This window comes from Atractosteus spatula, chromosome 1 (assembly GCF_055471065.1).
Source record: "Atractosteus spatula isolate fAtrSpa1 chromosome 1, fAtrSpa1.hap1, whole genome shotgun sequence".
Classification (NCBI taxonomy): domain Eukaryota; kingdom Metazoa; phylum Chordata; class Actinopteri; order Semionotiformes; family Lepisosteidae; genus Atractosteus; species Atractosteus spatula.
Genome location: NC_142706.1, coordinates 74,110,683 through 74,182,771, shown reverse-complemented (window position 1 = coordinate 74,182,771; position 72,089 = coordinate 74,110,683). Strand labels below are relative to the sequence as shown.

Here is a 72,089-nt window from a genome sequence, read left to right as displayed (position 1 = left end):
GAGATACAGCCATGAGTCCATTCCCGGTCACTGCAAATTAATTGGTCTCATCTTGAACTCAGACCAACAGCTATTACAACTAAAAATGCTCATCAGGCGTTATAAATCAAACCGTGTCTGGGAGTCTGGGGACACCCTGACTTGCCAGAGAGTCAGCGAATGTGGTTTTAACTTCTTATGCAAAACATCCAAGATAAATAATGTTTTGATCACCTGATCCAAAGGTGGATCTGGTGAATTACAGGCAAAGTATCAAAAATGTAGAAGAATTTCTAATCTTTGGCTTTAGTTTTTCCCTCTATTGCATGATTCCAAAACATTACCACAGCTGTCATCGGAGGCGCAGATATTAACATCTGGACTTTACAGAGCACTCTTCGGTGTCCACTCTCCTGCTGTACTGTGATTCTGTTTTATGACATATAATCCTGTAGCATGAAAAGCAGAGTGGACCAGCTAAGCACTTTGGACATCTGACCAAGGGTAAGATCTCCTGCACACCTGCAGGTCACAGCAGTGTTGAGTTCCGAGGGCAGCTCTCAATTGAGCATGGTGTACACTGAAAGTAACTGAGGCTTGATTTGTGTAACTGGCAAAGGTGCACATGTAGGTTTGGCATGAGGAGTTTATAGCAAGCATAGGAACAAGTAATAGGTTTATTCCATGCTGAAAAGAGAAGAAAGAAAACACGTTTCGGCCGTGGAGCCTTCTTCAGGTGAGAGCTCATGACATGGAAAGAGTGACATGGAATGACATGGACAGAGTAACTGGAAAAGGAAGAAAGGGATTTCTCGACTCAATCCCCATTCAAGAAATGTTAAAATCTTATCATCCTAATAACAAGGAGGAGAAGCAACACACTGAGCCAATGAAATCGCACAGATAACTGAAGAATGATCATTTCATTACAAACTTCAAATCATACACGAATAATACTTTCATGCTCTTTATTTATAAAATGTAGCCAGAGCATTTACTGCTTTTTTAAAACTGCTTAGCCTAAATATTTAACAAGTTAAGAAACAAGTAATAGGTTTATTCCATGCTGAAAAGAGAAGAAAGAAAACACAATGTTTCGGTGAGCTCTCACCTGAAGAAGGCTCCACGGCCGAAACGTTGTGTTCTCTTTCTTCTCTTTTCAGCATGGAATAAACCTGTTACTTGTTCCTTTACAACCTATACATGCTGACGCAGCTGCCCACCTGAACTTTTATAGCAAGCATGTCACTAGTCAAGATTTGATGCTGAGTCATTGGAGGAGAAGTTCCACCATAGCTAGGATGTTTGGTTTAATGTTAGTCTGCCAATTTGCAATAATTTTAGCAGTTTCCGAAACCAGTGATTCCCCCCCTCCCCAGCTTCCCAGCCTCAGATCGCAGCAAGAGACAACACATGAAGAACAACTTGATATTAAACTGGATTTTAAAGTTTGAAAATAGACATGCAGAGGAAAAAAACATAGCGAGGAAGAGGAATGTCATTGCGGCTATGCTACTGTTATTGCTCCAAAGATACCAGCTTTAACAACGTGGCTGGGTGGCTTGTTGCATACTCCCACAACTCTTTGGGTAAGGAAGCGCCCCCCCCCCTGTTCTCAATTTTAAATTAATTTCCATCTAGCTTCCACATGTGCCCTCTGATTCATGGTTTACTGTTCATTCTGAAGAATGGAATTTGTAAGTGCGTTAGAGGGTTTTGAATAACTGGTTCAGGCCCCATCATAATCTACATTGTTGAAGACTAAAGAAGCTCTGTTTCTTCAGCATGTCAGTGTTGGACATTCATTTTATCCCTGGAATGATCTGGCTGCTCTATTCTGGATTTATTCTAGAGCAGCAATATCTTTTCAGTAGGATGGTGACCAAAACTGTACACAGCATTCTACACCTTAAGACCTTACTAGTGTGCTATATAATTTAGCATTTACATTCCTTGATTTAAAAGTTTTTAACTACAGTATGTGTACTAACATTTGGTTTGCTTTTTTGCTTCATTCCCCATTTTGTCTGGAACAGTGTTTCTCAACCTCTTCCAGCACATTTACAGAAATTGAAAATGTTTGCGTCACCCAGCCTCTTCTCCCAGACACATCACCTGCCCAAATACATTGTTATTGACATTATAAACAAATCTTATTTCAATATTTAATATGAGTCGGCCACAAAGTGCACAGTCACCTTATCCTGGCAGGAATTCTTGACAGGGAAACACAGAGCTGTTGCTCGGCTGCTTTCAGATATTCTCTGTTTTTGTGTTTTATGTCCATCAGATGAGAAAACTGAACTGATACCCCACTCCCTTCCCTCCTGTTTGGTTTTAGAAGGAGTCCTCTATCTGTATACACCAAGCATGAAACAGTCCCCAAAATTAATATATAAACAATATTTATTTTATTCATTTTTTGACATTTCCAAAATTCCACACTACACACGTTAATGCCTGAAGGCACACCAGAAACACTGGTCTAGAACATAAAATACGAGCATAAACACCTAAGCCATTTTCAGAAGCAGCACCCTGTTTCTCAACATTTTGCATTTCGTAATTATACGTCATGTTTTTGCCAGACACATGGAATATCCAGCACATCGAATATCATCTGCCAGCTGTTTACCCAGTCTTGCATCTTTTCGAATTGAATCCACTACAATGCTTGCTTCATAAATCGAGAGTCCTTGTGTTACACATGGAGAAGTTGCACACACAAGATAGGGTTAGAAACCCCAGTACCAGGCAAAGAGGCTAATTACTTCACAGCTCCACTGTCATTAGAAATGTGAAACTTGCACCGTGTCAGCTGCCAGCGTCTCAGTACATTTCCAAGTGCAACACAGGCAAGAAATGAGAATGCTCTTCAAAATGTAAATGTGACCCCACAATGACTTGCAATCTTGGTGTCTCAGTGGTGTCTTTCATTTTGCTGAATTATACACAAACAATAGACACAACAGGAAACTACATGGACATGCATTTAAAACCAAGTACAGGAGGGACGCCTTTACACAAAGGGATGTGGAAGAATGGAACAAGCTACCCAGCCATGTGGCTGAAGTTGATACCTTCTCTTCCCTCAAGAAACCGATGGTTGAGATCCATAAATATGCTACTGCGTGGGGCTGAGGGGCTGAATGGCTTTGTCATACTTTTGAGAACATAAAGCAGGGCTGGATTGTGGTGTTCGTAGGCCCTAGGCACTTTCACTCCGAAACGTGCAAAAAGAGGGGTAAACGCCAATTGAATGACGTTGATTGACATGATGCACTTTAAACTATTCTAATGCTAAACCACGTGATTGATAGAGCAGGTCGAGCGACCATCACTTCAAGACTTCTAGTTTCTAGAACAGCCGCTAGATAGAACATGATTATTGATTTGGACCACCTAGAGTCGATCGCAAGCATGTTGTTTCAGCTCATTTTTAGTTCGTCACTAGTGTTTCCCTTCTTTGTAGGCCCTAAAAATTTTGTAGGCCCTAGGCACTGTGCCTACAGTGCCAAAGGGGAAATGACATAAAGAGGTTAATTGGTTTGCTAATGATGGCTGGATGGCAGGTTGGGGCTGCTGCTGCTAAATAGGTCTAGTTAAACAGCTTGCACACTTGCCTGGTACAACCAACCTTGTTCATGGTCAGGGATTTGCTGTACAGGTGCAATATTATGTGATCAACTGTTGAAATTCGTCATAGTTAGAGACTAGTCTGACTTGAGACTGTTTAGATGATTTGAGTAAGAAGTACCTCAGGTGGGAAGAAGAATCAGCAGCAGTTTGAGGCAATACAGGAAATCTGAGTAGGAAACTAAAGATCAGAATTTCCAAACCAGGGAAGGTAACCATGCACACTGTGCTGCAAGAGGTACCATCCTTCAGGTGAGATGTTAAACCGCAGTGCTGACTTCTAGGTCATGAAAGACTCCATGACAATGTTGTAGAGAGGTGTTAAAAATCGTACTTCCTAAAGTTTCCACTTAATTCAGTCAGAGAGAAATTGGTGAGCACTTGCATACTTTTACAACTCATCTAGTGTGTAGTGGGGGTGCTGGCACATAATGACTATCACCTCACCAAGGTATAAAATTCCCTGGGACCCCAACTGAATCAAAAGTACTATATAAACACTGTGAATTATTAATAACACACCCCAAAAAATCTTCCCTTGTCACATATCCCCAAAAGTTGTATCCTCAACACTCCCTATTCATCTATAACATTATTTGCATTTCATGAAAAGTCTACATCCCTCAAAACAAAAAATAACACTTTTTGTGAAGAGCAGAACACAAAACACACGTGCATGACACTGCAATGACGATCTAGATAACAAATGGAATCATAACATAATATTGTTAGAATAGAACAACATAATATGTTGTTATTCTAGAAATTTGGGAGAAAGGTAAGATCCTAATCTCACACACTTCTGCTTGCCTGCAAATAAGATACGGTATATAAGACTCGTACCTGGGACTTGGTGTTGCATGTCTCTCTCGCGTTCCCTGCCTCCACATCTACAAACTCCCTAGCAAAGTCGTCACAATAGTTAGGGAGGTTTGGGTAGCCTGTCTAGCCTCAGATAGCCTACAATTCCCTAAGCAAGGCAAACATTGCCAAATACTTATTTGTCTTCTTTATCACTCATTAGGATCTAACCGAGCTACTAAATACACTTTTAACAGCAAAACCTTGAGGTTAGATACAGCTTTGGAAACCAAAGTTTAAACGTATCTCAGTCTAGTATAATGGTAATCAATGCACATAAACATGCATATGCAGTGATCAGCTATGATATTTTATTCCCTCAAACGTACCAACACAACACAAAACCACATCGCGATATTCCCTTGTGCCCAGTTGCTAACACATGTTTTAGTTTTCATAACTGCATTATTTTCACGCCTCACTTAACTTTCTTACTTTTTTAATGAGTATGTAATGTTTTTCTAAAGGCATAAGGTTAATAGATGTTAGAAATCCCAGCCTCCAGCAAAAGTGCAGTGAATTAAATAATATATATATATGCTTCAGTGTGTTGTATGACTCTCACAGCATTTTTTTCAAAGGTCCCTCTAAAAAAACACAAAGCTACTTCCTGCAGATATGATCAAGATTTTCAGGAATGATTCCTGACCGAAATGGGTAAACAGCAGCAGCTAGTATTTCAGCTATTTGTTTTCTATTGACACTTTCCAAATATTGCAGTATTAAAAGAAGTCCCCTAATTATACCCATTCTGGTTGCCGTTACTAGCAAATAACGCAATCATATGTTTCTAGTATGCCATAAAATTGTTTCAGGGGTCAAGGGGTAGCCAAAATGTATGAGCTTTTTGATATCATACTAATTACTCTGCTGGCCCTCAGTTTTTGACCTCTCCTATCAGTGTCAACTGGACTTACAGATCAAGAGAAAACTTAAGCAAGAGATCAAGTGCCCATGCGGATTAGGAATGAAGCACTTTTGGAACTGTGTTCTTTGCACATATATCAAGGATATTTTTTTCAGTGTTTTCTCGGTACTGCAAATTTATTTGCAGAAAGATTCTAATACTATAAACAAAACAAAAAGCTTGAATCTTATGCATTCCTTAACTATCTCCTGAAGGGTCATCTCTTTTCTAGATTTAATCTTCTACCTAATCTTTTTCCGATCTATGTCCGTGTGTCTACTTCTACTAATTCTACTGAATTGAGAAATGAAATTTGTCTGTGACCTGTTCTGCAATTAACCTCTCTTTGAGGTTAATTTGATTTTCAATTTAAATATGTGAGTATAATGCACTTGCACTTGAAAGTGGCCTAAATGTACCATCATATCTGTGATATTAATGGCTCTCTTTTTGAAACTGTCAGTAAGTGGCCTGAAGATGCTGGTCACACTTTGTACTTATTTAAATAATTAACAAAAAATACATTTTTGTAGATAAATAAGCATGCTATAGTCACGAGCCAAACATGACACTTAAAACGTACGAGCACTAGCTTTTCATTTTTTAAGAGAGTGGAGCACATTTTGACAGATTTCAATCACAAGTATTTTCAGGAAAATTAACTCTGAAATAATGTGCAGGTTCAATGGCACTTTGATTCCCTGAGGAGTTTTGGCAATGGTCTTTCTATTTTGATTGCTAATGCAGTACAGTGTGTGAGGAGTGCATAGTATTTTGCAATGGGAGGGATTGTGTGTTTTGCATGTCCTTACAGCTAGCCCCAACCTGTAGCTACCTTCAGCCTAATGGCTGATTCCAATCCATTGCCTTGTCTAACACCTCTTTAGAAGAAGCTCTCCCCTTTGTTCTGACAATACACAAACGGCCATTCACAAGGGGACCCTGTAATCAGTGAAATACTAGCCCGTAGGCTTTCTGAGAAAAAAACCCATCTATGACCAATCTGCTCCTTAACTACCTGTCTGGGTTTTTAGCTGCAGATGTTATTTAAAAAAAAAAGTGTGTCCTGATACCAGATGGAGACTGAATTGAAACTTAAAGAAGGAATGGATGTGCATTCTTATGCAATGTTATGCGAAAGTGGCTTTCTTCAGATGCAAGTTGCTTGAGTCACCATACAATGCAGGCACAAAGAATAAGAAAACTTATTTTATAAAGATAAAATACAGACATTTTAAATATATATATAAGTTGAGATGACCAAGATTTTGCTGTCACCCAAAGCATCAGTCAATCTTTATTTCTTACTTGTGTTAAAAACCAATTGCTAAAGGAACTGGTGACTACTAATCTCAGAGTTGTAATGTTAGTCCACATTTGACCGTAATTTGAGGCAGCAATTAAGTATTTTTTGTAATACATATGGCGTTCAACCCTTGGGAACCTGGGAAGATCACACTATCAAAAAGAAAACAAGATCTAGAAATAATGCGAGAAACATTTTTTTTTCCCCCCAAGACACAACCATTTTTAGATTTCAATACAGCCTTACAAGGAAGTGCTCAATCTTAAATATACAATTTGTTCTTCGATGTTCTCTGTCATATCAAATCAGAGTTACGCACCAATGGTGATAGTCCATGCATGTCAATAAATCCATCAACCTTGTTTAGACTTTGTCCATTGGAGTTTGCAGTCCAGCCATACCCCATAAATACAGTACATAATGTCAATATGTGAGAGTATGGGCTGAAACACTCAATGCTGCCTTCCCCATAGATAAGGCATACTTCACAGGGAAGAGGATGTAGAAGAGTGGACCAAAGAAAGGAGCAAAAGACGTGAGATAGAGCCCAGTACACTGCATCAAGTACATCTAACATATACAGTATAACAGAAGTACAGCACCACCCTTCTGAAACATCAGTACCAACATTGCCTAAAAATATTTATTTTGTAAGTTTATAATACACTTTACGAGGAATAGCACTCACAAAGACTGCAAGCAACCGTTAGTGATACTTTCAGCTTCTGCTAATCACATTTTTGAAAACCTTTTTTTATTTTCTCATACCAAAATCACAGCAAATAGACAAACCAATACTCTTGAATGCATTCTGAAGCAGATTGAAGGATCACTTAAAAATAATTTTTAATATGATGAATTTGGATCAATCACTGCAGAATGCTGTCATCTCATTCCTAAACCGCTGACTTGGCGACAATAGCTTTTAGTTCAAATCTGATGTGAAACTCCAGAATGTACGGTAATTCTTCGCACCACAACCAGACATCACATTAACAAAAAAAAACAGACATTCAAATGGACTAGCAGAGGCAATTGAACTGGAAATCTGCGCAGTTTGTCACTATAAAAAGGCCCAAACTATATATTTTTAGGGAAAAGAACAGAAAAAACTCACTCAAAAGTGTAGGTGAAAAAAAATCATGTCTTTGCACAGAAGCCTGTGAAAATACACCAAATTCATATTTGCATCAGTTCGCATGGGGCATTATCACAGAAAAGAGTTCACTGTAATTTTTTAGGCAGACAAATTGCCTTTCATGCCATGGAGCTGGGAACAAAATACATTAGCTAAATGCCTGTCTGCTTAATCGACAGCCTAAGGCAGACTTTTCAAGTCTTCAGTTTAGGAAGGAGGAGTTTAAGGAACAACATCTCAAACTAACCAAGGTTTCCATTATTTTACATCTCAATTGCAATTCCTCTAGAAACAAAACTGACAGTGTTATTAACTACTAGGGAATATCCTGCATCATGACAGCAAGAAATGAAGTCGATAACAAAAGAACTCGCCGGGAAAGCCTCAATTGAAAGCTTTATTTCTGATCACGGGGTTTTATTTATTTTTGCTTTGGAAAGGATGACAACAAGTGAGAACCCAAGTGTCTACGCAGGTACATCCCAAGAAAACTCTGTTAAAGCTCACGTGACTTGTTTGTTGCTAGGACCACTTTGTCGCTAATGAGACAAATTGGGTAGATTCTGAATCTTCACTTTCACGTCTCGTTCCTCTTTGTTGTGGCTTTCCTAAAGGCAGTGAGACATACCGCAGTCTTCAATTAATCCAACACCTGTGCTGTTGTGAAAAGGTGAGAACCTGCCGGGCTGTATTTAGAAACACAAAATAAAAACAAAGAAAGTGTTTTATATTTATCGACTCCACCCAACTCTGAGTTTGTATTCACTTAAAGGTGAACGTGGTAGGCTAATAATCAAGGAGACTACATCACTACATGGAGTCAACATGAGAATAGCATTTCGAATTAAACGAGAAACGTTCACACTATGTAAAATTATATATAAGTAAATGAATACCAATGTTATTCTAACATATGTATATGCAAATACAGTACACACAAATATGTTAGTTTGCCTAATGGTTTACTTATACATATTAAAGTCCACAAAGGAATATGATTTTTATTATTAACAACTGCAAAAAAAATCATAGCAGATTCGCATGCAGCACTGGATCGCCTAAGGAATCACTTGTTTCATAGATCTCCTCTTCTGGGTGGTGTTGCCAATATATGAAATGTCATAATAATGGATGCTACAGTGGAAAGTGGTGCAGTCAGCTTTGAGGGAATAATTTTAGTATCCATCCCCCAAACTGAGTAGGTCAATGACATTTATCGCCAGTCTTTAAGCTTCAAGCTTAACCGTGGTGATACATGCTACTACTAAATGTCTTCTGTGTGTTTCCTCCTTTTTATACCCCAGGGAAACAGGAAACCTTCAGAGACATAGAGACATACAGTAGCTCCACTGTACCTCTAAAGAATAATGTTGTGGATTTGTTTTTGCTGGTTTAATTTAAACAAATACTTAGCGTGAGCAAATGTCACCCTGGAAATTGATTAATTATGGTGGATATGACTTTGCTGTGTGCCGTGCTTTACAATTCTAGAATAAGATTTTTAGACTTATTTTAACAATACCCAAAACCATAACTATTACCAAACCATTTGACTATATATTTTTTTCTATTTTACCAGGGGATGTGTAGACATCTGGAGGGCAGTGTATGCACACCTTTCTTTTAGAATACGGGCCTATACTTCTAAAGAAGCATCTGCATAAAAGGTGACCCTCTGTAAAAATCTCTTGGATATGTTTATTTGAATTAATACGATCCCACCTACTCAAAGTTCCCCCATCAGTTAATTGTTGTGAAGCAATTTCTCTCATTTGTCTACTGAACTGCTGTGTAATGGGGCTGCTGGTACGAAATTGGTGCTTCGCTTCAGTGGTGAGTGGAGTGTGTCCACTCCTATATGTACAGTAAGTGCTTTAAGATCCTTTGGGATGGAAAGTACTAAAGAAATGCAATGAATTATCCATATGGATTTCAAAGTAAAATTAAAAACATAAAAAGGAATTTAATATTATATATTATCATGTATATATAATGTAAAAAAACAGCAGATGTGCCCTGAAAAAAAACAAAAACAAAAGACAAATGAAGACATTTCAAAGCGGTCCCAAACTGTTGTTAGCATTGTCATTGAGGGCATACTGTCTCACTGAATAACATTCTAATATTCTCCACCACTCTAACTGCACTTTAAAGGGATATAAGTCTTTTGAGTTATTTTCGGCTTATAACAACAATAAAAATAAAGCTCGCCTGTGGCTTCGACCTTCAAAACTGTAATACTTAAGAGCTATAGAAGAGAGAAGAGTGTTTTCCAATTTCACATCTGTAGATGAGGACAGTTTGAAACACTAAAGAATGTTCTGGTGCTACAAAAAGAAATGTTAGTGATTTTCCGAAAATCACACTCTCTGTCAGTAATCCAGCACCAAATAACCAAATAAATATTTTGTTAATAACTGTAAAGTGTAAAATTAGTTAAAACACCTATCCAGCATAATCAATAAAGTAGCAAAATATACCAACATATTGCTAAAGAACTTTTTTATCTATATGTGGTGTATTGGTGGATAACAGCTACTTCATCAGGACTCATCTTTAAGGTTTATGTCAAAGTTTAAAAGGAACCCCGAACCTCTATAGGCAAAATATATTTTTAGTAGAAAAGAAACACAACATTTTGGCTGTGGAACGTTCTTTGGGTGTCAGAAGGAGGCTCCACAGCCGAAATATTGTGGTTTTTCTCTTCTCTTTTCAGCAGGGAATAAACCTTTCCTTTGCAGCCTACGCATGCTGACGCAGCTCCCTACTGGAACTGTTTTCTGAGTGTAACAGTAATGACTGCTAATGTGTTCTAGCAAAAAAAAGCTCCTGTCAGACATTGAAAATAGTTTTATTATATCACCATGTCAATATAATTTGATACAGCATATGGAAATTTAATTAAGGTAAATGTAAGGACAAGGTAGACATAAGATAGTTTAAGTTTAGGGTAATGACAGTAAATGAAATTCAGGGTTACAATGATACCATAGGAGATAAAGAAAATAGTGGTTTATTTGGTCGATTGACTCTGGATGCATTCATCTCTTCTTTGTATTAAGTGATAAACCTTACAGTTCTAATTTGATTTTGGCTCTAAGTTCTTCTCTGAAGATTTTATTTACGAGGAAAAGTATGCAACACAAATCTTTGCCATAGCCAGTCATAAAGGTAATATGTTCACAAGTTGGCACATGTCAGGAAAAGTGCATTTTGTCTCATACTAATATGCAGGTCTACTGCTATATCCATACTATATTTACAGGCTTGTGATGCTTACCAGAAGCAATGACTTTTCAGACACTGCATTTTCAAAGCACTCACATTAATTATTTCAATAGTTAATAACAACCATTTTCCACTTTTCTTTGTTCAGGTAACCTTAAAAGAAAACCCTCTAAATATTGCAGAGCTGACACAATAATTTTTACGGCAAATCCATAATTGTATGCGAACTTCTTTTGCTTTTGTCTCCCAGTTAGTGAAATCCCAGTGATGAATATATTCACAATACATTTATGTATTTGCTGAATATAGTGAGTTCAGTTCTCCAACTGTGTGTGCTGTATGGGCATCCATTTAAACAAAATTTAGGTTTACATAGGCAACTTCTCACTTAATTTACTTCTTGAAATGCAGGGATCCTACAATAAACTACCCATCCACATGCAGTAAGTGGCATTGTGTGAAGAAGAACATAAAGAAGACCATAATTAAAGCAAAGGAGGCCAGTCGGCTCGTCTGACCTATTAGGTAGCTGGCAGTTTAATGATTCAAGGTTTCTAATCCAGCCCGGCCTCAAAAGACATTGGGTATCAGTTTCAAACAATTGGCTACATGGCAGGGTGCCATACTCCCACAGCCTACAATATTTTGGTATCAATCAATAAGCAAAAGAGCAAGATGGGCTGTAAAATCTCTGTTCATTTGTCATTCTTCTTATGTTCTTACTTTCTTTAAAAAATAATTTGGTTTAATTCTAAAATGCGGGGTTATAATCCACAGTACATGTCGGGTTTCACATTTACAGACTAACTGGGTTTCTTCCCCATTTCCCCCATGACGTATTATGTGAAAGGGTATCCTCTAATTCTCACACATCGCCATTTAGAGTTGGGTCTAACTGGACCACAGCTTACCCTCCTGTAAGACAACAAGAGGGGTGTGGAAATGAACACTGGGATCTCTCCCAGACCCCATTTAAACAAATCCAACCACATGGGGGTGTGCCTTAGTACCACCCAGGGAGTGATTGCAATGGCCAAGGAAATATATGATAAAATAATATATATATATAAATATTCTTGACGTATAAGAGACAAAATTAATAAATTGTAATGCATAATACTCCTCCAGGCCAAACAAAATCTGCATTCAAAACCCATGTCATGTTTGCATTACTGGAATACAATCCAGTGATACAAGAGAAAGGCTATATAATACTGCTTCAAGAATTCAAAAAGGTCCTCAAATATGTGACTAATATAGTTATTATTCTGAAGGAGGAAGAAGTAGGACTGGAATTTATGGGAACGGAGACAATAACGCTCCAGGTAATGTAAACGTAGGAGGAGTAAGAATTCTCAGCACATCCTGAAGACGCTCTCTGAAACTCTCGACTGCGGCACAATGAATAACTGTAATACCCCCCCTTTATGGGAGAAAAAAGTGAAGGGCTTAAGAAACAGCTAAGGGATAAATGGGCCCAAATTAAAGTGTGGTACAGTAACTAGCAAAGAGATCTCATTGAAATTCACCACTTCAGTGCTTCCAGTCAAAGCTGGGAGAAGCATCCTCCCTTCACTGAAATAATAACAACATAAACGCTGGGAACTAGCCATGAAAGAAGAAAGAGATTTAAGTGAATACTTCTTAAAAGTACGAAGTCTGTGATTTACAGGGATAGACTTTCCAGGTGTGTACAGAAACGTTTGGACTCCTGTTTTCTCAGCCACACTGCTCTGCATTTTGACCACTGCAAGCTATTGCATCAACAGCACATTCATGCGTTCCAAACTATTATAAATAGTACTTGTAATACATACTAAATACACATTGTCCCCATAAGTAATATTTATAGAATGCAAGACAGCAGTGCTGGCAATACTCAGATAAATATTAAGTTAAGGCCTGCTATTATGCACTTTATGAATAATAATGTACAGTAAGGTTCAGTTCCTAGCACTGACAATTAAATTTAGAATAAACAGACTAAGAAGAAAAATATATATACTGCATTTTAGAAGCAGAAATTATTAGGTCACTCTTCAGAGTGTCATTCAAACTTTATCCTTCTTTATATCAGGATTTTCCTTCTATAAAAATATATATATTTTTTATCAGAAGAAAAAAATATATGCGGGTACAGTCTTAATATATATATATATGTGTGCATATATCTGGAATCGTAGCCCAAACTGTGGTAAAATTATTACACATTTAGATGGAATTAAATTTAAGATACAGTCTGGATTTGTTCAGACTCTGACCTAACACTGAACATTATGATTATGCTGTAAGAATTTGATGACATGGGTCTGAAAATATGGATGCCTTCAGGATTTGGCTCTTGGATTTGGATTGGATGAGGTGAAGTCAAATGGCAAAGAGTGGATGTACAGGTACAGACCTATCAGGGGCACCTTTTAAGAAATGAAGAAAGGTTGCAAATGAGAGAGAGGAGGCTATTTGGCTCATACTGATAGCCAGTAGTTTATTGATCTGAGGATCTCATCCAGCAGTGTCTTGAAGAAAGCCGTGGTATCAGCTTCATCTACATGGCTGGGTAGTTAGTTCCAGACTCCCATAAACCCTTTGCATAAAGAATCCTTAAGAATTGTAATAACATAACAACATTATAATAATAATGTAAAATTCAACATAGGAAATGTGGTGATTCTGCAGACATTTCTAAGGCTCCTCTTTCATAGACGGGTAAAGCGGTTTGCAGTTCTGGTGGAACTCAGTTTGATATGAACCAAGAGAGAAAAAAACGAATGAAATAAATGGAGGTTCAAACAAACCATAATCTTGCCCACTTTTGCCCACCTCTGTATAAATATGACGGTTCTTGCTAGCCCCAGTTGGGTGTTTCATTCTGGCAGCCCTCTCGCCACCCCATCTTTGCCCCTGCAGCAGCTCCCCGCCTCACCCCTCGTAGAATAACAGGGGCAGAGGTTCGGACAGCCTCATCGCTGCTGATAAAACAAACTGATTCAAATTCAAATTGGCGCTACTCCACCATATTAAGATGGTGCCCCGAGAGGCAGCCACTGTGTTTTGGTGTCTCGTATGTTTGTTTGTCTGTTTTTGTTAAGCTCACGTACAGCAAAACAGTTCAGATTACTTTCGACCGGAATGAGCTCTTATATGTCAGGAGCTCACTAACACAAAACTTTTTTCCTGAATTTCAGTATATTCCTGAGGAAATTTTGCCAAAGAATTCTCCGGACGGTTGGTAAATATATGCCGTACTCATTGAACATTTTATTATTCAGCTGTTTAAACTTTTAAATGGTACATATCACTGAGATTTGTTTTTATCTGTAGGTTTTTTCTTTTATTTTATTGGAATTTATGTTGACACCTGCACCACAAGAAATTCCTTGTATATTTTGTACTTGGTGAATAAAAGTTTCTGAATTCTGAATTACTACATTACATCTACATTAGGGTTTAGTATGAATGACTCAAATATTGATTATGAATCATCTCACAGTAAAATATGAAACATTGGCAGATATTATTAAGGGCAAAACAATTCTATTTTATATTGGGTGCTTTGACATCTATAACTTCTCCTGTGCAAGCCTAAATCATTAAATCTGATCACAGTATTCATTGTGAAGGAATGAGATCGCCCAAAGCCAGAACTCTCAGACATGGTCAATGTCATTATCACATTTCACCAGCAGGATTCAGTATGCTAAGGCACTGCTCTTTCCAAAAACACTTAATACATTTCAGAGCTTAAAATTTCCATACACTGGTTAAATAAAATTCTGTACATTTTCATAAATGTTTGGTAAATTGTGGTAAAATCACGTGCTTTAAAACTTTATAGTGATGTTTTAAGAATGTATCTATCAGAATCTTATCAAACTAGAGTGAAGAGTGAGTCAGCTAAAGAGTACAGCAGGACACATTCAGACGAAGGTAGTGTAGACTTACATTAAAAATGCATCTGCTTCTTAAAAATGCTATGAAATGTTGTTCTTGTATAAACAACACGATTACACTGGCTTGAAGGGCCTTTTCCATTTTCATAAGAGCAAGTAGACAGCGTGGATTTGCAAATGATTTTCTATGCAAGTATTTTTTTATATTAATTTTGGGCGCATTTAAGTGGTCATGTCCATGGCACATGAAAGAGACAACAGAACTTTAGTACACCAACAAGGTAAATTTCTACTCGCTGTTTTTCCCCTCTGGAGTCAGGAGTTTAGCATTATTGCCACCTAGTGGTAACGTAATGAAACACTTTTTAAATCGAGGAACAATTTAGTGCACTTGCTCCACCAGTTGTAGTGAAGTTCTGCACTGCTCGTACCCTCTATGAAAAGAACCCATTAATGCCACAGCAATTTTAACAGAGTATTGTGTGCTGCTTGTTTGGCACTTAGCACACACTTTTGTACACGCGAGACAAAGAAAGCACCATTACCTTTATTAATTCTGAAATTTGGTGTAATTGCCGTAGCTAGTAATTTGCTGTTATTAACTTATAACTAAAGTAGATTATTCTTTGTCTGACAGATTGACAACCATTGGTGTATTCTGCCAGTCAGCAGGAGATGCAGAAAAGGTGTGAAGAGCAGCCAGGAAGGCTAACAGAATTTTAACGAAAACACAGATTAAAGTAAACTACTGTACATATTTAAGAATTCACAAAAAAGTGTGTTTAAACAATAATCTGCATCTTGTGCAATTTGTGGAACATCTTAAAAGAACTGGAACAGCCAAACTCCATTTGTGGCAATTGCCACAAAATCCTAGATCCTGTATAATAGGAAATAGTAGGCATGGATTCAGAAAAGGCTGGTCTTGCCTAATTAACTTGTTAGAGGCTTCTGAGAAAGTAACAGTAATGATGGGCATACAATATAGGATATTTAGATTTTCGGAAGGTTTTTGATAAAGTTCTCTTTTTAAAGTTTAATTCTCTGATAGCAGGCAATAGGTTTTACAGGAAACAGGAGTGTCTGGATTTAGAATTGGTTATTAAATAGAAGGTACCGATTAGGTGGAATACTTGAAGTGGGGTGTCATAATTTGTGGAGTACTGCAGGGATCTGTACTAGGACCACTGCTCTTCTTCACGTATTTCTATGATCTATATCCCAAAACAGTTAGTAAAAGAGTGAAGTTTGCACTTGATACCAAATTAGGAGGATTAGCGAACACTGAATAGCCACAGATGAAATTCCAAACTTTTAAAGAAAAAGTTAATGACTGGGCAAACACCTGACAGATGACATTTAATGTAGATTGTAGACAAGTGCAGGGGATTAGGTGCAGCTAGTAAAAAGAAATTATAAATACCATTATAATTATAAATATCAATATAAAAACCTGTGGTAGAAGAGGCTACTTATGAAAGAAACGTAGGTGTTTATCTAAACGTCATTTAGATGTGATCTTCTATACAATATAGAGAAGCAACTAAAAAGGCAAAAAAAATGTTAGATGTATCGTTAAAAGTGTAATATTGTGCTAAAATGGTATAATGCAGTGGTAAGGCCTCATATAGAATATTGTATAATATTTCGGTAACCACCTCATAGAAAAAATATTGCTGCTCTGGAATCTACAGAAGAGCAACCAGATACATTCTAGGGTTTAGGGGAATATGCTACAATGACAGACAACAAGTACATCTTTTTAGTCTTGAACAGTGAAGACTGCAAGGGGACCTGATACAAGTATTCAAAATCCTCAAAAGTACTGACGAAGTCAGCCCAACAGATTGTGTCAGAATGAACACATGAACATGAACCAGGGGACACGTGAAAACTACATGGAAATAACGAAGAACAGGAGGCACTTCTTTATGCAAAGGGCTATAGGGGTTTAGAACAAGCTACCCAGACATGTTGTTGAAGACAATATCCTGGCCTCTTTCAAGAAACAGCAGGGTAAGATCCTTGGATCAATTAGCTAATAACTACCCAACAAATTAGAAGATAGCCTCCTCTCTTTTTTAATCTTTCTTATGGTTTTAATTGTAGAGATAGTAAATGGACAAACTTTTTATCTTTTATTCTTTTTTTCTGTATTCCCAGGTGACACCATCATTTGCACGTGCATGTCATGAAAGGAGGTACATGTTACATTTAATCCAAATTTATGATTTTTTAATTTTATCTTGTTGTTTTATATCTGTTTTTATTTCCTTAAGTTATGCTGCAATAATGCAATCAGACAAATATCCATTCTTAAATCCCCAGTGTACAAAAACAACTGTGAGCAGTCAACAACATTTTGCACTTGAGTAAAAATTAATGAATGGTATGGCATCCGGAAAACATGAGAAAATGTAAAGAACCTGTTGAAGATTCCTTGGTCAGCTTGGTCAAACCCACAACACTGTTCTTTCATTGACCAAAATTGTCTTGTTTAACACCACACTTAAAAGATTTATTGTTCAACCATTACAAAGTTAACATAGTAAGTATTTTGACATTTCATAATCCACACGGAAATATCTCCTCTGCCATACATTTCTATTAGCAGTCAAAATATATGAAATATATTATATAGATATTGTACAGATATAGTGTGGTTCCTCACAATCGTCGCACCAAACACTTTTCATAGGCTATTGTGATGCCGCAGGGGGTGTAGTCATCAAACAGGCACTTAAAACATGCGACACTCGAGACAGACACACCGAACAAAATAATACAGTTCAAACTGCCTTTAATTAGCCCACAAAATAAATGCAAAAATGTAATAAAATAAACCTAGCTCACTAGTTGGAACAACTAAACAAGCCTCCCTGCTCAAATAGCAGGTGCAGCTTCCCGATATAATTCCTTCTCACCAAATCAAATCACTGCAGTTTTTTTATACAATAAAGGAAAAATAAAGCTTCTTTATTCACACAATCCCAAGTCATTTGCCAAGTTTCACAGTTTCCTCCTCCTTTCTGTGTTCGGGTTTTGCTTTCCATCTTTTCTTCCCGTATTTTCTTCCGCACGAATTTATATTTGGCACCAGTTCTCCATCTCAGCCAGTACTGCAGCAGCTATTCAGTCACAGTCTTGCCCGCTGTTCGCCTTCTCTCCACAGTAAGTTGTGTCTCTCCCTTACTTCAAACAGTATTAGGGTAGACATCAGTGCAGGCTTTCAGGTAGAGCAAACATTCTACATGCAACATGATTCATTCCATCCAGATCCAGTATTTCTCACATCTTAGCTTCTCCAACAAATATATAAACAAGCACTTACAATACCGCATAGCAGCACAAGCATACTGAGTTTGCTCTCAAGTTTTTGACTCCAGTAAGCCTTATTCCTCTGTATCTTTTTCTTGCAGTCCTCTCAACTAGCAAGTCAATAGTCTGCTTATATAGCTTGCAACAGCATGCACACCTGTCCCATGTTCTAGTAATTGTGTAACACTGCCATTTTAATTATTGATGTTCTTCAGCCACCATCTTTCTGCAGGCACAAACCTCTAAAACATCCATGACACACCACGAAAAGTATCTTCTCTTCAGGATGACACCCCCAATGGCATCACACTCTGTACATACAGTGCCCTTTAAAAGTACTGGCAAAGCAATGTTTGATAACTTACCACATCTTTATTATGTTGAAGAATCCACTGATGATACTGGAAAAAAAATCTACTGCAGAGCTAAGAGTAAAAGTCTCCAAATTGTAACCAAAACAGAAGCTGAACAACAAATCAATCATTTCTATGGAGAGCACCAAGTCTGATATTATAACAAATCACTACAGCTTTCACAGTTGTGTTCCTCTTTATGATAAATGCAAATCCCTTCATTTTCCAAAATCAAATTAACAGACAATGGGCTGAAGCTGCAGACAAAGACACAAGTACCCCTCTTTCAGTCTGAGCGTGTTCATAAATGATGAACTCGGAAACCAGACAGGTTTTTTTTCTGTTAAACCAACCACTTCCAAAGAAGGTTTTCATAGACAGTTGACAAGGCATTCAGAATATAGTCCACTGTAAATATTCAGAAAAAAAAGTTTTCCTGCTTTATTTCAGCTCAAGCTTCAGCATGACTGCTTTGTCTTGTGTGACTTATACTCATTAAAACAGCACTGATGGCTAAGAAACAATGTGAAAAAACAGTTTTGGCCATTAACATGTCAACTTAGTCAGTGTATCACTCAACTTTTTAAGTCAGCAAATGTCTGACACTCCTCTGACACTCCTGTGGCCACCGCGTAAAAAATCCTACAAAATCAGTTTTGATTATGAATGCTTCTGTGATATTTTCTGTGTCATAATGATGACATTCCATTCCAGTATCAGTCCAATACCTGTATTAAATGTGATCCGAAAAAGTACAGTAATAAAGGCTTGGGCAACCTATTACTAATTGTGGTGTGAAATAAGATAGGTACATCTATTCATTGTTAAAAGTTCCTCAGACTTCTTGGTTTCCACTAAAAGGAAACCACAGTCGAGATCTGGTTTTAAATGTGTTTCAATAAGGTGCCCTTACAAAGCCAAGAAAAAACTTTGAAATTTGCCATGACTCAGTTCTGCCTTCACAAAACAGCAGCTTTTACCATTTTATAGTACTCTTAAACTAAACCTTAAAAATCTGTTCCCACTAGGATCCTAATGTAAGAGCCTGCCAGTTCACTCTACTATTAGCATACAAGAACAGGGTTCAAAATGTATTTCTTACACACCTTCTGTGTTTTTCATACTTGAAAACCACCCTCTGGTTATTTTCAGTGACATCTTTCTGGCCACTTACAGTATACATCTCAGATAGGAAACACAACCACCATGAAAATCTTTCAAGTTAAAATGAAAGTTAATGTGGCAGAAGGATTAATTGAGCATCAGTCTCAAATTCACGTTGCAGAATGTATATTGCTTGGCTGTCTGGAAGACAAGAACTACATTTTTTTTTGTGGTAAGACTGATTCCAAGGAGGGATTCTGAAGGTAAAAAACAGGACTAGTCTGTTTTATTCATTTGGCCTCTGCAGGAACTGCAACTGTACGTGATCATAGGCAGAGAAATATAACAGGCACTTTATATCAGCACAATTTTAAAGAAGCCTGTGGTGCTTTCAGAAGAGGCATGCTACTAAGCAGGTTAGTGCTTGTACAAAAGAAAAGAAAACAAAAATAATGAATTTTGTTGTATGAGTAGTCCTGTAGGTTTCATTAATTAAATAATTAACAGATTTGGACGAATCAGCTGTAGTGAAAGACCTCCATATACAGACTAGGACTATTCACAGGCTATGCTCCTTTTCCACTTTTCTATTTTTGCTGTGCACAACACAAACGCTGCTTCTCAAACCAAGGGTTGTGAATTTGCTAATTGTATCCTTTTTTTACTTGTCCCGAAACGTGAGCTTTTTCACCTTTTAAAACAAAACTTACTTTGGTACTCTGACTTTTAATGTTCAGCTTCTAATATTTTTTTTTTTACTGTTTTACTAAACCCCCTGACATATCTTATGAAAGAAACTATAATATTAGAAAGAATATTACAGGAACAATGCAATAAGACTCACAAAATGTCAGTACAGAAGAGTGTTTGACACATTCTTGCTTTTTTATTTCCCCAAAGACACCGCTCCCACAAAACTCCTTAATTAAATGGAAAACTTCCAATAAGATGAAAGAGCAATCAGCATGCATCAACGATGGCTTAAATAAGAAATAGCTTTAAACCAGGTGTTTCCAGGAATTTTGAGCAAAAATATGAATGTCGAACAGGAGTTTGCCTGGACTATACAGAATCTCTCAAACTAGGTAAAAGAAAATCACAAATTCTGTGTTGATTTTACAAAACTGTATTTAAATGCATTGAAGTTGAAACATATAAACATTAAAAGTAATATTACTTCCCAAAAGGAAAACTGTTCTTTTTATAAACCAAGAGCAAATCACTCCAATTATATACAAAGGTCCTTGCATTCCATAGTTCAGAATTTACAGAATCTTCTAACAAAAAGTACAATTAAACAACAGTGGTTATTATATATCATATACAGGGTATTCATTTGGCTTGTGGACAGGGTAAATCATTTAAGGAGTTTGAATGCCAATACTCACATTAATACAAAACACAAAAAACATTGTCTCCCGATTATGAATCCCAGCAGCAGTTATAACAGGGAAGCACTGTACATGGATATAAAACCTACATGGTAATTTCAACAAGGTAAAAACTAAAATAAAAAGAAGTAACATTCTTGTTGGTTACAAAAGCACTTACAAGGCTCAGGATGTTCCAAAACATATGAAAAGATAATCTTAGTAATAGTTCAGGTGGGTAGCTGCATCAGCATGCGTAGGCTGCAAAGGAACAAGTAATAAGTTTATTCCCTGCTGAGAAAAAGGAGAAAGAAAACACAACATTTCGGCCGTGGAGCCTTCTTCAGGTGTCGTGAAGAAGGCTCACCTGAAGAAGGCTCCACGGCCGAAACGTTGTGTTTTCTTTCTCCTTTTTTCAGCAGGGAATAAACCTCTTACTTGTTACTAATCTTAGTAATAGATCATCTTAATACACTGATAGATGAACTTAAGATAAAATTAAGATAAAATAAAATTAACCTAACAGAATTAAGCAAAACTTATCTGATACTAATACGGTGGCAATCTTGGGAAACAAATGTGTGGGCTTGCATGACTGTAATGATGCTGAGCACCTCTGGCATTTAAATAATTACTGGGGGATTACAAGAAGTAAAAAGGACGGCACCTCATTAACTACATTCTCCATAATTAAAGGACGTATTATTATTACACAATATGAAGATTGTACCATTCTATGCACAGAAGCTAATATCAATGTACACTGTGGAAACTTTTCATTCTGCACAACTTGGTCTGTGGAAATACACAAAATCCCAGCATCACAATATGGTAATACTCTCTGAACAGTTTGATGCATCAGAATGCAACTTAAAAAGGTGATTCTGTTTGTTAACTGCAAAGCAAAGTTCTGGTCTAAGAAGCTTCCGTAAAAAAATGTTACATAAACAGACTGCACTTCTGAATTTCTGTTGTACTCTTGAACTAAACAGTAAAGAGAACAGGTTCAACTGTTTATTGTTTTTGATTATTAAATATCTGATATGTGGATTTTGCAGGTATTCAAAAAACAATAGTTAACATACACTTTATGGAAAAGAAGCATAAACGTTCAGAGCTCAGATAACTCCACATCAGTGCAATGAACAGGAAGGATGATCGTAAGGGGCATTATAATGACAATTATATCAGTGTCTAGGATACAGTCCTATTTTCCCCCTGTTTTAAATTTCTGTACAAACTCCCAAAGCTCCTTTATTACCTAAAAGAGAGGGAAAAAATCATTATAAATAAAATCTTAATAATGACCAGAAGCAGAACACTACAGTGTCAGGCATTTATATTTTACAAAAAATTAATATAACACAAACTGATACAGAAACACTACACTAAGAAAATCAGACATACTTACTTTCTTATCAGTGATCTTTAATGAACTTCTTGCATAGTTTTCAAATTTCTGTTCTGTCTTTGGTAGGGACATTTTCTGTTTGGGCAAATTAGAGAAAAAAAAACAACATTTAATGCTACAGTTGTGGACAAAACACCCCCTGAAAATAATGTAAAAACATCCTTTAATTAGTTTTTACTTATGCTTCAATAATTAGTAAGAAATAATACTAGAGGCTAGACATCACTCAATGTTTCTACAATTATTTCCATATTTAAACTTGTAAGCTTTAATCTGAAACTTGTTTATGACAGGCCAACCTCTAACCAGGTGCTCATGAGGGCTGAGCACATGGCAAAACTAGGATGGGAAGAAAAATTAGGCGCAAGGAGATTTTATTCTGACCATGTTGAGCAATATATGCAAAAGAAAACATTCTGTAACCAACCCAATTCTGTAACCAACTATCACAGTGAATCCATATCTAAACTCAATTTTGTCTGAATTAAACTCATCTAAGAAAGTGGCTCTGCCCTTTGCCAATTAAGTAATTAATCAATTAATACACCACATGAACCTATTTACAAACTATTCTAAACATGAGAGGACCCAAACAACCTGTAGTGGCAGGTCAGCTGTTCCGACTGTTCTAATGTCTGATGGACTCTCACGGTGCTGTTCCTTAAATATTTCTATTTTTTTCTTTCATGACCATGTGGCATGGCTCAGAATAAGAAACTGCATGGCATGAACATTTCCTCATAAACATTTTAGAAAAAAGGATACTAAACACATACACCTGAAGTCAATACTAAAGCTGTTTCAGCACTCACTTGCATACCCTATCATTCACAGTACCAATAAAATAACCTGTTTTATAAGATTTGTTTTTGCTCTGTTTTGGAAACTAAACAATACAAAACGAGAACATGATAAAGAGTAACTGTCGCATTTTTTCACCAACCAAAGCTCGCCGGGTAGAGAACTATTCCTCTCTCTCCCAACCACTGAAGCCAACGTGCCCTCCAAAATGGCAACCACAGCACCCCTTCCCACCATGGCAGGCCCCAAGAACGACCACCAGAGGGCAGTGTTTCAGCGAGGTATCGCTTTAGCGATGTCCACTGCTGCTCCCCAGCCTCGGACAGTCCCCTCCTGGGCTCCTTATGTACAAGGTCAAGACAGTAAAGAGCTTGCAGAGGATTCACTGGAGAAGTACTGGACCAGAGCAGTTCAGCAAAGGTTTGAAAGGAGTTTTAATTTGTTACAAAAAAGGACAATTTCTAGAGAACACTTAGGAATACCTATTCAATCAGGGCGTGGTATTCCTCAATTTTAATAATCTGAGCACAGTACCAGTCACTCTCTAGTGCTGCCATGAAGGGGTGTTTAGAAACGATCATCGCAAAAGCACTAGAAATTACACAAAGATTGCTACATACGGCACAATTGAGATTGAGTTAATTTCAGTTATTCCCAAAATGTTAAAGATAACAGGTGCCTGTCACCCTAAATTTAGAACGAGCCCCAGGCTCACTGACTCTACAGTAGGACACGTGGAAGCTGTCAGCAGCGAGTGATCATTCTCTGAGCTGCAGTACTGCCAGACAGACAAATCTAATTTGTTGAAGAGATAAATCAGCTTTATCAGTCATCATCTATCAAAGCGCCGCAGACAAGGGAATGTTTTTCTCTAGACTGGTACAGTTAAGGGGACCCACTGCCAGAAAAGAACTGAACACCCCCAAAAGAGGTGAAAAAAGGACCCTGAGCTTCCATAAATAAAATCCAAATGGATATAATTATGTAGAATATTTCTGTACTCTAGATTTGAATTATTCCCAAAAAATACCCGAAGAAACCACAGGTGTGGTGTTTTTGACCACAGGTATGTCTCTGTTTCAAACACCGCTGATAACCAGTGGTTTATGAGGAGGATTTCCACAAGACAGTACCGAGCAGGGAGCCTAGAAAGCACGCACAGCAAAATGAAGACTGCTGGCATAAAAAAAGATGGGCCCGGTAAATTATAACATGACTGAAGTGCCTGAAATGTACCGACAGTAGTTTCTTGTGGCCTCTGGGAGAGTGTACATTTCCGACTTCAGAACAGACAAAAAGCAAAGGAAAAGCAGCCAGATCGAAAGATTGCATTCTGAAAAACAGCAGAACACAAATACTACTTAGTGCGAATAGTGTTTTTCCACCATTCACCATACTGTGATCAGACAAGATGGGGGTTGGCAACCTTTCAGAAGGGGCCTGCCAAGAGTTAGCGTAAGCACTGGTTTTTACGGATCTGCGTGCTATTGATACAATTTTATGTCAACGATAGTCCTACTTACATTTTGATTAATAAAATTTGAATATTTAAATATAATAATATCTAAAATTAATCAATTAATTTGCAAGTCTTACCATTTAGTGTGATCCTTGCCCTTGCTTGACACTTTAAGCAGAATGCAAGTCTCTGTGTGTTCAGTTGCTAACAGATTTACAGAATGGGTAAACAACTGACTTCATGCATTAAAATACCTCTGAAACATCTGAAACACAGTGTCTTAAGATGATTAGGTGTTTAAATGATAAAGCGAAAAAATTCTCAAATCATCCTCAACAAAATGCAAGAAGTTTGACATCTCTAGGTGGATTCACTAAGATGCTTCTGAAGTTCTAAGAAATTAAAATCAAGCGTTTATCCAACTTTGTTGATTATCTAACCTTACTGCTGCACATTTAAAAATCCATAACATGTATCTACTGAAACATCAAAAATGTATATCGCTAGTATCAAGGTAGATTTAATCAGAAAAGAAAACTTTGGGCCAAAATGTTGGAAATCCTGAATTCTGACAAAATGCAACCCATTTTTTGTCATGCACTTCAGGGTAATTTTGACCTTTTGTTTCGCGTTGTCGGACTTATTGAGCTCAATAAAACTGAATCTGCACAAGACTGTGTCCTGCTCCTCTGATGAAGAATTTCCCACAATTTCCCTTCACCAATTCCACCGATGAAGGAGAGGGTCAATACATTGTAAATTTACATGCCTATTTGTACAACTTTACTCAAAATAAGGCAACTTAACCAACTTCTGTGCCTTTATTCAAAACATTTCCACTAATAAAATTACCACTAATTTTCACTGTGATATTTGAGATTGCAGCTGTAATGGGATACATTTGTTTTGCATTTCTGTTTATTAAGAAACTAGTGCAAGAGTGAGCTTTATTTTTAGTATTTATCAGCTTACCCTGATGATGATTATTTTTGCTAATAATACCTGCATTTTTTCAGAACGGATCTTTGCAACCAGACAGTAAATTCTGAATCAACTTGATTAGCTCCTATTGATATTAGAAACTACAGGAACTACATGCAGAAATGGATTTTTACCTTTTCAACATATAAAGTCGATAATTTGGCCTTGATGTCTTGTACATTTCCTGGAGATGTTTCTTTGTTTCCACCTGGACTCTGTAGAGAAGAAATATGCATAAAGATATTAACTGATAATTTAGCTGAAACCAAAAGTGATTTACAGAGATTAGACAAGTAAAGTGTCTCTTCCAGCTGCAATTGGACCTTGATAGTATGAAAGATGGAGTGCAGAAAGGAGGAGCAACTTTTCGTGAATAAAACGTATTAAGCAGCTTAGAAGACATTCTTTTTTTTAAACGAACTTTTACTGAGCTACTGCAACATAGCAATTTATATAATGCCTTTACATAAGAAAGTTCAAAGCATTTTATGGATGTATTTTTACAGTGCAGTAGGAATAAAACAAGTAATGTAGCATTTCAAATTTGTTAAACACAAAATTAAAAATGCTTCCTGGAAATAAGATTCTTAAGGGTATCTCTGCCTCCTGACAAGAAGGCTGTTTTTAAGTGTCAACAGTGGGCACTGTTGTTTTTTTTTAAAAAAAACTTATATTAGTACAGTAGTAGTACAGCTATCTGGTACTTCATTCAGCACCATCAATGTGTACCAAAGGGTGGCCAATCAAGACGTAGACCTATTTAAATGATGAAGTCAAAACAATATTTTTTTTTTAAAGGACAGGTTTCTCCAATAAAAGCATATGAAGTCTCTTGGAGGAACAGGATGTAGCAGGACCTTGGCAAATCTGACTACTTCTCTACACCTGGCAGCAGACTGGTGGAGTACAGTGCACTGGGACTTTCCACTGGTGTGCTGGATTCCCCTTGATAAGGCCCGACCCAGCTACAAGTGTGACTTTCTGAATAAAGCATTCATGCAATGAAAATGATGTTGTAATTTATAAATTATGTAAATAACACATAAACTGAACACATTTACGTACTGTTTATGTCATAATGTAAGGTTAAAAAAACAGTTTAATCCGCAGTCTAATCAATGGGGTTTAGGTAAATTAAAGCAATGGGAAACCACCTCTACTCAAATTATATTTTATTTCTACAAATAAGCAGAGGTAAGTATTATCATTTTATTGCTTCCATACAAGAAAGGGCAGGTTAAGACTTTACACTAAGCAGCAGGAGTATGACTGTTTTGCCCAGAGGTGAAAGCAATTTCTTTGGATGCTGAGGTCTATATTTGCAACTACTGAATGCAAAAGAAAGCAATCATTTGCCATACAATGACACAGCTGCAGTTTTAATACTTTCAAGATACGTTTCTTGTAAACATCATACTTAACTCGCAGAACTATCAATCTTTTTCTCTTTAATTTATTTTTGCGCTTAATGGTGCACATTCAGCTTAAACCCAAAGAATGTCTGGCAACTCAAAAACCTATCCCACTGCAGTCCCACCTCAAGTCTACCTAGATGTGCAAAACATGCATAGAAATCAACAGAATTAACACTTTACCTTGTCTTTGTCAATTTTATACGTTTAAAAAAGAAATAAGAGAAGCCGCAGGTCTGCAAGCTCAGAGTTCTCTCTCCCCCGGGGGTGGGGTTTAACATTGAAAATAAAAACAGTGGCTCACAATAAAACTTCAAGCACCAAGACAATGCTACAGAAGTGGCTACAGACTGTCTTTTGGATTAAACCAATGACGTAAAGATGACTGTGTTACACAACCAGTGCCTGTTTCCACTAGCAGGACACTGAGGAATCTACTGTGATTGCAGGTTTTCATTTACTCTGCGGCCAGAGTTTTAACTTGTGAAATACTATGTGGAGAGAGTACTAGGTGACCTAAAGAGATTTTAACATCTACTCTACAAAAGGTAGTTAAATACAACCTGGACTAGAACTAAAAATCTTTAATTAGAAATGGAAATCTTGAAAAACGATAGTTATGTCCCACAGTTTTTTATTAATAAGAAAATGTATAAATATATAATTATTAAATCTTAAGACAATAAGGCCTCATAAATAGTTTTTCACTTTCCTGGTCTTATAGAAATGGTCAGAAGTACTGTTCGTCCTTTTTCAAAAAACAGACTTGTACAAGCTGCAAGCTTTTAAATTTTAAAACCTTTAAGCCGATATTTTTACAGTCAGTTTACACATGCCCTGTCTTTCTGCCTATATTATTTTATGCACATTTGTCTATCAATAAAGTTGGCTTTCACCTTATTCACCAGAAGGATATATTATGTAAAGATAATAGATGTCATATGTGAGCATTGAAAGATTTGTCATAACTATACAGTGCATTATTTTTATTTTTACTTTTATTTTACAGCGCATTATTTATATATTATTTAATATTCCAGGTTTCTGTTTTTTGTAATTCATTTTATTTTTTTGATGAGCTTCATCAGCTTCAGATATTTGTACTTCCTATGACTGAATAGTGGCTGATTTTCATACTGCTGACATACTGCACATCTATTAAGTCAGAATAAATGAAAGTCTTGTCTGACACAATGACTTAAACAAAAAACTGCCTGAATCGGTCTGTGCAATATTAAGTCAACAGTCCAAAAACCTAAAGACTCTAATTGCACAAAAGTCAGGACAGAAGGCAATTCTTCAATACTCATAAGACATAACTAGTCAAACTAAAACCATTAGGTCACAAAGACAAGGTCTAAACATCAATTTTAAGCCCAATAGCTGGGTTTCTAGTAGCTCCTTTGCTGCTGATTTTAGGAAATCTGAACTGTGATCTTTTATTACTTTCAGTCCAGCAGCTCAGATGGGGTCTCTGTCATTGCAGATTTTAGGAAAAAAATCAATAACCTGGAATCTTTTGGGGACATACTCAGCTAGATGCAGTCACTGCAATATCCATACACAATGTCAGAAATATTAAAACAGGGTTTCTGGTTTTCTTTTTTAGCCAGTAACCTCACTTTAAACTGTAATCATAACCCTTTAAGCAATCCCTTTATCCTAATTAGGAGAAAAGCATGCAGCACTGCCTGTGTTTTAGATACTGTATGTTTTTTCTTAAACGCTACAATGGTGTGTTTCAGATAGCATAGAAGCACATACAGATTTTATTCTGAAATAATATTTTTTAGCTGATCTCTTGTACAACACATGGAAAAGCAAATAAATGTGTGATGACTCCCTGGAGGCTGAATAAGGTCATTGTGAGCCGCAAGGCTCAGTTCTCCTTGTTTCAGAGGTACTACATTTATGAATGAAATGAACTGCCTCATGTTAAAAAGGCATCACATGAGCAAAATTACCAAAAACCAGAACCCTAAACGTAATGTAGGCACAAGAACAATTTGTTTTAATGCACACTATTCTACCGGTTAATTAATCTGAAAGACACTATGAACTGGTTAAACAAATCCCATAAATTACACATAAAAATACTACAGATTTATTTCATTGTATAAAGAGAACAAATGTTTTTAACCCGCTTATAACACAGTGACAAAACATTTTGAAGACAAAATGCTTTATACCATAAAGTACTGCACTTTGTGAGCTAAAAGGATTTTCAAATAAACTAGCTAAAAGTGAATAAATTAATTAAGTTAAGGCTACAAATCAACACACTTAAACACAAGCACAGGAAATGCAAAGTCCCTGGTCTGACAACAATGTCTGATGCAGGTGCTTGACCGACCCTTCTGAATTAAAAGCAACGGAAGTATTACTAGCCTTCTGTGGTCACTTCTGCATGCCCCATCTTACAGAGACACCGGCTTCTAATTCTTCATGCATATGTTTATATAAACACTAAGTGGTTCATCTCAGATTTTGACTCCTGAACCAACTGAGCCATATCTGTCCAGTCTGTCCTGTCCAGTCATGCAGAACGATTTGTTTTAATAACTGCAACAAGAACTGCATGAGTTTGCCTGACTAGGTCAACACAAGCAAACTGTCAAAAAATCCACAGTTTCCACAAAAAGGTGAGTGTATAAAGTGTATAAAGACATATTATTTCCTTCATCTTAACTGTGACAAGACTGAAGTCATGCTTACTGGCACCCCCCATCAACTTTGTAAAGCCAATCTTGTAATCCTGTCTGTAGATGGTTTTGTACTTGAGCTTCAGTCTAAATTGAAAAAGCTTGGGGTGATATTTGATTCAGGCTTGACATTTGACCCACATGTGCAGCATACTGTCAAAACATCTTTTTTTCACCTCAGAAATATCGCTAGACAACGCCCTATGTTATCACTAACTGTGGCTGAAAAGCTGATCAACATATTTGTGTTTTCCCGAATTGACTACTGTAATGCTCTACTTGCTGGGGTATCTAAATCTACACTGAACAAACTCTAGTATGTTCAAAATTCGGCAGCCAGAATCCTGACCAGGTCTAGTGCAAGTGATCACATTTCTCCTATCCTGGAGTCCTTGCACTGGCTTCCTGTCAAGTTTCGTGTCAACTACAAAATCCTCAGGCTCACCTATAAGTCTCTGCATGGCTTGGCACCTCAGTACCTGTCTGGACTATTATCGCCCTACTCCCCACCTCACAACCTTCACTCTTCTAATTCTGCTCTCCTTACTGTCCCCCAAGCCCGTCTACATTGTATGGGTGACAGGGCCTTCTCCTGTTATGCCCCCAAGCTCTGGAACTCTCTGCCCAAGGATATCAGAGAGTCACCTTCTCTAAATGCCATCAAATCCAGACTTAAAACCTTCTTCTTTAGAAGAGCCCTTACTTAACTGGTTCCATTCTTTACCCCTCTGCTCCTACTGTATTTAGTACCACCATCTACACATTCTCAATGCGTTTATCTTGTGTATTCTTTTATTGTTGTCTTTCTGTAAAGCACTTTGAAAAGCCACCTTTAAAAAATAAAGTTTATTATTATTATTGTCTGTCTGTACAAGCCTTCTCTTTGTCACCTGCTTTAACTCTACTACTTTTAAGCTATTTTAATCTCACATTTAACACACCTTGCTGTTGAAACTGGTAAAATGCAAACTTGCTTGTGTGAAAACTGATACAATACAAACTCAACATGACCACGGAAGTGTTTTTTTCACGGTATGCCATAATCTTCTCTTTCCTCTGTTTAGAAATTGACGTTAATCAGACAGATCAAAAGGTATCAAATTAGAGGACACAAAGGCACACCTCTGCCGAAACATATGGCCTTGGCCAAATGCCAAAAATGCTTGTTCTGTGCATTTTTTTAAAGCGGCTCTTTTGTTGCAAAAGGACAGCTGTGTACCTGAAACAGCTGACAAACAGATACTTCACACCATTCTTTTTAATCTCTGCTAGACAGTGATTATATATATGAAGGGCTTGACTGATTTGCTAGCACGCTATCATTTGATACAATTACCATTTAAAAATCACCTTAATGCACTGCTGGCCTTCTGTGCCACTCGTTCTAAAGTTTGCACAGTTCTGATGTCATAGCACAGAAAATGGAGGTAATCGCCGTAGTGCTGATGAGTTCACATCTAAGTTATCACTCTTTGGTAGTCATGTTTTATTTAGTCCTAATACCTCTTTTCTTCTGCCCAATTCCTTTTAAACATCAAACTCCAACAAATATGTTTCAAGGGAACTGCTTTTCTTAGTCAGCATGCGTCTTGTTAACGTCAAACAAAACCATAGAGGATTTGCAATAATACTTTATATGGTACTTAAGACACTGCAAGAGTTTTGGCTTGCAGATGGAGGTATGCATGCAGATGAACAGAAACTTTTCTACAGTCTTCAGGGCAGTGAGGCAGTAATCCTTGTTAAGACAAGAAAAGCATGCTTTTATCAGCTAATTTCAGCCGGTCAATTTATAAAGACACCTTTCTCTGCTTAATACATAACTTGAGCTGACTTCAAACAAAGTAATAACAGCAATTTTAAATTCGGTGTGCAGGTATTAGGTCCTGGTGGGGGGAGCGTTTTTCAGCTGGAAAAAGGTTTTGCACTTGTTAAGCAGAGATCTCCTGTGGCTTAACCAACCTGGCAGTTAAACCACTGCATACTTATTAAAGAATTACCCTATCTGAAGATTGGCCAGGGGATTACTCAGAAAACAATTATCAGACAACTTGTCCCGAAGTCCAACACTTAATAACATGCTTCTGAAACACAGAATTAGTCTTGCAAGGTGAAAACTGTTTGTAAGGCTACCGGTGGCAAGACCAGAAACATGTTCCAATTCCCTTTCTCCAGGGAGCGAAGTAGGGGTATTTCCTGCACTGTCTGCATTTCGCTTCGTAACAAAGAACTGCGATCCAGAGATCTTAGTGGCTCAGTAGAGGGAAAGTTCAAATTCTGCCTGGGGGAGCAAACAGAGGCTGTTCTCTTTACATTTGTATTTCTTCTTTGAAATCAATTAACCTACTTATCTAGTGCTGCGAGGCTGTCCAGCCAGGCTGTTCTACACTGTTGTTATAGCCCATTTCACTTAAAAGTCTGGTAAAGCAGAACAGCAAGTTCCAAACAACTCCCCTCTTGAATATGATTGTAAGGATGAGCTTAGTGAGGTATATTAAAAGGAAACTAATAACTAGGGCTTCTTATATAGGAGTAGCACATAGGAGTAGCTTTTCTGTCTGAAGTACAATTACAATCAGAAGCTACAATTTGGCACACTTTTTACTCTAAATACTGCACAATACAAAGCTATTAATGCACTTTTACATCATCAAACATCTCAAACCTTCTGTATTTCACTTATGGGTACACGTAAGCTTCAGGTATACAGGAATTACTAGAAACAAAGGCAAAGAATACTGAGGGGATAATTTACCTCGCTAAATAAGTTTCTGATGCTTTTCGGATGATCCATGCACCCTTAAAAGAGCACAATTTCTGCTTTTTGGTTGATTTTGTTCTTCATCTGGTTACATTTCATTAAACATTTAAAAGTCCTTTAATTGTAAGACTTTTTAACATAGGGGCCAAGAAGACATTCCTGTATGTATAACCATAAAAATAAGAATTTTGAAAGGATGAAACTTTCTGTACTGAGGAAAGTAACAAACACAGGCAAAACAAGAGTTAGCAGTTATTGAAAAATGGGTGGCTGCTGTATCATTTTCAAAACATGTGGATGTGGTCCTGGGTTCAGTTCCACATCTGGTCAGGCATCTGTGTGGAATCTGAGTGTTCTCCCCATGTTTGCGTGGGTTTCCTCTGGGTGCTCCAGGTTCCTTCTACTATACTGGTATAGTGGTAGGTTCATTGACTTTGGGAAAACTGGCCCTGGTGTGAGTGTGTGCGTGTCTGTGTGTGCCCTGCGATGGACTGTCGTCCTGTCCAGGGTGTATCATGCCTTGAGCCTGCCACTTGCTGGGATAGGCTCCAGCTCCCCTGCATTGGATGAAGTTGTTTGAAAACTGACAGATGAATAACAGGAGAAGGAGGAGGAAAAGGTTTCTGAATTATTATTTCGCCTCTGCAGGCACTACATTTTCAACAAATGTTCCGCAGGACCAAAAGTATATTTACACATTACTATGTAGGGTTTGGACACCAGCCCATCAAACTCATTCGGTTGTAAGGAATCGACCCAGGGATCTCAACAAGTCAAAGTATCACTTTGACAAAGCTTGTTCCAAATTTCAACAGCCCGTCTGAATTTATAATGTTTGAATTTGTAGTTTCCGACCGTAATGTATGATTCAATTCTGAATTTTGTCTTTTTTATTTCTGAGCATGCAATGCACCTTCACACTCTCTTTGGGGTGACTCAAGCTGCTGACTGTGGTTCGCCCATGAGCTGGTGATTCTCACCTGTCTTATCCCTAAACCTTCACTCACACTCCACCTGTACGGTAATGTACCCCCTACTGTGTCCACAAGCAGTATTTCTGCAGACAGCAACCAATTACTATGCAAGGTATTTAAAAAAAGGTTGATAATGATGTAAATGGCAAAGTGAAGGAGGCTAAACTGCAGAGCAACTAATAAAACAATGGAATGGCTGTTGTTAATATATAATGATTTACAATATAGTGCTCAGCAGACTTTTTCTATATAGATACAGACCTTAAATACAATGGAACAGGTATGACCTACTGTACATTGTTTCATGTTTCTGGATGTCATGAATTTGACAGGCTGCAATCCATTTACCCCTCCTAATCCTCTCCATTGAAAGACAGCTTGAGTGTTTTGTCATGCAGTGCGTATTTCAGTACAACTGAAAGCACTATTTTAAATGTCATTTATTACTATCTATTAAGCATTTATAAACTATAGCAGCTGAAATATACAGGAACCAGCTATCCTAAAAATGTGATCTAATTTTGGCTTACAAAACGCAAATACTGCAATTACAGAAATGTCCAGTTTAATAATGATGCTTAATTAAAAAGGCACAATTTCAACTAAATGAAATGGATGCATGTACTATTACTGTTGGAATTACTTGTGATAAGATACATCTCCTGGGATTTGACAAAACCAGCAGTTGATATTTATGTGTCTGTAGTCATTTCTGCTGACACTGAGGCCTTTCAGAGCAACTCTGCACTATTTTGTCTGATCTGTTTGCAGTGTTTGCTGGCATTTCATGCATTGGCTTTTCTGAAACTGGTGTAGACATTGTGAAACCAGCTTTGCACTGGTGCCATATCTTATGGTAAGAAAATACACCAAAATCTTGCTCTTAGCAATTTGTTTTGCTTTCACATTTAGTTTGTACAAATTGCTTTCTGATACACAAAAAATTAAAAAGTCTATATGTCTACCAAAGATAAAACAATTATTTTCGTGACTAATATATCGATAGGCATCTTCATTAAACTGGATGGAAGCACAAGCAACTGAAAAAGAATTGATCTGTTCAATGCAGTTAAATGCTTATCAGTATATCATCTAGAGAAAAACAGTATCCCAGAATTTACAATTCTGAAAGTCTCAAATAAATTCTAAAGAGCCCACACAATTCTTTAGGAGTCCCAAAAGGAGCAAGTAATTCTACATAAAATGCTAATATCAAGCTTCAACATTTCCAGGCAAGACCGTCCATATAAAAATTTAACTTCCACACTCCGAAGAGGTACTTCCAAAAAATGTCAACATTCCCAAGCCATAACTCAATCAGGTAGCCACTGACTGAACATGTTTGTTGTTGTTTTACTGGGAGACCAACACGGCTCAGCTGCTGTGGTGGACTGAAGGCAGTTGTGTGCAGATACGGCCATGTGGCGCTGTCAGCCCCAGGGCAGGAGCAGGATGGATCGGTGCGGGTGTGCCATTACACCAAAGCGGGACTGAATGACTCTGTTACCTTCGTCTGAGGCTTGGCTGGTGGAAGTCCCTTTTTTCCAGATGATCCGTTCTGTTTGGAAGCACTCTTTGGCTGAGCCTGAGCCTTCTCTGAACTCCCCTTCACATTCTAGGAAAACAAAGAGAACACGTGAGAACGGAACAAGTAAGAGGTTTATTCCCTGCTGAAAAGAGAAGAAAGAAAACACAACGTTTCGGCCGTGGAGCCTTCTTCAGGTGTGAGCTATGTTAGCTATGTGGGAATGTACACCTACAGACTGTCCCCATTTCTCAAGCGACAACCATAACTGGGCCGCATGTGTGCTCTGGAAGGTACCTATCAAAAAAAACGGAGCAAGCAGTGGGAAGAGTTATGATTGTAACAATCAATTCAATTTAGACAGTGAAAAACTATGCCCAAACCCTTTCAGAAAACAAACAACATCCTTTGTTACAGACTGTTCACAATCCCTTTTAAGCCTCCAATCACCATACTAAGCAAAAATGCCTCCAGCCTAAAGGCGTCATCACAAACCACTGGGCTCCGATGTTGGCTGTCTGACATCTACATGTGGAACAATGGCAAAGCGGGGGTAAGAACAGAGAATAAATCAGCTCATGACAGAAACGTTCAGCTGTTATTTCTCCCCTAAGCAAGAATCAGCGGTAAAAAGCAGGTATGCACGCTGGCTTGCTTTGATCTGGGGTTGGCATACGCTCAGCTTGGATCGCCTCTGTAAATCACACACAAAAACACACGCACACGCACATGAGCACGGGTACACAAACACAGCCTCTGCTGCTCAACACAAGAGCCAGGTGCAGAGAGCGAGAGAGCAATGACAGGGAAGGAGAGAACAAAAGAACAATCACAAAGGAAGAGGAGCATTCTCGGTAACTGCCTCGCATTCTTCTTAAGAAGAGCCTGGACGAGATCTGAGTGTAGCTTTCTGGCACAGCACAAAGCTCATGAAATAGCAATCTTACTAGGAGATTATAGAGGAGAAATCTGATCATTATACTCAGGACCCTATGTTTTAGTTGTAGCGAAACCAGATGGAGCGCAAAGAGAAAAGATTAAAAAGTCAACATGCCCAGCTTATTTGAGAGCACTTAAACTACAAAGTATGATGATGTAAACAAAAATATATTTTGTACATAATGGAAATCAGACTTTTATGAAGTCACAATATCAATAAAAGGTATTTTCTAAAAATTGGTAACGTGAGGTTATGTAATTCTACAGAAACTCCACTGCCCACAGTAGCTGTGTGGTGGTGTTGAACAGGGTTTTCCGTGTAATAACAGCTGAAGACTCTAAAATCGAGGTGGAATCAGAGAACCTGATTTTGAAAAACCAAAACATTTAAGAATTCAAACAAAGTGTTTAAGGTGACTAGCCTCAGGTAAAGCTCCATGATTTTGGTATTGAGCAACAGGAACACTTAAGTGTTAGTGCAAAAGTCAGCCATCAGCTAATGTTATCAAAAAACATCTATACACATACATCCAAATATATTGGTGCCAAGTGTCTACTTATTTCCATTAAGTTTCCAAATGAACACTAAATTATCATGATACACAACCCAAAAAGGAGACTTACCTTAATCTAAACATTTTTTGGATCATTCAACATCCAAAAACAATTTCCAAAGGGCAGATTGTATAGTCAAGTTGGATATTTCATTCTTTCAAATACTGACATCTTTTTTTGGAAAGGATGAAAAACCAAAAGTTTGGATCTACTTTCACTTGGGGAAAAATAAATTGATACCATGAAGCAAAGACAGAGAATTGAAAAACCTTGGGGTTATATTAGATTCTGGCTTAACATTCGACCCACATGTGCAGCATACTGTCAAAACATCTTTTTTTCACCTTAGAAATATCGCTAGACTACGCCATATGCTATCATTAACTGTGGCTGAAAAGCTGATCAACACATTTGTATTCTCTCGAATTGACTACTGTAATGCTCTACTCGCTGGGGTATCTAAATCTACTCTGAACTAACTGCAGTATGTCCAAAATTCACATTACTCCTATCCTGGAGTCCTTGCACTGGCTTCTGGTCAAATTCCGTGTGGACTTTAAAATCCTCATGTTCACCTATAAGGCTCTGCATGGCTTGGCACCTCAGTACCTGTCTGGACTATTATCGCCCTACTCCCCACCTCGCAACCTTCGCTCTTCTAATTCTGCTCTCCTTACTGTCCCCCAAGCCCGTCTACATTGTATGGGTGACAGGGCCTTCTCCTGGTATGTCCCCAAGCTCTGGAACTCTCTCCCCAAGGATATCAGAGAGTCACCCTCTCTAAACTCCTTCAAATCCAGACTCAAAACCTTCTTCTTTAGAAGAGCCTTTACTTAACTGGTTCCATTCTTCACCCCTCTGCTTTTCTTAGTACCACCATCCATGGTCTCCTCTGTATATTGTAATTGTGTTTTATCTTGTGTATACTTTTTACTTATTGTTGTTGTCATCCTGTAAAGCGCTTTGAGAAGCCACCTCTAAAGGTGCTATATAAAATAAAGTTTATTATTATTATTATTATTAATACTGGACAGAGTATGTATTGTATTTTCAGAGCTTGTTTAGCTTAATACCTTAGTCACCTAAGCTATAGCTCTGTGTAAAGACTCAAGAATAGGACAATATTTGACAACAACTTGCCGATACAACTTTTCAATTTTCAATTATCTTCCATTCCAATACTAATAATAAATAATTTCAAGTACTTCAAGTCTGAAAGCTGTCCTCTGTCTGTCCTGGTGTGCTCCCTTCTTTCTGCCTTCAACTTTTTCTTTCATTCTACATTTCTATCAAAGGCTCTAATGATTATTAACCAGTGTAAAATCACCAGAGAAGCCCCTTTGATCATCTGTGTTATCTGCCTCTTATCTCACCTTTACTTAGGCAAACACCTCAAGCCATACCCACATTTTTAGGTTTTCTGAATAGACTGAGACGGAGAAGTGCTGTAAGGTGTGAACTGCAATGCTAGCTAAACTTTGACCCCACTAGCTCATAACTATACATGCTGAACAATAAGAGCATAAATATTTATGACATTTCCATATGTTAAATAAAACTTCTTGAAAATTCTCATTTTTGTATGAAGTTTTACAAATTCTTTTACTAATTCATTACAAGTGAATTGATGTCCTTTTAGTACTGCTGAATACTAAGACAGTTAAGGACATCTATAGACAAAGTAAGACATATCAAGCATGTTGCTAAGCCCATCAAATGACCTCCTAACACACTTGCAGGGCTACAGGATCTCAGTAACCTCTGCAAAAAAACATTGGTGAAATAAACGTTGTGTATTGTAGTTTATCAGCCAGAATTCAGAAGATGGAGTGACATCGGCATCAATCCAAGAATTCTGCATTACAAAAAGCACAATAAGAGACATTTTGGTTGTGACAACACACCCTATATTAGGTTACTTTACAAAATGTATTTGGACAGTGGTGAAGGGGGTAAGTGAAGGTTTTCCTAAACCAAAGCACCTTCCGTTCCCATCTATGACTGGTCATTCAGTAAAGTTTGATCTGGCACATTAATGCCCTTTCCACAAGTGTAAAAGACAAACCCGAACTGTTCTCCACTGGCCAGACGGTGATGTGACCTAAGTCATCTCATTGGATGCTGGCTCTGCGACAAGCAATGGTTATCACACACTAGGTTACACAGGACAAACATCTGGAAGAATTTCAAGCAGTGTGAGCTGCCTGAAATGTGCTGGTTGATACAGCAGCTGTTCTTCAAAGGAATTCTGAATATGAAAATAATTCCTAGTCTGTACACAAAATAAGACATTTTGAGCACAGATGATAACAAACATTCAGTACAGCAATATTTTTACATGTCACTTTGTGTGACAATAGTAACAGGAAGGCAACTACCTCATCTTCCTTTCACACTGTTTACCCTTTCAAAAGGATAATAAGACCTTTTCTCTTGTCTTTCTGCAAATCTGGCCTCTTTGCAGAATGATAGGCACGGCGTTTCAACTCAAACTGGATAAAACCAGCTCCTGGGCTGCTAAATGTTGACACCTAGTGGTATTTTGTTTGAGTAAAATATATTACATTTGACCCTACAATCACACCAGCAGTCTAACAGCATAAAGCAGGATTTTTAATTTACTGCTCTGAAAAATCCATCACCGACACTCGAAGAGTGGTCAGAAATGGCAGTTTAAGACCAACACAGGCTACCCAAGACAGTAGCTGAACCAAAAGGCTGAATTAGCGCCAGAAAAAAAAACATATTGTGCCTGTAAATGTTACATTCTGCCTGATGCAACTTATATACCCTTATACACCAGTTCCTCTTATATACCAGTAGATACAGGTCAAACATGACTCTGTACAAAACTAGGCCTCTTTGTGAGCAATTCCATAAAATATTTTAAAAAGAGTTCATTACCATTTGTTCTTCAAGTCAACAAAATTTAATTCCTTTTCTTAGATTCCTATATTGCATCCTGATTTTGAAAAAACATACAATCTGTACGCATATTAAAGAGGACTTAAAATGTGGTCACCACTCTACAATAAAGAAATTGAAAGTGGTCTGGAGAAGATTAACCAGACACTCCCTGTTATTAAAGGGGAACTGCAGTCCCAAATTCTCAGACTGGTTATTAGATCTCTGTAAGAAAATAAATTCATTGACGGTATAGAAGAAACCTACACATTTCGAATTAAGCACAAAATCATGAACTTTGTGAAAGTACTGTAAGAAGCCATGTTGTTGCAAACTTGCATTCGAGTTCTCACAAAATGCCATGAGATGTGGCCCTTCCTGCTCACTAGTCTCCGTGATGACTAATGTAATGTGATGTATGAGCAAATAAGTACAAGTTGTGCAGCAGACATTTCACTGCAGGGATGTTTCAACGTGATCTGCATGCAGAGTAAACAGGTAAGTAGTATTTGTCGGCAAAACCGCCTCTAAATCGAAAACAATGTTTCTATTGGATGAAAAGAGATTCATTCACAAGCCTGCTTGTTTACAGTGTCATAGAGCCACACACGTCACCAGACGATTTGTTGACTCATTCTGAATCAAAGAACAGGGAATCCCGGATACCTGGAAATTTAACATATTTTGTGATGTAAATTGGAAGTTTTACAAGTTACTGTGTACATTTTACTTTCATTGCGGTTTGAAATGCACTCATCAATACTGATTCTTTCTAACCCTGAAATCTGAAAATAGTGTTGCAGTCCCCCTTTGAGTAACATCCAACACAGAAAAGAACTGGAAAATATGTGGAACTGTGAAAAGGAGAAACACCTTTACGCCATAAACTACAAATTACACAGCTGTGTTGCTGACTCCCTGGCACATCCTCATCCTTGCTAAAGGTTTGTGTAATGAGAGAGCTCCTCCTCCTGACATCAGACATGAGACCAGATTCTGTCTAGGTAATCTAAATAGTGCAAGAGCACTGGACACTGAGCTGTATTATTATTTTGCATTAGACTTGCATTAGTAGATTAAGATTCCCTTTACAATCTACAGGCTAAAGACGACTCTCCTATTTAGTGATGCCTTTATTTAGAATAGAGAAATAGGTTCCCATTCATTTGTGAGCATCTGTTTAGACACAGAGATTTAGTCCTGTTTACAATCCATTTTATTTGGAAGTAGTTTCTCTCTCTGTCTGACCCGTTAAGGCATTGTGTGGTATTTAGATTATATGCAGATTTCTGAGATTTTCCACTTCTTTAGAAGGTAGGGCTACTGGAACTCACAGCCCTGTAAATAACTACACAGTGTAACTACTGTATGTTGTGTAAACTACAGGGCGGTGCAGAGGCTCAGTGGCTAAGAATCTGCGCTTGTGGCTGGAAGGTTGACGGTTCGAATCCCGCGGCCGGCAGGGGAGTCCTACTCCGTTGGACCCCTGAGCAAGGCCCTTCACCCCAGCTGCTCCAGGGGTGCCGTATAAATGGCCGACCCTGCGCTCTGACCCCCAGCTTCTCTCTCCCTGTCTGTGTGTCTCATAGAGAGCAAGCTGGGGTATGTGAAAAAAGACAAATTCCTAATACAAGAAATTGTATATGGCCAATAAAGTGATCTTATCTTAATGTTGCACATTTTATAACACTAGATGCTTATTGTCAGGTTTTGGCCTAGTTATTATTCTATTATCAAGCTATTCTGGAGAATAAAAGGACATGCCTGCCATCTAATGTTCAAAATTCCCCGACTTTAAAGTAATATTTAAAAGTTTAAAAGTAATATTTTAGTACCCTTCCTGCTTTCATTACAATATAAGAATCAAATAAAGATCGGGTCCTGACTGCATTCTTATATTGTAATGAAAGCAGGAAGGGTACTAAAATATTACTTTTAAGTGGAATGTAATAAAAGAAAGGTCTGGTGTTTCTAGAAAAAATCAGGAACATGCTAATTCCACACAAAAAAATAAAGTAATATTTTCACCTTTAGAAAGCTACAAATGTTTTAAAACCAAGAACAGGAGGCACTTGTTTACCCAAAGCGATGTGGAAGAAACAAGAAACAATAACCTGGTCTCTGCTTTAATATTTTCAAAACACTACAGGAGAGCAGCTGCCTTACAATGATCAGACAGTTGAGAAAGACCACCTACTTTCTGTGTTGTCTTGATTGCTGAGTTTTTCTGTGGAGTCTTCACAGGCGTTTCTTCTTCCTCCTCCTCGTCATCATCATCTTCATCATCATCCTCATCCCTGTGAAAAAGTTACATTTACAAAGCTTGGTGCTAATTAATGTTCTTCAAGCTACAGTACGTTAGACATTACTAAAACCATTACACAGTTAAGTGTATTTTCCTCCATCATTCAGCCTCAAATTATCTTTTTAAAAAGTGATTTATGTTTCATAATAAAGAGAAAACAGAACCATGAATAGAGAATCAATAAAGGAACACATTTATGAAACTGCAAAAAATAAAATCATGTCTGTAGGTAAGAGAACTAAAAAAAGTTCATCACACCTGGCAGATCCTAAATGTCTGGTCTTCTACATTATATGCTAAGCATCAAAAGAAAGGTATTACTGAGAGCTGATTCACAGTTATCAAATAAATGAACCTTTTCTGTAGCAGATACACATTTTATTGAACAGCTATGGCACAGGTAAATTCATTAAGCTGATTAACACTTGTCATCAAAAGGTTTAATGCAGGGTGTCTACTGTCAGAAATGCAGGCAGCTGGTGTCTTGTGGGCCTGGAGTAGCACGAGTCCGATGACTGGTCTCCAAGACCTGGATGTCCCAGCTCATTCCCCAGTTTTCAATGGGATTCCAGCCTAGAGGCTTGGGCATCCATGGCACTACCCTCAGTTTCTGATTTTACAAAGAGAGCTACTGTTGTGCGAGGAGCTGTGCTGTCCTGATGAAAGCTGCAAAGGGTAGCCAGTGAGGCCACAGGCTTTTATCTATATAGTGACACACAATCAGGTAGCTAACAATTACTACAAGTGGAGTTCTGTAGCAACTGCAACACTCCCATTAATTGGTCTGTTGTACCATGGTGGTCTGCACAGAACTTTGATTCACAGCTAAAGACTGCTTGGCTCCCACGGCCTGTTGTGACGTAGTCCAGCCTACATACTGGTAACACAAAGGTAGTGCTCTCTTGATAAGTTGGTTTCTGTGTTTTTCCTTCTTGATTTTCACCAGGCTTGACATTCAGCAGGACAGATCACCTCATTACCTGCTGCCCAGAAAACCTCACTGATGTGGTGAAACTCCTTATGCAACAAAATCACTCACGTGTATCACAATTAGTCAAGAATGTTCAATTAAACACGATGTTAGTGTTAAATGAATATATAAAAATACTTTTCTAAACAAATATAGGCATGAACTGATTACGTTTTTTTTATACCCATAAATCAAAATTAAAAGTTATCTTTGTGCTGCTGATTGGGCCATGGTTTTTAAAATGTATTTTCAGTGAGGTCATTTGGCAGTTAAATGTATAAAACAAAGCTTAAAGAATCATTACAGAGAAGCAATGAAACTGAATCAAAAGTATTTAAAAATAACTCTAACTTAAAAGATTAGCTTGGTGTTTTGTTTTCATTTTTGGCAGGGCAATAATATAAACTGCATTCATATTGGGTCATATCCTAGACAAAACATCAGAGTCAGGTCTAACATCATCTATATAGGATGATTAAACCAAGAAAAGCCAGCAATACTGACCCAGAAATTCATATAAGTTTTAATTTTCTGAGATAATGCATTTTAAAAATGTCTGCACGCTCTAAAACTGGATTGTTAAACTACCCTCCTGTGTATTGCAAATGCATCAGTTGTAGATGAGTAGAAGGGCACTAACAAAAGCATTAGTTTAAAACAAAATTTAAACAAAACCGCACTGTTTCAATTCTTCAAATTCAGGGTTAGGGCCTTGTGCTAGTAGTTACATTGTTATATTACCTTTATTATGATGTTTTTTTATGGGAAAAGAAAAGCACCGGGAAACTTTGTTGAAGGTATACAGAAAATTTTAATACAATAATGAATGTCTTACTCATTATCTTCCTCTTCTTCGTTTTCCATTTTGAGTTTCTTCTGCAGAAAACCATTGAGAAAAAAAAAGAGAATTAAGAACAGGTGAGAAACTCTATCAAGCAGAATTACATCGAGGTGTCCTTCTATCTGCAGCATTGATTCTAGTCCAACTTATAAAAATATTTTTCTTAAATCAATCCCAATGGGAAGATTTTAAGATTTTCTGCTCGAACATGAATCACTGGGGAAACTTATCTTTTTGAGACTGACACATAAACACCACTTAATCCTTACAGAATCTCGACATATGGTGTATCGCGCCAACACCCTCCTCAGAATCAGGTAACCACTGCCCTGAAAAGAAATGTAAGCTCTTGACTCTCACTGACGTCCACTGCAGTGTAGGCCAAAACTGGAAAAGGCTCAAATATTAACAGCACAGTATCACTTGCTCAGACTGTAAATTACCCTTTCCATGTCCTCCTGTGGAATATGGTATTTATATGCCTGTGAATTACCATGACTGAAAACCACATTAGTGTAATGCAGATATTAGCTCTCTTTGGCAGGACAGATTAATACTATCAGACTGGATTCCATTAGCAAAATCCTCATGGTTTCACAAAGGTGCTGCAAATCTAACTGTACTGAAAATTGTTCATATTTCTTCTTGGATGCTTCATATACATTTGGCAAAAATGTGAACAATACGTAAGCTCAGATGTACAACGGATGAAGGGTGAATAAAGAGGAAGACTACTAGACGGGGACACAACTTAAAACAGCACATGGACAGTCATGTCTCCACACTGAGCTAAACTTAAACTGCCACTTTCACACATGTCAAAACTCAAATCTTGCATTCGATAATGCTGAAAACATGTGGTGACAGCTTTTTTTAAAGATGTTTTCTTTATTTTCCAGCTGCGTCTGTTTTCGGCCACAAGAGGGGTGCCAGGTTCAGCTACATACAGCTGGGAAGTGGACAAGTGGGCATATTAAAGAGAACAGTTCTGGACAGCTCCGGTGTAGCTCGATATGGGCTGAGTGCCACACCAAAAACTCTATCCAGTTAGGCAGGCTGAAACAGAAGCAACCCTAACATATAAAAATGTAGACCTCAAAAATAGCATCATAGAGGATTACAAAATGTGAATACAGGGATCAATGAGATCCACACCACACTGTCGCAATAAAGCCCAATCCATGATTCAGGATCATCCCAATCATCCCAGGCACAAACTGTTCTCCCTCCTGCGCACTGGCAAGTGGTACTGCTTCATTAAAACACAGACTACTAGACTTAAGAACAGCTTCTACCCTACAGCAGAGCGCATCATAAACAGCTCACTGTGCAATGCCTCAGAACTCAAGCACCTCTGCACCATGTACTCCTTACTTGGCTACCATGTGCCTATTGCCCTGTCTGCTTATTGTTCTGTACTACCCTTTGTATGCTGCAGTGCTATGTTGTGCATGATGGTCAGCTGTGACTAATGACTCTGTTGTCATTTATTATTTACCATCTTGTAGTGTCTATTGCACTATGCATGCGCTGAGAGAACAGGGCGAATTAGAAGCCCAATGTACATGGACATACGGCAAACAAACTTCTCTCTCTCTAAAAGCCAAAAGCACGCGTACACAGTCTGTTCAAAGCCCTAGTGCATTTAGTGCAGAGTCACACACATTTACACCTTAACCTGAGAAGAAATAAGATTACCTTGACATTATGAAATCCCAACGTTAAACTGGAGGGTCTTTTTACGGGTGATGTGTTGTTCTCCTCTTCTTCATCCTCATTTTCATCTTCTGACTCCTTCATACCTGCAGAGTCCGGTCCAGAACAATTTATTAGGAAAAGGAAAACAAATTTAGAGTAGCTAATCAACCTTAACCTCCATAACTTCGGGAGACAGGTTGGAACTAGAGGGACAGATGTCCCATGCCAGATCTGTTACACTGTCAGAGTCAAAAAGTGAAGTAGTGTCTTTGACTGTGCAACCTGTTGTGGTAGCAAGTTTTGTTTCATTTTTCACTTATTATTTGTACTGTAATAACAATCAATGACAAATTATCAGGAACTTCATGCCTGATGATGATCTTGCATTTCACGGTTAATAAGTTAATATTAATTAATAATTAATACGTCAATATTCTGACCTTCAAAAGAAAATGACACTGGCTCAAGCACCAGTGGAGAAAACCACTACAGTGGAATATGTGTCTTTCAAATGTGATGTTTGGGTTAAAAAACATTGACGCAGTAATACAATCTGAAACCAAACTCAGGAATTTTCAATGTTAAGTAGAGTAAGCACAACGTAGCTTACATGAAATGTACTAGTGATTCTGCTGCATAAAGAACACACCACACCACTTCAGAGCCATTAATACGCATTGACACCTACAGCTGTGACAGCTCAGTGCGGTCTCTGTGGTTCACAGCCCTAATTGAACAAGTTGGCTCTGTATCTGTACAGACAATTCACGTTATGCCAATTTAAAGCTGCCATTGAGTCAGCATAAATTGCATGCGTGAAAATTGTCACACTGTAACTAAAGACTTCATAGGACTGAATGTGCTGTCAAGATGCTTTGTTGTAGAAGCATTTGACCACAAGGTTTTGAGTGAGCTTTGTAGTTCCCAGTGGGATCTCTAAAATGCTCAGTCAGAACACTGCACATTTTGCCATTTCCAAATTCAAAAAGAAAGTTAACCGATAACATATTAAAGGTTAAACCTACACAAAATACTCACTTTTTCTGAGAAAGAAAAAAAGAAACTAGGCTTCCACAAAACAGTTTGTATTAGTACAAGTGTAACATCCTCACGACCTTGAGACTTGGCTTTCCTGCAATCCTCTAAGAGTCGCAACAGAGGTTCTCATCAGGCTGCTGCTCCAGGGAAGAGCTCAAAGAATGATGAAGAAACCTCCCACTTGTTAAAAAGCACTAAAACGGGGACTTGGTAAAAAGTGTGAAAAGGGTCACTTACTAACAAAATGTTGACCGCTGATGAAGATGGGTCCAGAGCCAGTCTTGAGGCGGAATGTTGCTGGTGGTGTTATTTCAAATCCTCCAAGGCTCACCTCAAAAATACAAGGTAAAGAAGCATTAAAATCAGTTCTCAGAGACTCAGTTCCAGTGGCCTGCTTACAGAGCATTCAAGTAACTTATAAAGCAGAAAGAGAAGAGTCCAGAGACTCAAGACGCAAGTTGGCTGTCTACCTTTGGAAACTATTCAAATTGTTCCAGGGCTAGGCAATTCATTTCATTTGTTTGAAGGTTTGCAGGTCTTATATTACATCCTGTGACGACATCACATAATTATCATTTATATAAGCAAGAAGCATTTGCAGTTTTCCAGCATTGTTTTGGAAACAATGCAGTATTAATAATAACGCCACAGTGGGGAGCTCTGTCAGTGTGTTAACTGTAAAGGAACGAGTGGTGATCGCCTAAACTGAAACTGGTCAAGTCTAAACTGAAAAGGACAAAACAACCATTCTGCGGAGCCCTTTGACTTGATCATGACGATAGCTATTTCTATATACCACACATTACAACCGAGAACTAATTTTTCAATTGTTACGCCAAACCTGGCTTTCCCAAAGAAACAAAACACAGGGAAGGTGTTCCCGGAGGAAATATACAATAATCCTCCCACCAAGAAAACACTGCTAGAAATGTTTGGAAGAAAAAAAAATATTTGTAAACAATCAATGGCATTTGTTGGGCAACATAAATAACTATTTCCGCATAAATGTGCAGGTCTGTACTTAATTAAAAAAAAACAATACTAACAAAACTAAAGACACTTTCTCTAATAGGCCTGAAAAAACAACAAACATTGACGAAAAAAGCCTTCCAGGGACTGGCCTGCTCCATGTCTTAGCCGAGTTGACAACTATAAAACAAAATACCCATCTGAACTGAACAAATGCAACTCGCGAGGAGAGAAAAATATAAAAGAAATCCGTAGTACAACAAGAATGTCTCAAACCCAAGTATCCCATGTCGTTCCTATGATCTCTGTGTAGGTCTCTCTTCTTAGATCTCCCTCTCTCCTAACATCAATCCCATTTGCTATATACAGTCCTCACCAAGTCATAACAGGAGTTCAAGCTAACCTCAGGTGACGAATAACACACACATTTTACGGTTATGACTTATTAAACAAAAGAAAATCAGCAACTTTCAGAAGCCTTGTGTGAAAAAGTAAGTGAATTACTTACTTTTAATTACTGAAGTAAGTAACTGCTTCCATATCAGCCAAGAAGGTCATTGGAACTACACGTCAAATAAGGTTAGATTTATCTACTTGGTGAGAACTTGGGGAGGACTAGGTGAAGGTCAGATATGTCTTAATATGTAAAACCATAGACTCTCAAGGGGGTGTACTTTCTTTTTCACATCACTGCAAGTGTGCAGAAGGTCCACAGCTGATCGGTAATCAGGACTTGATCCCCAGCAAATACTGAACACAGAGAAAGGCAGGCAACAGAAAACTAGCACAGCGGGGGCGAGGGTGACCACAGCACATTTATGACAGCTTAAAGAATTAAATAATCGGAGCAATCTAAGTGAATTAATTCAATTAAGCAAGCACACAACAGCTGTGAAACTCCATAACTGTGCAAGCTGCGAGATCTCAAATCACTACTCCACACTGTTGCAAAATGTACTGTAAAATGTCTGGCAGCACCAAAACATTGGTGCCACTCTTACAAAATACAGGTTAGAAAGGGTGATGTAACTCTGCGAAGCTCCCCCACCTACCAGGACAAAGGATTGGGATACGATGTAATAAAGTGCGGCGTCCCCTGTAGACATTAACAGAAAACAAAGACCTTAGAAAGGAAAGGGCCAGTGAACCACAAAACCAGAAGTTAACAGTCTACCCTGCTCCTTTAGCTCTGAAGGCTTTGTGACTAACTCAGCACTTCTTTCAGAGTTTCCTTCTGCACATCCTCAGTAAGCATTCGATTTAGTCATGCTCATTCAACTGCTGATGTTTAAATGGGGAAAATATAAAAAAGAATTTTTCAGTTTCAAATTCCCTTTACACAAATTCAGGTTAATTTTTGTCTACTAGCCAGCTTTTTAGCTAAGCCATTGTTTCGCGTTGAGTGTGACATTGTGTCCCATTGTCTCCACAAGTCTATCGTCAGGAGCTGGAATATTTTGTCTTTTCAAGTACATTCTCTCCATGGACCGTGATAAACGCAAAACCATAAGAAGAACCTGAAGAAAGGACAACCATCAGAAATTTCTCTTGGCTTGGCTTGGCTTGAGTTGTCTGACAGCTGCAGGAAAAAAAAACACATTTTTCTTCAAATAAAGGGAGTCAGCTGTTGCTTACTTTAAAGAATAATGCGATAATGAATTTGGCACTATGCTGACAAGGAGTTACGTGTAGCCTAGTCAATGAAATGAATTATATTTAGCCAAATTTCAAAAGCAGGCTCCATTAATATTACATCTTTCATCCACCTGTGAGGACAAAAACACCAGGGCAAAGTGTGCTTCTATCAGGTTCCTTCTCCACCATGTTAAAGCCCATTATTGACTATGGAAGTCACAGTATATGAAGTTAATCAGTGTTGGGTCCTCCCTCTTCCTGTTTTTCTCAAAGTCTCTAAGAAACTTCAGCTTACAAAGGGGCCATATTTGGAGACTTGCATTAATTGTTTTTGGATAGAGAAATTCTCAAGATGATGCTCGGCTCCTGCAATCCAAGGAACTTGGAACCAAAATTACGCACTACTGCTTTTCCATCAGCTTCATTTCAGTAACAAATTAGTAAATTAATCCATTCAACATGGCTGATTTCATTAAAACACTCACTGAATGATACAACATCCTCTCACTCCTGGTAGGGATCAGCATCCTGACGCCTGTCCGGGAATTACAAGACACATAGTGGGACAACTTTGGAAGGAAAGAAGGCCAGTCAATTCGCTGCAGGCTACGCAAGTTCAATTTAGGGACAGCAGTTAAACTAGCACATCATTTGTAGAGAGAGAAAACCAAGACGCCCATCACAAATGCACTTAAAAACAGGGAGAATAAGCAAATGCCACTCAGAAACCATTTCAGTCCAGAATCGAACCTGGGACCTTCCAAGAAGTATGAGGCTGCAGTGCTAGCCACCTTGCCCCAATGAAACCACGCAGCCTGACATCATCTAATAGCCATTCCTTGAAATACAGTGCTAAGACAAAGCAAACTCCCTATCTTAATGCACTAGAAGAGTGCAGGAGTGCAGTGTAATATCTCCCTGAGGATACATGCTGGAGAACCGCTTTGACACTTGTATACATGAGCTGAATCATGTGACATTACAAACTCTCATTGCCTGGCTGATGCTTTCAGAAAACACTCTCACAAGAGATCTCGACAGAGAAGCATGAGGCACAGAGCTGGTTCCTTCATTATCCTGATGTTACACCAATGCAAGCAGCAGTCATTCAAGGAGTAAAATTGTCCAGGAAGTCGCAAGGAGCTAGAGCAACATCTAGGAATCTGCAGTCCTCTCTTGCCTCGGCTAAGATCAGAATTCACGACTCCACCATCAGAAAGACACCAAGCAGAAATGGGATCCATGGCCGAGGAGCAAGGCAGAAACCACTGCTCACAAAGAAGAACATGAGTGCTCGCCTCGAGTTGGCCAAAATGCATCTGGATGATCCTCCAGAGCTCAGGAACTGAAGTGGAACTTTTTGGCCAACATGGCCCCTATTATGTCTGGCTAAAACGAAACAATGCAGTCCACAGTTAGAACATCATACCAACAGTCAAGCACGGTGGTGGTAGAGTCATGGTTTGGGGATGCTTTGCTGCATCAGGACCTGGACGACTTGCCATCATTGAAAGAGCCATGAATTACGCTCTGGATCAGAGAATTCTACACAAGAACGTCAGGCCACCTATCCCTGAGCTGAAGCCGAAGCACAGCTGGGTCAGGCGGCAAGACAATGATTCCAAACACACAAGCAAGTCTGCATCAGCATGGCTGAAGAACTAGACATTTAGTTTTGGAATGGCTTCTTAATGTCCAGACCTAAATGATGCGGTAGGACCTGAAACAAACAGTTCATGCTTGAGAAACCACGAATGTCACTAGGCGTAAGCAGTTCTGCATGGAGGAGTGGGCCACAACTCCTCCACAGCACTGTGAGAGACTGATCAATAACTACGGGGAATGCCTGGTTGCAGTTATTGCTGCTAAAGACGGCATAACCAGTTATTGAGTCCAACGGGGCAATTACGTTTTCAACTGGGGCATTGGAGCACTTTCTTTAATAAAGAAATGAAATGTTATGTGTTATTTGTTCACTCAAAGTCCCTGTCATCTACTATTAGGTTTTGGTTGAAGATCTTATCATATTCACTGTGAAAAATATGCAATAATACAGAACTATATATTTTTTCACAGCACTATATATTTCTTAATTTCTAAGGCTTAGAGTGTTTTTCAGATTTTAATTAATATTAATTTTGTGTCCTGAGATGGGAACCTGTTTCTTGTCGATTTGGCCCTGGCTCATTGAAACCTTGGTTTTTGGTTTCTAATCTTAGTGCTACATGAATCAAATACTAACTCATTATCCCAATAAATGGAAAACATTAAATAACAATGCCACTGAGAGAAAAAAGTGTACCATTAACCCATTCTTTGAACTAAAAGCATTGAATAGACTTTTTAATAATTGCAAACTTCAATAACAATTAAAAAATTAGATACATCAATACAATTTGCTGCAGAGTACATTTGCCATTGTAATTATGTTATGAATTTTCTATCAACTTCCCCCACTTTTAAACTAATAAGATAAATCATACTGGATGCCCACCAACAACTCAGCAGCACAAACTCTCCATTATATTTGTGACCAAGAGCTAGGCCGTCTACCTCCAGCCATGCACTCTGTCTCCAAACATGTACTTTTTTCATCCACACAGAACCAAGAGCAGAGTCTGGGGACCAGCATTTGCTAATGTTCCTGCGTGCACATTCTAACACTTCAAGAGCTAGCCAATTTGTTTTTTGTTCCTAAAACATCCTCCTCTCTGAGCCCTAAGGTTAACAGATGTGCAGAACAAAGTCCCACTTTCAGAGCAAGATGCCAAATTTTCCAACAAAAACAAACAAACGCTGGAACACAGCATATTCTGCAAGATCAAAGAACACAGAGCTCCCCTTTTGATGTATCACACAGGTAGTACAGGTGGTATCTAGCCTGTTTTTGCAAATCAGTCAACATATAAAAATCCTCAGTAATTCATTCTCAATACTCAACATCAAACAAAGCTCGTCTTTAATGCAGTTCAGATCTAAAGGGTTCAGTGCACAAGAAAAGGCCAACAATGAGAGTTATTTGCGGGTAAAGGGTTTAATGACAACTGCCGAGATATGCATGTCCATGGTTATCAGGGAAAAGTCAGCAACTGCCTGGTTTAACTTTCTTACATTAACATGTGACATTTAATTCATGTACACAAATGATCCTTGACTTTCATTTTTTACACTCTCCTGTCATTCAGCCTGGACAAATGGCACCCATGATATGGAATTAATGAAGAGCAAGGTGATGTTAACTAGAATTGTAATAAATGCTTTCTCCATTTTACGATTACAGACCTACACTTCAGAGCAGGAGCAAGTAATGTTAATTCCACATTGCAAAACTGAAATGAGAAATTTCTCCCTGTCTTGTGCCCATTGCTTGCTGGGATAGGCTCCGGCTCCCCCACAACCCTGAATTGGATGCAGTAGTCAGAAAATAGATGGATTTTACCTCACATTAGCAACCCAAAGAAGCCATAGGTATTGAACTGAATTACGGTGCAATTCACAACTGCATACTAATTATGCACTGAAATCTACACTGAATGTTTTCTAGTACAATACTGTACATTGTACTGTATAAAATATATTATATTGTACTGCATCGCCTGCGATGTTTTCAAAAGACAAATGGCTTAATAGGGGGCAGACCGGAGGAGTCTGTCTACAAATCTACATTCTCCCCAGCGTGTGGTCACAGGGGTTACAACTGAAAAAGAAGACGCAAAAAAAAGCTTCTTTTCCAAATGGAATGGGTATATAAAAATAATAGGCAATTTGAATTTTTATTATACAAAAAAGGAGGTCTAAATCAAATGACAGTTATTTTGCATATTATCATAGGGTTATGTTTGAAAACCATCAGAAGATAAGTCGTCGCAGTGTGCTGTCGAGCAGATTACTGCTTGCTATTTAGATAGAGACCATCAACAGAGTAAACAACAGAACCAGCACTGTATACTTAATATCGCAAAATACAGAATACAGTCTAGTACACAGAGATAAAGGGTAGTTTCACCTGCATTATTAAATTAAAACAATTAAAACATAAGACTGATCAATGAGTCATACACCTCTAGTATCATGACTATAATAATAATAATTGCTTACACTTGTATAGCGCTTTTCTGGACACTCCACTCAAAGACACAGGTAATGGGGACTCCCCTCAACCACTCCCCTCAACCACCACCAATGTACAGCATCCACCTGGATGATGCGACGGCAGCCATAGTGCGCCAGAACACTCACCACACATCAGCTATCAGTGGGGAGGAGAACAGAGTAATGAAGCCAGCTCATAGATGGGGATTATTAGGAGGCCATGATTGGTAAGGGCCAATGGGAAATTCGGCCAGGACGCCGGGGTTAAACCCCTACTCTTTTCGAGAAACACCCTGGGATTTTTAATGACCACAGAGAGTCAGGACATCGGTTTTACGTCTCATCCGAAGGACGGCGCCTGTTTACAGTATAGTGTCCCCGTCACTATACTGGGGCATTAGGACCCACATGGACTGCACTGATCTGGTAGCTACTCACTGTCGGAAGCACCGAGGGCTTGAGAACAGCTAGTGGTGTTTGTGCAATCTTCCCATCATAGGTCATGCCTTCAACCTCCACCGTGTGAAGCACGTCTTCAGCTTCCGCCCCTAAACAAACCTACAAAAGAGAAAAAAATCAGGATTCAAAAGATATACTTAGGACTGGTCATTAGTTTCATGAAATAAGCAGGATTCCAACTCAAATGCACTGATAAAGCATGATAAAACAGTAGGGTGCAATCATACACATCAGAGTATGGGGTATCTTGAGTTTAGTCCCTTATAATAACCCCAACTCTTTTCTACAATGATCTGTAAATAGTAAATGGTGAAAGAGATGAGCTTTGACAATGTTTCCTAACAACAAATTAAAGGTACTTCAGGATTTACTGACCATTTAGTTCATGTTGGTAAGTGGATCAGACAGGTTTAATCCAAGTTTCTTAGATTTACGCTGTTGAGCAAACATCTTGGATTTCTCCCAGAAAACAGCAATCCAGAGTTAAAGGAGAAGTGCAGTCCCAATTTCTCAGACCAATTATTAAATCTCAGTACCAAAAACAATTCATTGATATATAGAAAAATTTGACCAATTTCAAATGAAGCACAAAACTGCAAACTGTGAAATTATTGTAAGTCGCCATGTCGTCGCAAACTCGCATTCGAGTTCCTACAAATTGCGATGTGAAGTGGCCCTTCCTGCTCACTAGTCACTGTTATTACCAATCTAATACGATGTACAAGCGAATAAGTGCAGGCAGTGCAGCACCACGTTTTCATGACCACAGCAATGTTCCAATGTGCATCTGCGTGCAGAATTAACATGTAAGTAGTACTTTTCAGTAAAACTGTCAAAAAAAACAAGAGCAACATTTCTATTGGGTTAAAAGAAATGTATTTGCAAGCCCGCTTGACTACAGTGTCACAGGGCCTCACCGGACGTTGTGTTGCCTCACAGAACATGGCATTGTTCATACCTCTAAATTGTGTCTACTTTGTGATGTGAACTGGAGGTTTAACAAGTTACTGTGTACATTTTATTTCTGATGTGGTTTGAAATACACTCATCAACATTGATTCTTTCTAAAATATAAAAATAGCGTTGCTGTTTAAGAAATGATATGAGCATCACCAATTTCCTCAAACCTACAGTATTTTTTTCTGTTTTTACAACTTAAACTGTTGCGATGTTGTTGTCTGCTGTGATGTCTGTAGCATTTCTAACTACAAAAACATGATTATAAAAACAAGATAAACTACATAAGTAGTTCATCAGTTCCACACTGTAATCCTGGAGCAACATTAATTTTCATTCCATCTCAGCTCTAAATCACCAGTGCTAATTGATGACTCTATTGATCTGTATTTAACTTGTTTCTTCTGTCGGTGCTGAGTGTCAAAGTGACTTAAAGGGTACCGTTTCTAACAGTTTCTGCACAGACAGCTTTACACAGTCTCTCTTCCAGAAAATTGGTGGCCATTATTTCTGACTAAACAGCTCTTATTGGTTGATCAGGTGGTGATGAACAGGCACAGGTGGTAATGACACTGTATCACAAACTCACACAATGAACGCTTTTCCCATTTAGTCTAGTCACGTTGGTTAAATTTTAGGCATCACCTGTACAAGGGCAGTTGAAGCTGCCAAAGTGGCACAGTGTTCATTGCAATTATACACCCCCTTTGACCTTTTAAATACTGAAAGCAAATTTCTTAATATGCTCTAAATAGCTAAATTAAATCAATCAACCTGTAACTAAGAACTTAACTGGAGCAAAAACCAGACTCCTCCAGGACCAGGTCTGATAACCACTGAACTGTTTACAGTAATCCCTCATCCAACAAGGTTTTCCTATGACACACAAACATTAATGGGACCAAATATCCCCCAAGCACAAGGGTTTTGTCATAACAGGAATCCATCCATGAAATGGATTCCATGGGGCTGCATGTCCGTGCTCAAAATCCAATTTTATTCTCATATCTATCCTGATGTCCTACAGCGGCTGCTATCAGCATTTAAGGAGAGGATATCGGCATGTGAGAGAAAGCACCCTAGCAGACTGCAGCTTTGGTCACCCCGATAGGATTTTCAACCTGGATTATAGAGGAAATCACGAGGAATACAAGTTAGGAACCCCAGAAGGGGAGGATTGAGAGCGACAATTCCAGAGGGGGATTGCGATTGTTCTTAGGAAGATTGTTTATTTAAAGGATGTGAGAGAAGAGGCCTGCCCAGTGTGTACGAGGAGCGTGGGATCAGTGTGGGTGAGTAAGAGTAAAGATGAGAAGAAAAATTAAAAAGGCAGCAGAGGCTGGTATAAAGGAAGCTGGGGCCAGCAGCTGGGGCTGGGGGTCTTCTACTTCTACTCCCCAATGAGTTGGGGGTCTTGCTCTGCTGCTCCCCAACAGAGTCGGGGGTCTTGCTCTGCTGCTCGCCGACTAAATTGGGGGTCTTGCTCTGCTGCTCCCCGAAAGGGACTTGCCAAGTGCAAGAGCTGGTGGTGAGGTTCATTGAGCCTGGGAATCAGCAAGTGAGGGGCTCAGTGATATGAGGGAACCTCATGATGATCTCGGAGTTCATTGTAAATAATGAGTACAGAAGTCAGAATCACGATGCTTATATGGGATTTTGTGTGGCCGTGTTCCCCTGTCCCCAATTTACCCATAAGCTCTTAGGTTCCTCCAGTGTGCAGTGTTAGAGGAAGGGAACCCCCACATTGGAGAGGGTCTCACTGTAAATGTATGTATTGGAGTAGCTTATCAATCACATTTATCAACTGGGAATTATTTACTCCACACTACTGCCATATTAGAAATACCTAAATGTCACACATCTTTCACACAGCTCTGTTTGTTGGAAAACCACAACACCATCTTTTCCAAAACTGATATTAAAGGATAAACTTTAAAAATGACCAAAACATTGTCACGAAACATATTTACAATTTACACCATTTAAACACTGAAAAGGTTTTTCTTAAATTTATAATTTAACATAGAAGAACGTTACCTAAATTTTTTTAAACTGTATTTTGGCATCGAAAACACAGTTTAAACACATTAAAGAATACATTAAAGAATACACAGAATACAATTCAAAGTCAGGAATCACATGTGACAGGATCAGCCCACACAAACCTTTTTTTCAAAAAAAATACTCTGCATCAGTTCACTTTCTTACACATTTATTTTCTTAATATTTTCCAGTACCATGCAACAATAAACACCTATGAACCTTCATTATTTCAATTTTAAAATAAATGATTTAAAAACAAAAATATGAAATGGTAAGTACAGAAACTTTACAGCAGGAAGTGGTGAACATATAACTAAGGCACTGACTATATAAGGGATCTGTTAGATGAGCTGAGCTGCCAGTTTTATTTTTGTCTATGTCCAGTTATTTAAAAGGTGCTTATTCCCAAATAGGCAATCACAGATTCCACGGGGCTTTTCAAATCGTGTGCGATTTATTCAAAGTCAAGTCTGTTGCATTAACAGACCAGGTCCTCAGCCACGGCATAATTCTATCCAGGGTGCTTGTCTGGGAGCCCAATCCATCATTCAGGATCCCAACCATCCCGACCACAAACTGCTCTCCCCCCTGCGCTCTGGCCAGTGGCACTGCACTGCTGAAGCACAGACCACTAGGCTTAATTACAGCTTCTACACTACGGCAGCTAACTAAATGCACTCTGAACCATGCGCTTTTCACTTGGCTACTACGTGCCTATTGTCCTGCGTGTTTACTGTTCCGCAAGACCTGCTGTATCTTAGTGTGGTTTGTCGTACGGTCATTATTTCTCACTGTTTTGTAAGGTATTGTGCACGCTGTGTGAAAGTGTTGTGTATTACACCGTGCCCAATGTACATGTACATATAGTAAATACACACCTCTCTCTCATCAAAGGCCCTGTATAAAGTCTCTAGCTTAGAAAAAGCAGCCCTGATGCACAGGAGAGGCTGTTGGCAGTATTCACCGGCAGGGACCATAGCGTGTTAAGAGATGCGCGCCGCGCGGGTGTGCTCGACGGACCGGGGACGCAGTCAGCCGGAGAGGTTGGAAGGCGGATGGAACGGTGTCCAAGCCTCCCCCCACAGCTCTGAGACAGAGCCTGGACAAAAGCAGCCTTGCCGAGCTGCAGAGCCAGAGGGAAGCCGCAAGGCCAGCCAGCGGTGTGTGTCCGCAGGGGAGCACGGCCGGCAGGACTGACGGCGCAGGTGCCCTGGAGGAGCTGGGAAAGCATGAGGGAAGAACGGAGAGAGCTGAGCGGTCTTCCTTCGAGAGGGGAGCAAGGCATATGAGCTAGGATCCCAAAGGGCCTCTGCCAGAACAGGACAGACCATGATCAGGAGACCCGCTGGTGGTGCTGGAGAGTGGAGCAGTACTCTCCCTGGCAGTCCGCCGCACTGCTGTGTGACTGTGCCAGAGGGAGAGAGGTGAGCTCTACTGTAGGAGAATATTAAGATTGCTAAAAAGGTCAGGAATGAGTCAGAATGAAAGATTACAGCGAGATGTATAAGCGTAGGTTGTAGACCAGTGAGTAGGAGACGCTCCCTGCCTCGTTCCCAGACTCTGATGGATGATGAGTAGGTGGGGCTGCCTGTCTGGCTCCTGCCTGAGGGTCTGGTGTGTCTCCACTGCAGGACCAGGAGGCCTGGGAGGTGGTGAGCAGATCACTGTGACAGAGTCCTGTAAATGACCACGTAATACTGGGGGAAACAGAACAGTGTGACATGGGCCCAGTCAGAGTCAGCTGGGGGAGGGAGGGCCGGGCTGTCAAACTAGATTTCAAGGGAGGTAAAGTCACTTCTGGAACACGCTCACTGCAGGACTGTTTTTCAATACATCTTTCATGTAGGGTAGATAGGTCCCTTCTCAGGCCATCAAGGGCCATGGGGGGCAAGGGCACCACTTTTCTCAACCATCCGACACCGGAGGTGGAGGTGATGTGGTCAGCACCACACTCCGGCCGGCCTATTACCCCCAGAAGGATTAACCCCCGGTACTCATTGGGAAAGCAGGCTGAGTGGACCTGGGAGCTGTCTGGAAAGAATTGGAGCAAGCTACATTGCTTGCCCCTACCTGGGACTGGGGACCTTCCATTCAGGAGCTAGATGCCCTTGCCGTCTGAGCTACCATGGCTGCATCTTCCATGTAACACCCTGATAATCTCAATATGATTGCAATTGTAACCCTTGTAACCTTATGCCTGTACTTTCTGTTACGCAGCCCAATAGTGACGCAAAGCACCAATGACCTGACATCTGTAAAAAGTTATTTTAAAAATGCTTCTTTGGTTAACAGCATGTCACATTGTCCTTGAGATAATGCATAGACTGAAGGCAGCTACACATACAGTTTCTGGTACCAGAAAGGAGAGAAAGGAAAGTCACCCAGCTGCTGGAAGAGGGGGCTGTGTGGAAATGAAGATTGTAACTCTTGTCACCAAGCTGTAAAGACAGCTCTGGCAGGGGAAACGGGCAGAGAAAGAAAGGCCTTTTCTTCCTGTCACACTGCCGTATGGAGCCTGAACTTCATATGAAACAAAGGTCTGATAATCGCTTCACCTCTGTAGGCTGGTTCTCTGATTCTTTTCCCGATCTCCTGAAGAGGGGTTACCCGTCCCTCATCTGCCTTCAGTCCCGCTACACCATCCAAGTTTCAGCACTAAATTCCTTCCCTACTGGACTATGTGGTAATGGGAAATGGACCGCTGACTGTTGTTTCTCTGGGGGGGTGGGGGCCGAGGCACCAGGCACAAGCACACCTGAAGGGTCAGAAATTGAGCATCACAGTAAGTATCGTTTCCCCCACTCATAAATCTTCATTGTATTCAGAGATAGCGCCTTCAAGTATAATATTCCATTTTTTTTACTCAATACTTTAGTGTGTTGTGGGAATTCTTGGGTTATAAACACTAAATAGCATTTAAAATTTCATAGAGCAGAGATCTACGATAAAAAATTTCCTCTAAATCTTATCTAGATCTCTTCATCGTTCCTTCTCTTCCTCCCTGGGCTACTTGCCCCCTTCTCTTACTGAACCAGCTTCACACCGATCAGCTCCAAGACCAGGCTTTCTAACCACCTCCTGCTCCTTTACAGATGTCGTTGTTCTAATATAATTCCTAAAAGATTTCTCCCTTACACCCGAAGAAGGCTCCACGGCCAAAACGATTTCTTTCTTCTCTTTTCAGCATGGAATAAACCTATTACTTGTTCCTATAAACGGATGATAGTAGACTACAAAGCATGAAAATTTTAGAATCCCTTAATTTCATACTTTCCCTTTTAATAACTGCATTGTCTGATGCTCTGTAAAATACTGCCAGTTAAAATTCCCAGACTTTGTCCTGTCCCTCTCCTCTGCCGAACTTACTGCCTTGAGAGAGAGCTGGTGTTCAGCTTCATCCTCTTCGATTTTCACTTTATATTCCTTTTTGTCTGACTTCAGCTCACACCCTGGAGAAAGATACACAACAGTCCAGATTTGTAATCACAGACATAAAAACCTGGAATGTTCATAATTTTTATACAGTAACTCAAGGGGCAGTGGGGACAAAACCTAGAGTTCAAATTACAGTTTGAAAAGTTGGGGCAGAGTGGTGGCTCTGTGGCTCAGGATCTGCGTCTGTGGCTGGAAGGCTGCCAGTTCGTATCCCGCGTCCGGCAGAGGAATCCTACTCTGTTGGGCCCCTGAGCAAGGCCCTTAACCCCAACTGCTCCAGGGGCGCTGTACAATGGCAGACCCTGCACTCTGACCCCCAGCTTCTCTCCCCATCTGTGTGTCTTATGGAGAGCAAGTTGGGATATGTGAAAAGACAAATTCCTAATACAAGAAATTGTATACAGCCAATAAAGTGATCTTATCTTATCAAAGTCAAGCAATATACTGAGGATCAAACGATTCAATTGCAGATTCTTAATAAAGTCAAATTCACGTTGCAAATATATCAAATATGCACGTATACAAACGGTATGAATAAACTTATTTTAATGCTTCAAGTACCAATCTGAATGCATTGCGTTTCTGCATTTTAGTTGTAAAAACACAGTACAATACAGTGCTTAACGAGTGTTCAAATAAAAAAACGACAAAGGTATCTGCAAACTAACTCTAAAAACTGATACATTTGTATAAAGCAGAGTTCTCAATGAAATATCAATAGACGCAGAATTTATTTTTGAATGGGATTTAAAAGTGAAACACTAACACGGAGGGCGTCCCTTTGTTCCAAATTACAGACTTTAGCATAACAATAGACAACGAACAGTTACTACAGGATGGAGAAAACGCTTATAGACTCGGGTTCGAAGAAATTCTGCAATGCGTATCAAGGCCTATACTACAGTAACAGGTATTTTAAAATGCACCAAATAATACTAGGAAAACACTTTCACTTAAAATGACATATGCCAAAATTAAGTACTATTAGCCAGTGCAAGACATATTTTAAGTATGCAATATCTGCCTTTTTGCATAAGACAGTCATTCTAATAAAAGCAGAAATAATGGACGGCAAAATATTCAGAATCCAACAGAACATAAAACGCGAAGGTGCCTCACCGAACAAATATATCTGAGGTCTACCAAACTCAGTCTCACTGCCCTCCGCCATGTTGCCTACAGAAAAGATACCAGGTTTCTAGAAGGTGGAACCCAAACAACGAAAAAGTGTAAGTGACAGGTGAACCGACTAATAGGAAAACAAAACGGAAACTGTAAGCGTCGTATTCTCCAATCAGTTACACCATCAAGTGGACACAGGAAAGTGCCGAGCAGAGACGGCTCTGTGCAGATCCCTTGAACCCCGCCAGAGGGCAGTGTCACCCAGAGCTGGCCGTGGTCGAGATGGTGTTCTGCACTGCGATGGTAAAGGTCAATGATAACCGTTATCAATTGTAAAGGAGTGGTAAAGCAGGTTAATTCCTCTCTGTAGTAAACGGGAAAACGGCACAACGGTTTAGGCTGTGGAAGGCCGATTTGTCTGCGGGTATTAATTTCAACACAGCTTGAAGAATTAAAAGAGCTCAATACTGGCTACTACGGTGTCTATAAACTCTGCACCCCTTGAACCTTTTTCACGTGATTTTTTTAAATATCCGTACCCTGATCCGAACGTTATACCCACACTTTTTTGTTTGTTACAATTACAAAGCTTTTGCTTTTAAATGGACAGCAAAGGAAACGTACAGAAACAGATGAATTTATCCTGAAAACATGTGACTCACTACAATTTAACAATTGGTTTCACCTGAGCTAATTAGGGATTCATGCTGCTAAGATTTGGGGATTGAAGAATTCTGTCAATTTGACTGGAGTATCCCAATTAAGCTCCATAATCCAAAAACCTTGTTAAACCAGAAAGATCTTGCAAACAATTCCAGATACTCAGCTTTAGAAATGTAGTTTGGTTAAGTGTTCCTTATACAACACTATTCATAGGGCTGGCCTAACCACTGTCCTGGAAAGGGGGCATGTCTACAGATCTTTATTCCAAATAAGTTCTTAATGAGCATAATAATAATGAATTAATAATTGCTTACACTTATACAGCTATATAGCACTTTTTTGGACACTCCACTCAAAGTGCATTACAGGTAATGGGGACTCCCCTCCACCACCACCAATGTGCAGCCCCCACCTGGATAATAACCAATAATTGGCTCATTATTGATTTAATTAAACCAATGCAGTAGCACAATCCTGCAAAAAAGAGGCCTGAAAGCCTGCAGACAAACAAAACACCCAGGTCCAGTGCTGGGTTTCTAAGTCTTGGTCCTGGATATATTCCAGGATTAAGTGCCAGACATTCTCTGGGATCCTAGCTCCTGTGTTGAGTTCGAAGCAGAAGTTCAATAAAATACCATATAACATTAAAAATGTTTCATATTGGAAGAATCAGAGAAAAATGCCTTGTGATGGACTGGCATCCTGTCCAGGGTGTACCCTGCCTTACACACATTGCTTGCCAGGAGGGTCTCTGGCTCCTCCGTGACTGAATTGGATGCAGCTGCTAAAAAATGGATGAATTGTAGTAAAACTACGGCTTATAAAAAAAAAACTTACTTGGATAACTTCACCTCAGTCTTACATTTCTCTTAAATCATTGGACATCACTCAGAAATTCCTATGAGATAGCTATCCAGACAGGTTTTTAAAGAAGTTCTGCGAAAATTTATGACAACTCTAATATGAAATATTTTTAATGACTTCCCACACATTTTTATCTTCCCTCATGCTGCTGGTTTGTTTATTCTTTCCGTTCTTTATGGGAAACCTGATACTTCAACACTGCAGGGGGAAATATATTAACATTCTGGATCAGCTGTTATCAGACAATTTCTTCTTTTCTGTAGGATTTCATTAAAATGAGCAGATATGAAAAAATGTGGGAATTTCTGTGGGCTTTGCATTCCTAATTACTTTACAATTCCTTTGTCGCCTCTGTTCCCAGTCAACATTCCTCACACCTCCATTTGAAACTCTGTGTGTTATTCATAATTTAATGAGGCCTGGTGGAAATTCGTTTTTTATTCAAAGAATTCTCCAACCCGATATTTGGTTTATGTGTTTCAATGGGAAAGTAAAAATTGTGGAAAATCAAGTAAAGCAAGTTAAATATAACTATTAAGGGATAGGATTGAAAACAACAACCCTATGTGTTGCTTGCTGACCAAACCAACCTAAAATACAGTATAGAGAGGATGCTTCAGTAAAATGCCCACTTGTTTTGGCTATATCAGTCAGATACGTTAAGAGTAAGGGCTATTCGAAAGGAGAGTCACAGCAGCTTATCCCTGTAGTATTAAGATGGCTAGAGACCCCATGACTACACTGGCCCATCACAGGGTTGAGCCCCCAGCAGTGCTGGTCCCCACACACACAGCTGGGTGAAACGGAGCAACTTGGCTAAAACACCTCACTAAGGGACCTACAACCGTGTCTGCAGTGGGGACTGGCACCTTCAACCTTTCAGTTACACATGCTAAGGCTTACCTACTCTGCTACACCTTCCTCTAAATTGTTAGTGAATAAAAAATGTCCTTTTGTATTAGATGAGTACTGATACTAGAATTGTAGCCCAATTTCAACTTCAGTTTACTGTACCCTGATTCTCTTCTATCTGGTATGCTTGTTTCTCATTAATAACCATCAGCTGTGCTTGTCAGTCATGGCACGGCTACAATGAGAGGACACCATCCCACTCATTAGGCTTGTTTGGAAACTATAATCCTGCTTGTCTGCTCACTTTTACATTGTGAAATAATGGAACTTCTGTTGTATTTTCTCATTTAAAAAATCAGCTTCCTTCTTGGTCATAACATGTTTTTCTTTGCTGTAATTGCCTAATTATCATCACAGGCCCTTGTTTAGGATGATGCAATTTAATACCACAGAAAAGATTGTGTTTTTCTTTTTGTAATTCTGTGGTGTTTGTGGTGTTTCACCACCCCCAGTTATGCATACCAAATAGTTAAAAACAATATTGAAACCAATTTTTTTAAATCCTAATATTATTAGTAGTACCTATTTTGTGATTATTGTTTACCCATCAGCGGTATTAAGTGTATAAGTAAAACAGCACTCTTAATGAAAGGCATTGGAGCCGTATTTTCTAGAATTTACTAACAACTTCATGGTAGTTCTGTTACAAAAAAAATCTAATATCAATAAATTGTAGAAACATGCAGTGATAAATAAGAGTTATAGAGACCAAAAAAAGTCTTCATCTGTCAAGACATTACATTTCTTTTTTAATTGAAATTCAGACTGTTAGGCGGATTAGGAATGGTCGGATTGTTTACCGTCGTTCAATTTCTAAGAATACTGAACGGGATCCATTTTGACAGTTTTGGTAAAGCGAACAGGAGATGGCGCTATAAAACCGGGGTTTTGTTGAATCTTGTAAACTTAACCTCCACATTTTGCAATTTACAAGTGAAGTAAAAAAAATCGTATATTCTATAAAAATAACCTGTGCAAGTGATTGATTTGATGATCCCGCTAACCTTCGGTTTCACTCCACTACTCCATCCAACGAAAAAACGAGAGAAAATGTTCTTGAAAGTAGTTTACTCGTCTGACTTCAGTGAAATTCAAATGCGATCTGATTTCTTTTGATATCTTTTGGTATCTACAAGTCAAAATGCAAATTTAAGTCAAAGAACGTCATGATGTCAGCATCACACCTAGCTCGAAAATGAACCTATCCAAAACGAATTCAACTCCAATCCAACAGAAAACTAAAGTGATCACAAAATTTGCTCTCACCAGTGGAATTGAAGTAAAAGGTTTTAAGAATAACCTTTTTTAGGCCAATTCACGACTTCATAAACAAATAATTACAAAATAAAAAAAATGGGTATGTGTGTTTTTGGAAGATTAAGAAAATCCCTTGTAGCACAACAAAATGATTTGTGCCACCTACAGTATCACTAACAAACGAAAATCTGCACCCTGAATATCACCTATAGATAGTGAGACGAAATGAGTAAATGCCAGTAGGTAAACAGGAGTGAGCTGAGCAAAAGTACCTGAAGACAACTGATTGTGACTGCTAGCTTTTGACTTTATACGTGCAAAGAGGAATTTCAATTAGAAGTATATTTAGCCATTTATCGATTTTCCTAAAATGTACCCTGAAAGATATTCCTTGCAAGATATACTGTATGCCCATTTCACCAGTCAAGTCAAGCTGTGGCACGCCGATGAGTCCTAGAAAGGGTGAAGCAGCCCAGCTCTTGGTGGCTGCTAACTTGTATATGAAGCAGAATTAGAAGTCTGTTTAGACCAAGGCTGTCCAACTTGTTTCCTGGAGGACCTTGTCTGTTTTGGCTTTTGGTCCAACCTACTGCATGTAATAAATTAAACAATTAACCTAACCATTCTTAATTAGACACATAAATGATTTTTCACATTTGTTTACTGAAATGTTGCAGTACGTTTACCTAGAAAACCTCAGTGTAGAAATTTTGTGAGAAGTATTAACAATTGTGCTGTTAATTAACTAAGACCAGCAATGTAACTCCAGTGGTTAGGTTTGTATTCTGTGAAACAGCCAGGACTAATTATTATTCAGTTTCTCATAATTCAGCGAGGTTGCCTGTTCTTAAATGATAAATTCATGTTGAAAGGTTTTCCTTGTAAGATAATTATGCATTATATAATAAAATATTTTATATATATTAAGAGTATTATATGTATTTTATATAGTTGTGTGTCTAATACGTGATTCAATTCAATTCAAGTACCCTCAGAAAAGTATGTTTTTTCTGGTGTGAGAAAGTGCAATTTATTGGAGACATGAGCTCTTGCTGTTAAGCCATCCTTGCTGCCAGTGTGGAAACTAATCATTACTGAGATCCTGTGCATTCAAACAAGGCCTTGGGAGTGTTCCAGAATGATACTGCTAATATTCTCTCTAGATAAATTGCTTTTACAAATTTTGATAGCGTTTTTTTGAATGAACACAGTGCACTCTATCTATACTGTAAACAACATTTGTACAACATGGTGCTGGGATCCTTTCAGACCTGGAGTGTTGTCTATGTGGAGTTTGTATGTTCTCCCCATGTTCACTGGTTTCCTTGCATTGTCCCTAAATGTACTGGTAGTTTAACTGGCTTCTTGGAAGATTGTCCCAGGTGTGAGTATGTGTTTATGTCTGCCCTGCGATGGACGGGCATTGCAAAGGGCATCCTGTCTTGCGCCTGTTGCTTGCTGGGATAGGCTCCAACTCCCCCACGACCTTAATTTGGGAGAAGAGGTTAGAAAATGGGTGGATATGTACAGCACAGTATGTTTGGCAGGCCAGCCTATGGAGGGACTGTAGTAGCGGCTGATCTGCCTCTAGAGGCTGCCAAAGTCAACTCTGAGAACTGTAAACAGGGCCACTGGGTGATAATTTGTTAATTATTAGATTATCGGTGAAGAGTTGGTGTCTGCATTCTCTCATGGGTATAATTAGTGAGGTGTTTGTTATAAATAGGGCCTACACTGTTATTGGTGTTGGGTCTGTAGAATGCAATTAGAGTTGGAGTTATCTGGATTTCTTCTTATTTGTGAGGGTTTTTTAGTTTTCTATGCCTGCAGATCTCTGAAGCTAAGGGTGGGTCTGTTGCAGTATGTATATATGGAGACACTTGAAATATATCTGGTACATGCATTATACTATGAAACTTTATGCTGACTTATGCTTTAGAAGTGTGTGTAAATCGGTACTGTAGACACAACATAATAAAGCTGAGAGCACTTTAAAAGTGATTGACCCGTATTGTTTGCAGACCTTAACAAAAACGCCTGTATTGTGATATGTTCAAAGAACAGATGGGTTGCAGAAAGTGTGAAACCTCAATGTTCATTTTTTTTCCCTCTGCTTCATCTGCGCCGTTGTTAAAGAAGTTGCTCAAACACAATTCAAGCCGTCGGTTGACAGAGTTTCTAACTGCGCTTGGAAAAAAATATCAGTGTGATAATGTCACCCTGCTCAAATCTCCTGTCTTCACATTGCACTTTTCGTGCTCGGCGGCATTTGCGTGACTCTCGCTCTGATGAGTAACCCATGATGCATCAGGCAGAAACTAAAATCGCTCTGCCATTCTGGCTTGCTTAACTTAAGAGATGTTTTCATATCACACCATGTTTTAGATTCTGAATCATGCAGACTCATTTGTGAAGACTCCTCATACTCTAGTTACAACAACACTGTAATTAAAAAAAAACTTTATATATTTTATTTAGGTGTACAGCCCCCAAAACGAAACTGGTATACCAAAGTGGTATAACGAGTAAAACAAACGAACTACACATGGACGTCTTCAACATGCCCTATAATTGATATTATGACAGGCTTTTTTAATGCCTCAGAAGTGCCCTGATGCAGTGTTTGTGACATCTGAAGTGGATTGTTTGGACATTCCACCATGACACACCCATCACCCGTCTATGCTTCTAAAAAGATATTGTTGCTTCACTGTATGCAAGCAATTCAAAGAATTTGCTAAATCTCATGCCTGAACACTGTCTTTTGCCCTTTGGTGGATGAAATTTTTATTAATTTACCATTTATCACGCAGTTTCCTCTTTTAGTCAATGTATAATCATGTTATAGTTCCCTTGTTTTCAAATTCTAGATTGCTTTTTCAGAATATTGTACAAAGCTCTGCATTGACAGTCATACAGACCTCGAGAGCCAGTCTGGAAAAGCAGGTTGGAGCTGCAAGTTGTAGGCAATACCCATAGGACCAGTAGCAGATGTTCTTCCCTTTAGACCTGAAATTTCAAGCCAAGGTGCCAGTATGGTGAACAGGGATACTGCTGGAGGAGATGCCATGCCTCAGAGTAGATGTTAAACCAAGTTCCTGACTGCTTGCTCATTAAAGAGCCAAGTAAAATTAGGGATGCCAGTGCTAAAGTCCAGTCTGGCCTACTGTACCTAACTGCACTTGTGAAGTAAATGAGCAATTTGTACCTGATCTGCTGTGTGATAGGGCTTCTGGTGCATAAGGGCTGCCAAACCGCACCTTCTAAATATACTGAAATCTTATACCTTCTGGCGTATAAAATGCTATAAGAATGCAAGATTAACATTAACTGACAAGATTAAATAACAACATTAAATGACATCTCTCAATTGTGCCAGACAGACACATTTATTGTTTAATGGCCAGATGAGCAGTCCCCGTAGCGGTCATCACATGAACTAGAGCTGTGCTCCAGCTTGTAAGCATTGAGGATCACAGATTTTCTTGTGCTGACAGTCTCCACAGAATTCACCTTGTCCAGGTGAGGACCACTTCACAAGGTCATTCACTTAGGATAAGGCATCTGCCTCTTCAGTTTATACAGTACTTCATTATAGAGGATCCTGTGCATTAAAGCAGTGGTCTTCTGGTTTGATCACCTACAACGTACTAGATGTAACATCTAGTGGTAAGTGGTTCCCCTCTACTACCAATACTGAACCTCTCAGGGGATAAATTATAGTGAAAAGAGCCCAGTAATACAGGACCCAAGCAGTAACCTTAAACCCAGTCCAATAGTCTGGCATGAACATCTGGGTATTTGCAACAGAAGGACAATTTAAATCAAGTGAAATACTTGGTTTTACACATAGGACAAAGGCACAGGAACAGCAGAAGTTCTAGATGAACTGAGAAAGTCACAGCAGTGTCATTTCACACAAACAACAACTTGACTGAATTATCCTTTTTTCATAAAAAAGTCTTTAATGCAATTTGTGTTAATCTCAGAGTTGTTCTTTGAGATATTGCTTGAGATATTAACAACGACCACTATTCTTTGAGGTTGAGAATCGGGGATGACTAAATCCTGCAGTTACATTGCCTTCAGTTACAAGGCAGAAAGCCAGGGTGAGTGTCTTGATAAAGATAATGGCCTTTCTTAATTATCTGGGAAGTCCTTGTTTGTTAATGAAGTCCTTCTTCTGAAAATCCAAGGTGAGTTTGTACCTCAGGGATCTTTTGCAAAATGATCATCTTTATTACAGATAGAAAAAAGTAAAAGCAGGGTAAAGACATTCGATAAAGACAGACCAGTAGTATTTACATAGACAAACATTCTGTGCTTCACAGAAAACTGGGACAAATGAAATTAGCCATTAACTACAACAGTAACACTCAATGTTTCCTCAGCCACCTCAAGACCCAGTTTATTAATCTGCCAATATGGCTAACTGGTTCCCCCAGGGTCACAGAGCATCGGAGTGGCACATCTAAATCTCGTACGCTAAAGCAGTGCAGTTGTTCCTGATTTACACACACATGTAGATATGTACTGTATATATTTCCATATAAAAACGTACAGAATTAGCAGAAAAATGAAGTTCCATTATAGATTTCTTTATAGTATTGCTAAGCAGTTTTATTCTTCAGTTGTAACCTTTAACAGTTGTCAGGAAATTTAAGATCTAACTTCACAGTTTTTTTTAATTGCAGGTTACAGGAACATATCTGATCCTTGGCTAGCTATTCTGCCTCTCTGTGTCAATCACCAACGAGACTGGAATGAGGGGATCGTGTCTGTACACCTGAGTTTTGAAAAGAAGTCATGATGGATTATGCCAAAAAGAAATTGCATGAATTTTGAGGAGAGTTCTCTCACTGCATAGTCCTGACATAATGACTGAGGGATGAATACAAAATTGCTAATAGCTGACAGTGACCCCATAAGACATATGGAATTCATATTCAGTGTATCTATGCTTTGTGGAATAGAGCTACAGTATTGCTTATTTCAAATGTATCGGGTACTATGTATACATGACAAGAGCTTTCTTTGTAAAAAATGTATTTACATAATGTCAGATTAAATAAGTTAATTTCCCCTTTGTTTATGTAAAACCCTAGATATAAAAAAATCAGTCATGTGTTTCATTTATAATGAAACTGTCTTTATAAACCCTGTAGCATTAGTAAAATATTCTAAAACAGCAAAAAGACTGGAGAAGGCAAAGTGTAAGATTATTGACATTCTGACTGCTGCTAATATGTAAAATCATTTTCAAAAACATACTAAGATTTACCTTTTTACATGTTCAGGGCCGTTTCCCAACAGGATTCTTAGAAATAAAAGATATTGTTAAAAACAACACGTTTTTTTTTTAAAGATTTGTAATCATGTCTCTCCGTTAGGCAGAATCATACATGCTCTGTATTGATCAAAGTATAAACAAATGTCAAGCGTAGCAAAGGCAAGGCAAAGCATGTTAGGGAACAGTGTGAATATGTAGTAAATGCAAAACAGAAACGGTGATAGGAAGTCTGATACAGCCGGAGTCCCAGATTCTTGCTCTCCTTGTGTGGTGACATCTAGCTGGATAAGGATGAAACTCTTTGGCAAGGAGCAAAAAGACAGAATGGTCTTTAAGCACCTGTAGCAAAACACAAAGCCTAGTTTTTCAAACAGAGGGAACGAGGAATTTAACGGAGATGGGCCAAGTCACGTCAGCATGGTGGCGGAGACAGGGAGATGAAAGCCGCCGCCGTCGGGGAGAGGAAATGAGGGCCGAGGGGGCGTCACTGGGAGGAATGCCTCCTATTGACAAGATCCAAGCGAGCCGTGAAGCTCTCGCCGCTGAGAAAACAGCGCCCCGTCCCAAAACAGCCGGGCGCAGCCCAGTTCAGCAGGGCCACTAATGCACTGGAAAGAAATATCTGATGCCACTGATAGAAACAAAAGAGAGGGCACGGCGTTTAAAAAAATAGTCAGTGCTGCAGAAAAACAGCACAGTTGTTTTTCTCATGAAGTGCTGCTTTCACAAAATCAAACTGCAAAAACAAAAAAAAACGTGTGTCTTGGGAAATCAACGGTTTAATTTCTGCAAACAGACGTACGATAATTGCTGAGGTCCTTTCTGGTACACAATGTTTTTACACATGTACATGTATGAATAGTGAGAGCTTTTCAGTAAAATTAAGGTAATTACACATATTTTGTAAGTACACACATCTTGTAACTTCAGTATTTCAAAATGAAATACTAAAACAAAAAGACTAAAAATTTATAATTATTAATTATCCAAACGAAGTGTACAGATAACAGTTTAATATTTGAAATATTCTTTTGCAGTTGACACTAGTTTAGTTCTGAAGCCCAGCCTTTAAAATACTAAACAGAAGTGGAATTCTGACAAACGACATCAGCTTTTAAAACAGGTCTTCTAATACTATTTTTATGTGCCTGTCCAAACAGTTTTTCAGCAAGGTTTAATGATGCTATTTTAATATACTGGACTTAATGTTCCCATCAGCTGCAGTGAGCAGCATTTTGTTTCATAAATCAAACATATAATTTTAGAAAAATAAAGCTGTTGCACATTTTATTTCATACACTTGGTAAGACCATTTTTAGGCTGAAACATACATATTTTCATGGAGCCCTGTTATTTCACAGCTGGTAGTCCAACACTTAAATGCATGGGACACACTGGCTGTCAGATGTCTGCAGTGATTTTAGTCTGCTCTGTTATTTTTAACTGGTAGTTTTCCACTTCTATTTTTCTTCATTTAAATTTTTTCTTCATTTTTAAAGTTTATTGACTCATTATTATATCAGAATGGCATGTGCTGTCGCAGACTTCCAGAACAGACCTAGACATTCTAGAGAGTTTAATCGCGGTGGACTGGGACCTTTCATTGTTTTTGTCTTCTCAGTGCAACTCTCGCCTTATCCCCTGTATTTGTCTCATTCTGCTACAGGTTCTTCTCCAGACAGAGCGGTCATGGTGAACTGAGAGTTTCCTCCGTCTCTGTGCTGTGTGCTATTAGATACTGCTGCAGTTTGCTGGCACTTTCGTGCTGCTTCCTGCAGTTCACTGCTTGCGTGTTAACTCACTGTGCAGCACCTGTGCCTGTTCTTTAATAATAATAATAATAATAATAATAATAATAATAATAATAATAATTGCTTACACTTATATAGCGCTTTTCTGGACACTCCACTCAAAGAATTTTACAGGTAATGGGGATCCCCTCCACCACCACCAATGTGCAGCCCCACCTGGATAATGCGACGGCAGCCATAGTGCGCCAGTACTCTCACCACACACCAGCTCTCA

At 38.7% G+C, this 72,089-nt stretch overlaps 1 protein-coding gene across 1 annotated transcript; it reads right to left on the bottom strand.

Moving 5' to 3' along the window:
* Positions 1 to 20,586: 20,586 nt before the first annotated feature.
* On the bottom strand, positions 20,587 to 61,162 carry npm1b (nucleophosmin 1b). The gene is made up of 11 exons (XM_088919236.1): positions 61,076 to 61,162; positions 59,888 to 59,970; positions 53,501 to 53,620; positions 46,604 to 46,697; positions 45,329 to 45,432; positions 43,625 to 43,665; positions 41,712 to 41,811; positions 35,099 to 35,206; positions 25,877 to 25,957; positions 22,502 to 22,576; positions 20,587 to 22,351 (listed from the first exon to the last, which is right to left on the bottom strand). Exons 1-11 carry the CDS (start codon positions 61,125 to 61,127, stop codon positions 22,298 to 22,300), a joined length of 912 nt encoding a protein of 303 aa, XP_088775362.1. The 5' UTR covers positions 61,128 to 61,162; the 3' UTR covers positions 20,587 to 22,297.
* Between the last annotated feature and the right edge of the window lie 10,927 nt (positions 61,163 to 72,089).

What these genes read in the sequence shown, in the direction of transcription:
- npm1b (XM_088919236.1), bottom strand. Translation starts at nt 61,127, where the DNA reads ATGGCGGAGGGCAGTGAGACTGAGTTTGGTAGACCTCAGATATATTTG. An exon ending in TGGGATTTCATAATGTCAAG is followed by an intron (nt 43,666 to 45,328) that starts GTAATCTTATTT and finishes GGTTTTCTGCAG; the next exon opens with AAGAAACTCAAAATGGAAAA. An exon ending in CGACTTTATATGTTGAAAAG is followed by an intron (nt 22,577 to 25,876) that starts GTAAAAATCCAT and finishes TTGCCCAAACAG; the next exon opens with AAAATGTCCCTACCAAAGAC.